The sequence below is a fragment of the Physcomitrium patens genome, chromosome 17 (assembly GCF_059467195.1).
Source record: "Physcomitrium patens ecotype Gransden chromosome 17, ASM5946719v1, whole genome shotgun sequence".
Taxonomy (NCBI): Eukaryota; Viridiplantae; Streptophyta; class Bryopsida; order Funariales; family Funariaceae; genus Physcomitrium; species Physcomitrium patens.
In genome coordinates, this window is record NC_143426.1 from 9,929,307 (window position 1) to 10,001,395 (window position 72,089).

The following is a 72,089-nucleotide window of genomic DNA, read 5'->3' on the forward strand; positions in this document are numbered from 1 at the left end:
GGCATAGACTGATGCAGAGCGTGTTCCTTGTCGTAGCGATCGGATCTTTGTTGTAGCCCATCGAACTTTATCATGCTCGCCAAATGCTTCTGCAAATGCCTCCAAGAACGTTTCAAAGTTGCTCAGGATTGGCGATCGCTTCTCGAACAAGGGAGTAAACCAAGACAGAGCTTGTGCTGTAAGCAAGGTTCCAACAAGCCCAACACGCGCTTCCTCCGTCGGATAACGTTCGGGCTGTAAAATTGTTATCAACCTGATTTGGTTGACAAAACCTCGAAACTTAGAACGAGTTCCATCAAACTTATCCGGAAGACTAACTCGAGGCTCCTTTCGTTGTAGGACTACTCGATCTTGTTGAAATGGAGGTAGAACTGCTTCTTCTGGCGCAGAAGTTTGAAGCTGATATGCTTTAGATGGCGCTATCCCAGATGCTCCATTGTTATGGAGTCCTACCATGACTCCTTCGATCTCTGTTGTCCTATGTGACAACGAGGCAAGAGCATTTATGATGGCGTCTAGTTTGGATTCCAAACTTTCAGCCATTTTAACGTCTTAACCTTCGGCTAACCTTCAGAAAGAAGAAAAAAGAGTTTTGACAAGAGGACAATATTGGTTCAGAGGAGAGAACTCCGCAACCTCTAAAACGCCTTAAGACTCCAAGATGAGGGGTAATCCACTCTCTCCAAGAAGAATAAGGCTCCAATATTGAGAAAGAAGAGATATCAGTTTAGAGGAGGATAATCCGCAACCTCTAAAACACTAGCACACCTTCAAGAAGAGGGGTAATCCACTCTCTAACAAGAAGGAACTAGCTCTGATACCAGTGAAAATGCAGTCTCGACAAACTGTCACGGACACAAAATACAGACTTGAAATCTAACAAGAAGTTCAAGAAGAAGTGGCAGAACTAGATTAAACAGATGAGTACAAGAACAACACCAGAAAGGTGAGCTAGAACTCCAAGAGATGTGTTGTCGAGACTGAAGAACCCTTCAGCCTCGACTCCTATATATACTACTGAATAGGAAGCTTCTTGAGCTACTTCCGCTAACTAGGACGCTTCTCCAACAACTTCTACTAATTAGGAAACTTCTCGAGCAACTTCCTAGAATCTATCTGAATATTCTAGAACCTTCTAAGAGAATCTTTAGGGAATATTCTAAGAATCTTCTAGAACCTTCTAAAAGAATCTTTAGAGAATCTTTAGAGAATATTCTAGAAGAATATTCGAAGAATCTTCCAATGTATGTCCATGACAGGAGGTGATTTTTCAGCAAGATAATGACCTCAAGCATAATTCAAAACTTGCATGGAAGTAGTTTGATTATCATGGAATTAAAATAATGGATTGGCTTGCTCAATTTTTTGATCTTAATTCCATTGAACATCTTTGGAAGCACCTCAAATACTAGCTTAACACTTGGAAGATAAAACCAAAGAAAGTTTGAGAATTATAGAAAATAATAACTATAGAATGGAATTATATTGAAGTAATTTTATACCAAAAGTTAATAGAAAATATGCCTACGAGATTGAGAGCAATTACCAAGGCCAAAGAAGGTCCTATAAAGTACTAATATGTAATTAGATACCACACTTAAAAAAATATTTTAATACTATTCCAAATTGAATTGGTCATAGCTCTATAATTACCTAATGGATTCTTTTCAACCTAAGTTCATTTGATAGTTGTAAAAAAATACTTAATTTGTTATACAAATCATGTGTCATAAATCACTGTAATTCATCTATAATTTATCATTCTTTCTAAAATATATCAGCATTGAAATAATTTTTTGAGTTACTATATATAATTTATATTTTTTTTGTGGTAAAAAGAAAAGCTTTGCTACTATGCTATTGTATAATCAATGTCAATATGGATGGTATATGGCATGCTTGAAACTCTCTCTTTTTATTCTTCTTTTAAAAGATTAGATTTGTTTTTATTGTATGAAGTCTTTTAATTATGTCTCATCTATTGAGAAGGTTTGAAGATTCTTTCTTTTATGTTTATTATATATTTTGATGATCTAGCTTCTACAATATTTATTTAAATGTGTATAATTTTACAATATCATTGTAGTGTTTATCTTTGATTATATATATGCTTTTGTTTTAATTAAGTGAATGGGCCTTTAACTAGTTAAATGGAGTACTTAATAATATGTTCTTTGTGAATTTTTATTTGATTTAAATTACATATTTCACATTGATTTTTGGCATTCAATATATTTTATAATATTATATTTATTTATACAACAATTGTCATGTAATATGGCATCAGTTGCCAAATTTTACTGCATGAATATAATCTAATTTATTTTGGTGGATTTTCATCTTTTTAGCATTTTTTATTACTTGACTTTATTAGTATTAATTAAAATTTAAAGATATAGGTGGAAAAACATCTTTGACTTGATATCCTTATTAAATTAAGTATTATAAGTGGTATTAAGAAAAATAAAGTCTTGTTGTGAGATTTTATTTGATTTTAATAATTAGCTTTTTATTAATTTTTTAAGGATTTTTTCCATATTTTATTGTATTTTTAGATTTTTCTTTTTGATATAAAAATAGATTTATTTATTAATGTTTAAATTTTTTATCTTTATTTGAAAGTGTGTTTCTTTTATATTTGTAATTTATTTAAATTACATATTTCATATTGATTTTTGATACTTGATTGGTAATGAATAATAATCTTTATTTATACAACAATTTGTTAGTTGTATTGATGCACTTGTAAATAAAGATTATATTTTTTTATTCAAAGTTTGATTATTAATATTTAGTACTCATGTTTTAATGATCAATAATAAGATTTCATATAACTTCTTTGTTGATAAATTTTTATTGTATATTTTTAATTTAATCTTAAATCCAAAACTATTTTAAAATTTTATATATTCAATTATTTTTAGTTATAAGTTTTTTTCTTAAATTAGAATAATATTTTTGATATTATGTTGGATTAAAAAAGATTAATAATACAGAGATGTATTTTTTAATATTTTTTTTTAAAATTAGGTTTAATATATATTTGTATTATATTTTTATATATTCTAATTAATCTAAAGATATGTGTTAGTATAATTTAGAATATAATCATTTCTATGCACAATAATTTGATGTTAGATTTTAAGAGAGAAATGTCAATTTTTTAAAATTTAAATTATATATGCTTACATTAAGTTATTATAATCTTATAATATTAAATGTAAATTCTGAATTCTTGAATAATTTTTTACATATTTATGGAAGTCTTAGAGCTAAAAAAATATTTATTATTCTTTCAATTTTTTTTTATCTTTTATATCCTTCCTTAATATACAATATAGATCCAACTTGCTACATAATTAACAAGCTATGCAAAAGACAACTATTAAGTTCTTCTTTCATTAATTTTTTATATTTAGATAATATAAAGATAGAAATTAAGTCTCTTCTTTTCTTTTAGTAGTAGCCATGAATTGAGGCTAATAAAAATATTATTTTGATATACAAATATCAAATGTATAAAATAAAAATACTAAATTTAACTTGAAGCAAATAAAAGATTATTAACAAAATATTATTTAAATGATTATCTCATATTTATGTAATATTTCGCTTAAAATTTTTGTAAGGTAAAATTTCAATTGATAAGTACATTGTTTGGCATACAATTTGTTATTTACAAAAAGAAAAATATATAAATAATGATTTTTTTGGAGATGATCAATTATAAGTATTTAAAAATATATAATAAATAAATAAATATATATATATATATATATATATATATATATATATATATATATATTATTAATCTAATTTAAATAATTATATTTTTAATATCTTACAATCAGGTTCTTAAAGAAAAGACCAACTTCTTATTTATTATTTATTTCATTTTTATAAATCATTTGTTAATTTTTTTTATTCAATTTTTCTTCTTTTGCAAAGCCAAATGTTATGGATGAAATTTATAAATTAATAATAATAATAATAATAATAATAATAATAATAATCACAATAATAACAACAACAAAAATAATTTTAGGAAATTAAAATCCACCAAGCTATATTTTGGCTATATTTAAAATTTTGATATTTTCAATATTTCATTTTATTTTATTCATACCTATAATCAATATTTGTAGAGTGATGGATTAATATTCATAAATTACTTTGTTAAGTCAAAAAATATAGTTTTTCCTTTATCATCTCTAGATTTATTAACTTGTTCTATATAAGCAATTTATAATTTTTTTATGTTATTTATTTATTTATTATTATTAAATTAAACTACATCAAAAAAATAAAGATTTTTTTTTTTTTTTTTTTTTTTTTTTTTTAAAGAAAGAGATTACTACCAATGCATGAGAAAAACTATAGAATCATGTTTTATTCTTTTATGTAAGAATGTGTGTATGTATATATATATATATATATATATATATCAAGTCTGAAATGAATTCGTCAAACGACAAAGTCATAATGTGTATTACAAATTCCATCATGTAAAATTTTATTATGTAATATAATTTTTAAAACTTAAATCTTTACTAAACATTATATAAAAAACGATATATTAAAATTGATATGAAAAAAAAATACATTTCCATATATAAAACATAAATAATAATAATACTAATAATAAATTTAACAATGTAAATAAATAATTAACAACTATATGTTGCAGTTAAATATAGGCTCTAGCTATTCACTCACCTAACTTTTGCAATTCTCTCATCCAAACACACTGCTTGCAACAGGAAACGAATCCCACACAACCCCAACCTCCTCCACGCATGCGTCCAACTACATCTGAACCTAGCAAAAGCATTCCGAAACCAAAGCAATCATATTTCTGGAGATTCTACTACTCCGTTGCTGAGGACAACAACAAAGTACTAGCTTACAACGATGATGATTCCGGCACTTTGGTTTTTGGGGAAAGCACAATAGATGAATTGACGCAGGAACTACAACACACGACAAAAACCGACGACATCATCTTGTACATGAAGAACCCACCAAGCTGTGCAAGATGTGCCTCACTGCGAACAGAGCTCTGTTGAGTGTCCTCATCTTCCGGCATAACTCTAGATGATTGTCACCATTTCCCTCTCAGTCTTCATTTCTGAGTGCTAAGCTTAAGGTTTCTCATGGTAGCATATCACTAGCTTTTATATATTGTTAAAAACTCATGCTTTTACCGTTGCTGAGTCTCACTTCGATGGCGTTACTAATCCCTTGTTTTGTGTTGCCTTGATTGCAGTTGGAAAAGCCTTCTCAGTGAAATCAACTCAGTACAAACAATCTCGTTTCCCTGTAATAATATTTTCTTCCAAACTTTCCAATCTCTGCATAAAATGAGTCCTCTTTTTCGGAGGTCTTCTACATTGATGATTTGGTGGACTTCAGTTGCGGCGATAGTGGGGGATGTGTGGAATTCGTGGTTATATTTATTTATTTATGTATATGTATATGTATATATATATAGCTGATTTGATTAATAAACCAAAAGAAATATATATATATATATATATATTGAAAATTTTACAACAACAAAATTCACTCTAATCTAACATGTTAAAGAAGATTAATATTAAAAGGAATCATGCTAAACACTCTCCACAAAAAGAGAGACAATATTGTAGCTGAAATAGTAATGTGCATAAAATATAATATTGCTGTATAATGTTTTGGCTTACACCAGTGCTTGACTTGCTGCCAAGCTATCCTGCCATAGTCAACCATATGCAACCATATTTTGTTATACATTTTTTCTTTTGACCAAAATGTACTGTTTAATACCGCGTCGTTCAGTTCCAACCATAGTAACCACATGATTGAATCTCGGAGGAGGAGCCATGATCTACTAACTTTTTTTAACCGTCGTGGGATACGGTGGGTGCTCCACCGCCACGTCCCTGAGCGGAGGGGCATTACCAGAAACGGTGTAGTACTGTCTCCTGGTGCCCACATATGCAAACGGGACAGCATTAGTCCACCTCGTTATTTGATCGATCGCGCCAGGAGTTCACCGCGACTGCCAGAGCAAGCCTGATTCCTTCTTGATGCATTCTTTGTCCCAAGTATTCATCCATTTAAGCCTGAAGTCAATCGGAAGGATACCTTGCCACTTTGATGGTACCACTTTTGGTACTGCATGGTCCGCTTTGAGCAGATTCCTACCGATTGCTGCTGTATACTTCATTAATGGGATTGACTCCCTCCACGTAAATTGATTGGGGTTCCAGTCCAAACTATCTGTTCTGCCGTAGTGTAGTGGGGTGTGAGATTTGCGCTGCCCTTTCTGAACGACCACTGCTCTAACTCGTCAAATAAACCCTGTTATCCATATTCGTGTGGGGAGCACATCGTTTTCTCTTACTCGGGCTGTCAGATTATGGAAGTCATAAAGAACTACCAATTGTTGAGATTGGTCGTCCACTACGAAACTCTGGAAATCTGCCGTCAACCATGTTTGTACGTGGCCCAACATAGGGCGGAAGTTTGGAGTGACGCACCAGACTCTTCTGGGTTGGATTCCCATTTCATTATTAAACAGCCCTAGCCATTCCCCTGCCAAGCTTGTGTTGTTTGGTGACAGAAGAATTGCGCTCCATCTCTGCCGCAAGGCTCCTTCCTCTTGTTGCAAAACTCCGTAAAATCTAGATACTTCTGATTGAGGTGGAAAATGATCCTCTGCCTAGATATCTCCGATCTTCCTCATTCTGGTCTTATGCAGGTCGGTCACCCTAGATTTTGAGAAGCCCAGGCCTATAGTTGGTACTAATGAGCAACACCATAGGTTACAAAGTATTTCTTCTTAACAACTTGGAGGGACTATTTTGATTTTAGGTAGCAGATGTTTCCATGCTCGAGCTACCCGATTTCATACCTAAGATCCTTGTTTAGTCTGATTCCGCTTTAAGGTGAAGTATTCCATGCTTGGGCTCCACTTGCTCCTGGAGTATGGCTAACTTTGAGTTAATCAATACCTTAGCATTGCTTGCAAATTAGATTGCCCAGGCTCAAGAGTTTTTATTATCCACTTGACCAAAAGTGCAGACACTACATCCTTTGGGTGAATTAAATTGTTGCCACCTTTCTTCTTTTCTTGACAGCACTGAAGTCAACCCACTCTGGTTCTTAACCTTTGCATAGACCCAAGAGTTACTATTGATTACAATTCCTCTCTCCCTCACATTCAATTTTGTAGTGCACCAATGAATGATGGATTTTGTTGAATGATAAAGTATTAATATCTAATGAGGAAAGAAAAAGCCCAAAAGGGGTACTCAAGAGCTTGTTAACTTTTATGTTTGCTATCCATGATATCTCTCTAGGGGGGTCTAAGATCTCATTGCTTGCATTTCCAATACCCATTGAACTTCACCTAGTTTAAAACTAGTCTAGATGCATGATAAAGTGTACCTAAGGTATATATGAGATTTCTTATTGATTCTTCCTCTCCTAGCAATGTCAAGGAGGTATTATTCACATATTGAACAATCACCTATTGTCTTCCATCTATGGGAAGATGTATACCTCTTACGTTGCCATTATCTATTTCTTCTACAATCATTGCATTCATTACTTCTGCTACAATAATAAAGAGATAAGAGGCAAGTGGGCACCCTTGTCTCACATTAATTTCAATTAGAAATTAAAAAGAGAATGTCCCATTAAGCTTCATACAAGCTAATGCATCTCTAAATAATAGCCATATCATTTACAAAAACTCTTGTAGAAAATCAAATCCTTGCATTACTTTGAACATAAAATCCCATTCAACTATATCACAAGCCTTGGAGAAGTCCAACTTGAAGAAAAAGAGAGATTGATCCAACTGCTCTACCTATGCTATAATTTCTTACATAAATATCAAATTATCTAAGATGAACCTTTGAGAAAGGAAGGCTCGTTGATTAGAATAAATGATATTCATAAAGACTAATTGAAGTCTTAGCTATAAGGTTGTAGCATAGGTTTTATAGTCCATATTGAGTAAGGTAATAGGCCTCTAATTTGTGAGGGTTCTTTTAATCCTCTTCTTATATAATAGAACAATTGTTTCTATTGTGACTCCTTGTGAGAGATAACCTAAGTTGATACTTAATAAGATCATCATAAAGTAATTTGATCTAATTAAGTTCTAAAATTGAGAATAGAATTCTAAAGCTATTCCGTCTAGTTTATTAGTCTTTTCTGGTGACATCTCACAAAGTGCCGCTATAAGTTCTCATAGTAAATAAGAGTTGATAATTTAACCTTCTATCTTGATATTAAGCAAACTGCTACAGTTTAGAGTACTTGGTTGCTTGCACCATGCAAAGTTCTAAACTATTGTTTGATTGTATATAGCTTGCAATAATATTCATAGCAGATATGAGACATTTCATTGTGGCTTGTGTATACTTGCCTGCTCAAGTCTTCCAATTCAGTGATAATGGAGATGGTATAGTGTTTCTAAGTTGCAATAAAAAAATCTTGCAAGCAACAATCATCAATCCTTATTCAGTGAAGATTACTTTTGGTGATTTGTTTGTCAACCTTTTTAGCTTCAAGATTTTTTAGTTAGCCAATATAAGAAAGAAATTCTGATTGCAATCTTGTGTTCCTTGATTGTTGTTGCAAAATAGACACCATATGTTCAAGCTAGGCTCATAGGTCTATCTCTTCTTATCTTTGTGCTATCGCCATTCAAATATAATAGATTTTATAAAACTTGACATAATGTCTAACTTTACCAAAGATTGGAAGGTGGTCATATTTTATCTATAAGCTATGAATTTGTAATTGGACTTTGGATGAAGCAAAAAATCTTACATTTATGATATACTTTGATGGGCACAATAGTTCATGCATGAGCTGTGTTCATTTTGAAATAGGTGGATGGTGAGAGTATGTGTAGTTATTAAAGATTTTATAATTTGTAGCATGACACTTCTAGCCTATGATTGGTTGGAAGGCATAAATCTAATATAGTCGCATCAACATTCTTATTTTACCTCAACTATAATTATTCCATCTATATTTTAATACATTGGAGGTCAAATAACCATCAAACACTTGTAACTTTAATTTCAATATCTTGAATAGTCTCCATTCTTGTTTAGGCAGTAGGAAGCATTTCTTCAATGATTTATCTACTATATTTTTTACAAAATTCTAATCACTTGCCATTTATCAATCACAATCTTTTGGTAATCTGTCTATTTGTTCTACCTACAGTTTGTAATAGTCAAAAGAAGAGTACAATGCATAAACATTCAAAACACATATATCTGGGTCTTGCATCTAGTAGAGTCATATCCACTAGGCGTGGCCCAATTGGGAATGTCCATAGTTTTGAACTAAGTAGGCAATGCAAGATGGAACCCACATACACATCTCTCTACTTCTTGCCCCGTCTTTCAATTGAGAATGGTTATAAGCAACCACCACTTTTTAATGGTAGAATATTGCTCTTGGCCATATTTGATTACTAAATAGGTAGAGTTTACACCCTTTCAATTTATATTCTTGGAAATAGAATATATCAATTTTTGGCAAGAGATCTCTAATATAGCTATCTATTACATCAATTTTTTAAGTAGCATTGATTCTTTGGATATTTTGGAATATGATTGTGAATTTCATCTAAGTATAGATAGAAGAAGTTTTGGATTTGTTAAGGAGGTGTCATGAACTACACTTAGGCTTGACTTTTGTTATTATTAAAGGCATGAAAAGTGATTTTTTTTAGATGTTTCCAAATATAGGTTGTATCAAGCAATGGTATGGTGAAAAATCCACATGTCAATTGATGATCTAACGATGGTGTTTGCTATCGTTGTCTCTAAAGCCGTTTGTGGAATAGAAGAGTGAAATGAGAATCCATTTTCCTGTTTACAAGTCTTAAGATCCTTAGAAATGTACTAGGTGAGTAGAAAGTATCTTTGGATCTCGTTTCCATGGCAAATTGGAGTTGAATAGGGCTATATCTTCTACCCAGTCTATTAGCTTTTTATTGATACATTTCTGTTCATTGCATGTCTATAAGTCTATAGGCATATGTATTGACCCATTGATATAAGGTGCAAAAAAAATTGATATATCTAGCATAAATAAGGAAAATGTTGTTGGACTAGTTAATGTGTATCTTGGTGTATCCATTGCTCTCAATGTAATTATTGTTAGACTAGGATTAGAATTAAAAAAAATTCTTGGTATGTTTATTGCTCTGACTTCTTGTTGTAACAAAATAGTACTAAATAAGAAGACATTACCTTCTCTCACATTCTAATTGTTCTTCGCTTCATAGAATTCATTCATGTCTCAAAAAATTGCTTGTATTTGGTAATGATTCCATGTTTCATCTTACTTCTTGTATTTTCTATTGGACTTCATCCAAGCTTGTTCCTCTTCCTAGACTCGGTTTGTTATTACATCCTTATGCTTCATGAAGAATTCTTTGTGGAAATTGGCCAAGTCGTAGAAAGTATCTTAAACTAGCAGACGAATCTGTATGCACAAATATGGGGATCTTTTGGCCTCCTTCTTGAATGCCAATCACATCTCTTTCTTGTAATATTGGTCATTGGTCGACACATGTTTGTGTTCTTTATAGTACACCTATTGTTGGTGAAGGAGATATTGTTGCTCCTTTACTATATGTCCCAACTATTATTTCAAGTTGTCTTTGTCTCTTTATTCCATATAATGTCTTATATTCTTTAACTAGGTGAATTATAGATAAGTGGTAAGGGCACCAAATTGGTAAGTTATTATAATTGATTTTAATGAATATCAAATCAAAGGTAACAAATTTGATAGCTCTAATAATTAAATCAAATGGCACATCAATTTTGAGTGCAATACAAAAAATTTGGTTAATACTCATAACATTGTCTTTGCGTTTCTCTAATACAGGTGCAAGTCTTTATGCCAAATCATAAACATTACTCATGAAGTCATCAAATACAGATTTTAAGATTATCAATATTAGCAACTTTATGCCCATAGATTTTGCTAGATTGAACTTTAAGATCTAAGGCTGTAGAATGCAAGTGCCTCATTGAAAGATGTGGAGAATATGCATCAATATTTTTTGGGTATCTACTTTTAACTTATTAATTATTTAAAAGAACTTGTGATGTAGATCTCTTCTCAATTTTAATTTCTCACATGTCTCCCTTATCAACGTGTCGATCCATTCTAGTAGGAGCTTTGAACCTTGTTTCTTGTTTATAAAATATGCTTTTATGACTCTTTTTTGGTAGTACTCCATTTTTGCTTTGATTTTAGTCTCATCTAACTTGACTTATACTATCCTATTGATCAATAAGAAGCCTTTATTACTACAAAATAAACCATTAAGGAGGTATTCACTCAATGTTGCACAAGTGGAATGTATATTTGTAAATTATTATGTTTGAATTGTCTTAGCCACTAATTTTGACTAAATTCTGTCTTTGCAAATTTTCTTCTCAACTTTCCTTCTTTCTCTCAAATGCTTAAGATGATATTAGAGCATGTATCATTTAAGACTTTAATGCTACAGTATATGATATTAGCAATGCCATCGTTGCCTACATACAACATGTATTAGATTAGACTAAAATACCATTGATTCCTTTAGTAGCTTCAATTGAACTGAATGCTTTATGACATACAATGAAATCTTAAATCTATCCCACCTTAAATAAATATCTTCTATGCTATTAATTGTGCTATTGAAGATATTTTTCAAACAAATCTTTCATGCCTACTTAAATTGGATAACAATTGCTCAGGAATGCAATGCATGGATTAACATTTGATCACAAGAATTTTTCATATTGATGTGAAGGAGCTCGTTGAAGCCTCGTTGTATCCACCCAATATTTTCTAAAAAGTATTTTTTTATAATATAATATTTTAGATAATATAAAATTATAATGTAAAAGATATTTATCCTACTATGTTTGAAAATCAAATAATATGAAATGACATGAAGTTATATTGGATACAAATCAAGACAATGATGATAAAAAAATAAAATAAAATAAAATAATACCAATTAAGAGCATTTGAAGAGATTTTTTGGTATATAATTTTGAATATACCTAATAAAGCAAATGTGCTGCCTTCTATTTACTTTAAAGTAATTTCAAAGGAAAAAAATAAAAATAAAAATAACAAAAGATTTTTATTTCATGCAAGTTAGAGGAAATGGCATATAAAGCTTTTGAGGAAGAATCACAAAAAAAAAAAAAAAAGGGCCTCTCAAGCATTTGATCACTACATTTAATCTTGGTTGTTACACATTTCATCAAGATCGCATGAAAGTGTAGAGGAGAGCATGGTCAGGAGATCGCTTGGGACCCTTGACTGTACAAAAGTAACATGGAGATGAATCAATACAAAAAAGAGGGTATTTAACACTTACAAAAGTTTGAAGTTTGTATCAGTTTTAAATCCATTTAAATCTAATTTTTAATCCATATTTACAAAATATCCATATTGGAGAAGAAATCAATGAGTAAAAAATTTTGAGTTATAAAAAATCTTCCTAAAGACAAATGTATCATATATATTTAATGCTATTATTTATGGTAACAAAATAAATAAATAAATAAATAAATAAATAAAGCCTTTGAAGCAAGAGTAGTGGTTGAAAATCAAAACAAGTTGTTTTTTTAAAATATCAAAGTTTAGTCAAAAAGTATTTTTACAAAACTTAACAATTTGTTTTTGAAGAAAGATGATCTATAAATCTTAAGACAAGATTAGGATAAGAAAGCCAAATAAAAGAAAAAAGAAATAAAAGAAATAAAAGAAGAGTTATATGTTATGCAATACATGATCAAACAACTTTTACTTAGTGGTGGTGGTAGTGGTAATAACAATGGTTATTAAAGGAATTTATGGAGTAGATTATAGAAAATTGAAGGATTTGGGATGGAGACGCAAGCCCCTCAATAAAGTCCAACTGATTTTCTTTTATAGTAGTCATGCTACTGCTCACGGATTATGGTGGCAAAGAAGGGCAATGATTGCAACAACAGCTACAACCTCCAAGAGGCAAAAATGGCTTCCTTTTTATTCTGTGGATGTAAAAATATTTTCCTTCTTCCCTCATATTTAGATCTTTGTGCATCTGGGTAGCTGCACTCTTGCCCTTGCTTTGGTGATGTGTTATATTGTGCTATGTTGTTGCGGTGCCGGCATTTTTTTTCTTCCATGTTGTTCTACTTATTAGTACTGTTGTGTGGCTTGCTTAAGGATATGCATAATGTTTTTGGAATAGTAATGGCAATACATAAATGTTCTCGATCAATATCATTAATTGGTGTTTATTAATATCAGTGATTGGTACTTTGGATTCTAACTAACTTTTATGTAAATCTATTTGCCTATTTAATTTGCATTTTTAAAGAATATTTAGTAGTGATATTATAAATTGATTAGAATACTTTATAATAGTACAAATATATTCATAGTCATTTACATGTGTGAAAAGAAGTGCAACTTCTCTCTTTATAATATCAACTACAAGATTCGTCCTTTTTATTTTTAAAAATTTATTATAGTACTTTAATTTTTTTATTTAACATATATGTATATTTATATTTCTAAAATATTACAATTTTTTTACAAAAATTAATTGGTTTAAAAATAATTATGGTTGTATAGATAATTTTAAAGATAAGTTATATACATATATCTAAACCAACTAATAATAATATTTTAATATTATTCTTGTCTAAATGTATATATAAATTTATAATTAATTTTTTAAGAATAAAATATTTTAATAATTATATATACACTCATATTAAATTTTGTATAATATAAGATATTTTTAATACAACTTATATATGCATCCATGTATAAACAAAGTCATAATATCAAAGCTTTGAAATCCTTTATTTTTGTTATAATTCACAACATTGTGATATTTATATATAATTTTTTTCCTTCTCATATTACTATCTAAGCTTAGAAATCACTAGATGCAAGTATAAATATTCGATATATGTATAATTCTAAATTTTAATAAAAAAATAAAATAATAGAGATTATAATATACATGTGTAAATTGCAAGCATTTTTATACAAAATTCAAGCTTTGAATTCATTTTGAATCTAAATATGTTTTAACTTAGATTCATCACCCTTATACCAAATACAAACAATTTTATTTTTTATTTTTTATTTTTTCATAGAATTCCAAACTTGCACAAATTTTGCACTTGAATAAATTTGCACTACAAAAACATTCATATTTTATATAATGGCTGCCAAAATTGAATATGAAATCAGCTTGATTAATTTCAATAAACAATATAAATAAATTGGATGCAACAAAAATAAAACCATAAATTGCACAAGATTACTATTACAATAAATCATACTTTTCATAATGATTGAAGTCTATTATATATAAGTATACATATTCTAGAAAAATTAAAATGAAGTTAGGTCCAAAACTTAGTTTTGCTCACACTAGCTGAAAAAAATTAAAAAATCTGTCTACTTGCCCTCAGTATCTATCACAATTCTAATACGTTTATTCATACTTCCATATGAGTTTTTACACTCATTGGGAGTAATTGAAGTTCAACAATTCTCAATATGCCCCTATAATTCTAATATTCTTTTGGAAAATATTTCATATTGGTTCAATCAATGTTTTATACTTGCCTATAAGTATTCAATCGAATCCAAGTCTAGAGATTGTATCAGCCACTTTCAAAGAGTAAATTCTTGCAAATTGAGCCAATGATGCACATTCTTAGACATATGTTTAGAGTCATTATCTTGTTAAAAAATCAAACTTGAAGGATTTAAATTGTATACATGCACTATATGAATCAATTTTTTGCTCCAAAATTTCTATGTACATGTATTGATTCATTTTTCCCTCAATCCTACACATCATACTTGGGCCATTTGGAGTCATGTAATCCCACATCATCACTCTTCTACCTCCAAACTTGATTGTTTTTTTTGTACCATTCCAACTTTTGTACTCTATCCATCACAAAACCAATACCAACTAGGACCATCAGAGCAAAAGCAGTTGACTTCTGTTTCATCAAAAAATATTACATGATCCAAATCATTAATAATCCAATGATAATGACGTTTACCAAATTTTAATCTTGCCTTAGTTTAACAAAGAGTGAGCTTTGGTTTCTTTTGCTTCACTTAGCATTTCAAACCCGCTTCATGAATCACTCTTTTCACAATATTATCACTCACACCAACACGAAACTTCTCTTTCAAGTAATTTCCAATTGTATGTGCAATTTCTTTGCCACTTCTAGTGATTTCTCTCACACAAGCCCTTTGGTGGCAAGCCAGAATGTACAGTATACAGATTGGCTTTCTTCTATTCTTAGTCCCACTCTCCCCCCCCCCCCCAACTCGCACTATTTAGTTCCTTCCTTGCACGAATCTGGGGGCAGGGCGGGGGGGGGGGCAGGGCCAAGTCGGGGGAGCGAATAGGGATTCGGATAATGAGATATTCGGCGGGTTTGCGTAGCGCTATCAGCATGACGAGGAGAGTTCAAGCGCAGGGACGCGGTGGCCTTTAAGCCCCGGTGAGAGGACATCCCACGCCCCCGCGGGTTTTATTCCTCGCCTGTCTATTCCATTCTGCGCCGTGGGGCCCTCCCTCATGGTCTCTCCCTTCTCCTTTTTAAAAAATATTTATGACAGTAGTTTATTTGTGGATGGATTTTTGCTCCCACCTCCGTGACCACGTTTTGTTTCGGGGTTGGAGTCCCACCTGACATCAAGGTTGGGGGTGTCGCCGGAATAGCTGTGCTGCGGCTGACGGGGTAAGGTGGATCGAAGCGGAGATGATGATGCCCATGGTGATGGTGAGAGAACGAGCCAGATCTTGCGTGTCTGCTGCAGAAAGGAACGGATTGTGACGTGGAGTTGCGAGGTGGGGATCGTCGGAGACGGGTGGTCCCCGTATACCCCCATTAGTTTTCAAGCGTGAGCAACGCATTGCCCCTCGGCAACCGCCTCCCGCAAGGAACGTTATGACGTCCGCTCCACGTGGAAATCCTCTCCGCATCTCCGACTCCGCTTTGTACCAAATTCCAATCAATCTTTGCAGTTTCGAGGAAGCTCTTTCGTGGTGTAATGCCATTTTAATGGTGTGAATATATATAGTGTAAAGGAGGGTAGCTGGCAGATGCACAGAAATTCAACTACAGGATTATCCGAGGATATTCCACCCAGCCATCGCTGGCTAAGGTTGTCTGCTCGGAGAAATACATTGGAGTTGGAGTGAGAGCGCCATTGTCACCCAATTGCAATAGTTGTGTGTGGAGTCTGGAGAGAAGGAGAGATTGCTGGTTTTGGGTTCACGACCAACAGGGTACACATGGTGATTCTGAACGGGAAATTCTATACTATGGATCGAGAGTGTTCAGGGTAGGTTTTGGAGGCAGTTTTGGCGAGAGCCTGGATCTGGAGGCGTGAGTGTGAGGGGGGAGGGGGGAAGATGAAGTATGGGAAACAGTTGCATGTGTTGGCGGAACAGATGCCGGTGGAGTACCGGGATAAGTTTCTGTCCTACAAGCAGTTGAAGAAGGTAATCAATAATATTCTGCAGCACAACTCCTTGCCCGCTGCAGCCTTTGTGGATGCGGAGGTGGAGGTGGGGGCGACGGGGGTGGTGGTTGCGGTGGAGGAGGAAGCCCTCGAGCCCGCAGCGAAGCGGGCGAGAGGGGAGGAGAGGATGGGTGGTGTGATGGGTGGAGTCTCAGAGGAACGGGTGGTCGAGGAGAAAGGTGGTGTGGCAATAACTGTTGGGACAAAGAGGAAAGCCGGAGAAGAAACAGAGGTCGCAGCAGCTGGTTTTAATCGTAACGTGGAGGCAAATATCGTGAGTTCGCCCGTGCAGAGGGAGGCTGTCCTCAGTAAGCAATGCTCGGTCGAGAAGGAGCTCACGATAGAAGAGGAGGATTTCTTGCGGCTCCTGAATGTTGAGCTCGAGAAGTTCAACCATTTCTTCACGGAACAGGAAGAAATCTATGTTATTCGCTTACAGGTACGCAAAAATTATCTTTCAACCTGAGCTGTTTTCATCCTCACAATAATGCGCAGTTGTATAGATTTAGTCGGCTTAGTGTGCACATGGATAACTTTTTATCGCTGAAATAATTAAGCAATCGATTAGGGTCCTTCACATATAATTTTTTTTCCCGTCGCTGTGTACATTCTGACCTCTCTGGATCTGCTTTCAAGACCGCTGAAGAACGCGTGTACCAAGTTACAATCTGTGAATGCAAACACCTAGGCAGGTGATATTGAATGGTTACTAAGCTGAGATTTAGAACTAAGAAATTGAGCCACAACACCCTCTTGCCCTTCTGGTCTGGGGAAAATAATTTTTTACACGAAGAATACCTTAGTGAAGCTAGAGTTCTGAACATGATGTAGGAACTGCTGTGGAGATTGAAGATATGTTTGAGTTGAAAGTCTCCATTGTAAAACCCTTGCTACGATTTTTGGAAATGTTTTTCGGGTGTTGGCACTCAGGCCCAAAGTAGTTCAGATTAATTGGGCTTTCATACATTCATCCTGGAGAGCCTGTGGAAATAGTTTTCGGGACGGATTTGTACAATGTTACCATGTGTTAGATCTTTGCTTTCAATACGTGTTACGATATTGAAGTCTCGATCGGTGAAAGACGCTGGTTGCGAATCGCATACTCCTTGCCGTACTATTCATTTCAATAATTGTTACCTTGGTTTTGCGATGCAGGAGCTAAAGCAAAAGCTGGAGAGGCTTCGACAAAAACATGGCGCAGGCGTGATGGAAAATCAGGGTTACTTTAACGATGACCTTCTGTCAATCCGGACAGGTCTCGTTACTCTGCATGGAGAACTCGTTCTTATGGAGAGTTACAGCTCCCTAAACTACACCGGTTAGTCTCTCTGACTTCCTTTTACGGCTTTAGACAACACCATGAAGTCGTGTTCGCTATGCACTTAACTCGTTGGTTTATACAGCTTTATGAATATTCCTATGGGTTGATTGATCGTTAACAATTTTTTATTCATTGTTTCCTCTTCTTCTGCTTCTTCTTCACCCAAGAATCTCCAATCTCGAATAATTGAGTTTCCTTGAATTTCAGAAGTCTGGAATTTAATGCTGTTAAATGGGCGCCTTGGATCTTTTAAGAACGTAGGGGAGAATAAGAACCGATGATGTCTTTAATGATTCCGCATCAGTTTTACTCACTCTGCCATAAATTCCAGGATTGGTGAAGATTTTGAAGAAACATGACAAGCGCACAGGAGCTGTGCTTCGTCTGCCCTTCATTAAGCGGGTGCTTCTGCAGCCATTCTTCTCCACTGAGCTGCTGACTCAGCTCGTTAAAGGATGTGAAAAGCTTTTGTTGACATTGCCTTCTCCGCCTATGGAGCAGAGCATCAACATTGAATTAATTGGTAGAGCCGGAGACTCTCAGAGTGAGCCACGACAGCCCTCATATCAAACAGGTAACATTAGATAATTTACGAGTAGTCCTATTTCTCGCACAAATCTTTTTCAGAAAAATGTCTTTTCAGTACGCAGTTCTAATTTTATAATTTAAACTAATAAGTTAATGAGTTTATTTACATTCTTCCACCGAGCGTTTGATGTTTATATAGCAGTACTTGAAGAATCTCTATTTACAGCTTGGCTGTTTTACAGTTATCTGTGGCACGAATGCCTTCACTTGATTCTCAATAATCTTGTCGCCTGCAGGTCATACCGCTGAGGGAATATTAAAAAGCGCCGTGGCTGCTTTACGCACTATTCAGGAGATACGGAAGGGAAGTTCAACTGTCAGTGCCCTGTCTCTGCCACCTTGCAATCTGAACGGAAACGATGAACGATATGGTACGATATTCAACGAGGGTCTTCTGAGACCCTGGGGTAGCAAATTATCTGAACACTCAAAGAAACAGAAATCTGAGGGCATGGCGTGTGCTAGCTGACAGGCAGGGGCACTTAGTGATCTTAAAGAACTTAACCCTTCAATGCCTGAGCTGTCCTCTCAGGTCACTCATTGTGGTATCTGCTTCAGACCTTGAGGCATTGAAGGGTTAGGGAGGGCAGTCATTATTTGCACATAGCTTTGAAGCTCCTAGATGTTGTATGGAGCACAATGATTCATTACTGCCTGCATTTCCTAGTGGCATTTTCTTGTGTTTGTTGAAATGAATTCAGCAGAGTATGTTGGGGCTTGGTTTACCCATTTCTGTGAATGAGAAGAATTATCGTTTTGAAACGTTGCAGTGATTTCTTATCGGTGATATGACTAGTGCTTGCATTAGATTGAGGTTTCTTTGATATTTTCAGCGGAATCTTCATTGCTATAATATGTCCATGGTGTTCAGCTGAAGGACGAAGGTCTTCTCCTGTGGCTGGTATCGTCTAGGGTCCAGTACCTTCAGGCTGCGCAATGGGTAACAGTGACGTAGTTGGGGATGAAGTGAAGTGCGGCTGGACATTTCGCAACATTGGGGGGTTGGACATTTGACTGAAGACCCTTTTGTTGCTCTCTTCTGTAGGAGATTGAATCCCGCCGAAGTCTAGTTTTCCTCTACAACAATACCAGTTCTCGACAAATACATTTGTCTTGATTGTGGTATATGACTTCTATCTGAAACTGTGGTGTAGTATGATTCCTAACATAGCAAATAAATACATGAGATTATAAAATATGTGAGCAATATTGTCTATCGTTCGTGCAAATTCATGTGGGTGCAAATCGTATTACTAGTTTTTTAAATTGGCAAAAACATGATCAACTTGTTGAATTGCCAGTGTACCTCTATATAGTTATCAATGAGAATTTTCCTCTATAATAACATGTAAAGATGTCTGAGTGTTAGTGTTAACCATGTCAGTTGGAATATGTGCACGTCTTGAATCATTTATAGCACCTATATTAACCGTAGCATTTTTCTGTAAGTATTTACTTGTTTCAAGTGTGTTATGATTCACATTTCAGAGTTGACCTTATAATTGCTATTAATGCAATCAGCTATTTATATCAATAATTCCACTGGGTTGTTAAGGTTCAACATTGGCTGAAATTTACCCCCCAAAATTTTCTTTACAATTTCTTGCACTCGCTTCTAGTAAGAAATATGTAAAGCGATTCAGATACGTAACGCATTATCCTTTGCTTCTCATCACATCAAACTTCTCTACAAAATTATTATCAGTTTTTTTTAAAAAATAAATAACCCAAGTTTTCGTGACTAAATTAGCTTACTAAAGCACAAAACAAATTTTTTTAAAAATGAGATGTAATCTCAAATACTAATTGATATGAATTTTTTGCATCAAAAGTTTGAACTTTTGGGCTTTTGACACCTCCAATTGAAGGAAAAACACGTGAATGCATGAGCCTGATCATTGAAGCAGTGACTGGGATGCTTTGAAGTGATGAGTAAAAAAATGTGAAGCGCCCCGAGTCTTCTGGGTGTCAGCATCTGCCTATTCCATAACCACTCCTGCTTTTAGTATACACACAATCTTTACAGTAATTGAGGCTTATCCTAATCGACTTGCCAATGACTTGCCTTCCGCTACTCATCGAAACAGCAAGCATCAATGAACAATCGTACTGCCAAATCTCATTCAGGGCGAGGTGGCTTGTGATCCTTGAGTGTGGTGCCGACTCTCTGCTTATCACCCTTACGGATAAGAAAATCAGTTACTAGAAAAAAGATTCGAGTACAGGGTTGTAGCACAGCGAGTTTCATATGCCGTTCGCAATTCCAGAGCTCATATTTACAAACTTAGTGTAAATGAACATAAAGCACATCATATAATGTACAGAAGCCTTGAGGAGAAAAAAACTGAATCAAGCATTTACGACCTGATACTAACCTTGTTCCCCTTTGACCACTACATCAATTCTAGTCGGTGTGTTCTAAAAAATTCTTTTATAAATAAAAAAAAAGAAAAGAAAAAAGGGACAAAATAAATCAAGCAAGTAAGAAGAAGCAGAAGAATAGAGGTTCCCTAAGGGTCTGCATCCCAACGAAGCTCCACCATTAAATTGTTAAACTCCTGGATTTGGTGATCTTCAGATTTGCAAATTTTTGGAAGTTCACGCCATTCACCAGCAGAAAGGTCATAGAGCCATCCAACCTCGTCATAACCAGCTTTGATCCACTCGTCATTGAACGCGATAACCAATAACAAGCCCTTGCATGCATAAAGCCTCATCTGGTACTTTTCCCCGTCAGGATGGACTACAAAAGGGTCGCAATTGATACTCCTTTGCCTAACCCACTTCGGGTTGGCTATTTGAGCTTGGTACTCTGTAATACAGTATCGATACTTCGTCAAAGGTTCTCCTGGATCACCTCCATCAGACACCTCCAAACGAACTTTCTCCTCATGTAGCACAAATAACCGATCCTTCACAAGTGCACCAGTGCAAACAACCATTGCTTGCCGTTCCGGATAGCTCTCATCATTCAGTTCGTTCAGTTTCTCCTCGGCATAGTTATACACACAGGGACCGACGTAATCTAGGTCAGCAAAATATTCGTCCGGGAAATCTGGGTCCTGATAGCTCTCTAGATCCCAGCTGTACTTGATACCGAAAAATTGGTCAGAAGGATGCGGCTCCTCCCTCCAATGCAAGCTAATCCATTCATCTCTCTCAGAATCAAATACTTCTGCTATTACACCTTTACGCAATAAACATGAAACCAATATCACTTTATAATATCCTGTAATACTGTTCGTAACTATCTGCATCATCTGCAATTGGTGGGTTTTTAGACCAGTTAAACGAAGCACTTTCATAGCTTTGGTTAATGGATTAACCACAACAATTTCCAGGGGCTTCTTCTTGGTTGCTTTCCACGCAGACGCAAAGACCACCAACCCTCCGTCTGCAGCACTCATTGTCTTGAAGGGTTCCGTATCATCCCCTAAAATCAGCTCATAAACATGCCATCGGTTGGAATACATATCATACAACTTTATCCAGAACCTCCCGTAATCATCAATATTTTCCTCCAATAGTGCAAAGATCTTTCTATTAACCTCAGCACATGTTGCCTTGAAATGTGACTTTTCATTCAAGCTCCGATCCCACTGTTTCGAAAGACATCTCAAACGCTGGATGTTAGGCAATGGCAGCCTAGCAAAGGTCAACTCCAAGAGTTCTTCAGGTAGGCGACTCCACACAGCAGGATCCAACATTGCAGGATGCTGTGGGCATACGTGTCCACAAGGGCTTTCTGTCTCCACTACCCTTCTTTTCAACTCTCTGGTGATAGAACCCACTACACTAGTGCTGGAAGAGCATTCGGCGTTTTCTGGGGTTTCAAGGTAGGGAGCTGCGTATTCAATTATGCTTCGCATTCCCGGAGCTTCTCGAGTGCCTGATATAAGTTCATCTAACCTGTCTCTCAAGATGCTTGCGAGCTGAAGGAAGCTTGGCCATTCTTTTGTTCCTTCAAAACATTTTGAGTCACCAGTTGCATTCTTGTCTGCCATCTCCAACGTTATATGTAGTAACTTACACCGACTATCTAATGTAGAGGACAGTGATCTATCCTCACCAGCACAAACTTCGTTTGCGCATCGCCTTGTTGTTAACGTGGATGTAGTAAGCATCCATGGCCCAAAAAGGTCTGTGATTTTCGCATCAATTGAAGACAAGGAGCTTTCGTAGTACAACTGAATGTTGTATGAGAAGCTGGGAATCTCAGAAACTGCTACAAACAGAAAAGCATGTTTAGTGCGAGACAAGCTAGCACCTTTACTTCAACGAGAATGTGTGAGATACATTCATGGGCAGCTCAATATTTCAAATCAGCCCTGAGTTAGGCAGATGGGTTAACACGCCAAAAGTATCACTGTCTCTCACATGGCACACCTTCACAAAGTGGCAATCTGGTGTCTAAGAAGACAGAGTATCATTTCTAAACGAACCACAATAGCTTAAAGAGTGCGTACAATGCGCTGTTGTAGGATGCACTGCAATAGACATAAGGTCACACATATCCTAAGCTCGAAGTCAATGTAGACTTCAATTCTGAAGAAGAGCATATGAACACCTTTCACAGTACGCATAATTACTATCTTTTCACAACCTAATGACCCAGACAATTGTGAATGTCTGTTGCTTGCAGCTATAAGGGCACTAGCGATGGAGTTTTTGGCAAGAGCGATCTCCTGCTTTATCTGTCAAATTTCTGTTTGTTGCACAACAGAGTGGGTGACTTCATAGGATATATACGGAATCTCACTGAGCTACACACCCCTCTCGAGAATTCCAACATCATTTCTACGACAAGGATAAGTCACTTTCTACAGGCGTACCTGAATCACCCAAAAAGCCGTCGTCGAGCTCGGCTAGAATCTCCGCTAATGCATCCCAAGCACTGTCTAATGAATCCCGTTACTTTCATAAAATTCGAACTGGACACACAACCCAATGTTAACCGACTATCCAAGTGCGGCTATACATATATGAATAGAGATGACGGATCTTAACACGTTGAAGCATCTAAACCCTACAATCAAACCGAGCGTATGTTTACTTTGATACATTCTACTGGCTGCTGAAATATCAGGCCTACGCAGTGTGTCTGTAGTGAAGCACCCTTCTCCGTAAAGAGAAACTTGAGATCATATAAACCGCGAGGGAAACTCCTCTCAAAACTAGAATGACCACAAGCAAAAGACACAAAAACCCTCACCATGCTACAAAATTGCGCTCTTCCTAACCTCCGCTCGTCAGCTTGTACTCCGCGCCACACCCCGCGACAGCAGCTACTACAAGCGGCCTTCATGCGACTCAAAAGACTAAAGCAAAGTTGAATTACAATCACCAAGGTGCCTAGAATAGCTTGTTGTCAAGTGAATGCCTGTATACACAATCTCTCGCAAGAGCTCGACCCCATGAAAGGACTCTTGCTCCCAAAACGAGAATAGAAGCCTAGAATGTAGACATGACAGTGCTGTAGTATATAATGTTCCGTGTAGCTTCATTAATGAATTCTCTTTTGATTTGGCGCCATTAATTTCTGTGGTCAAGTGCCTATTAATGGAGCAAGCTGTTCCCCCATCATGGTGGAGGGGCCACCGAGGCAATGTCCCATTCTCGGCGAGTCGTCCTCTCAAATGAATGTGATTGACGATACTGCTCATCCAATACAGTGCCAGTGTCCTCCCCAGGAAAAATTCCTCACTGCGACCCTACTTGACATGACACCACCGTCCAAATTCGGTCATTCCCTTGGAGGTAATTGGGTTCCGGCTTGATGCAGGTTCTTGTCGACCTCACGCAGTATTTTCATGTTCTAATTCACGAGACACAACTTCTTGTGTTGATTTCTAAAGCATCAAGGCACTGTAAGAACTCTGGTTGAAGAGGAATGACAGTTTCGGCGAGCAGTAAGTGGGGAGTGATGTTGGAGGACCCCGTCTTCATATTAGGGTCTGTCATTCACGAAGCTTAAAATAACAAAATTGGGCAGTAGACATGAGAAATCTGACATTCCACATCACACTTGTTCGTTCGACTGGTGACAAGAGTTCCAGGACGTAATATATATATATATATATATATATATTTAGTCAAGTAATGACACTGCATAGGAGATGATCAGCTCGTCCTTCGAATTCGTAATCACCTGAAGAATAAGGGAAAATTCTACGCAGTGTGCGATACAGGTTGATGCAGCAACAACCTGCTCCAGAACCCATATCTCCAAAAACCTGAAACCATAGTGGAATACAAGCAGAGTGACCGATTCCACTGCACCACTCACCCAAAAACAGACGAAGCTGGGTATTGAAACATGATTCTTCGAGGAGAAAACGCAGTTCATAAAACAATGGAATGAATATTGTTTTTGAAGTAGAAAAGTAATGCCTCATGTTTGTGTTTGTGGAGTGAACGATAAAATGAATGGAATTTAGATGAACTGTGTTTCTTTGCTCTACAACATAACTAACAATTTTTTATAGTGATAAATGTTTAGGATTATAAAAGATATGTATATTTTAGTAAATATCATAAAAATCAATATTACATATTGTACATGTAATATAATTATATAATTAATGTCTATTTTTAATATTAATTTTTTTTATATAATGTTTTCTATTAACTAATCTCCAAATACTGATAAATTTTAATAAATTTTAATAATTAATCAATTGTTTTTGAAACCGACACTACTAAATGGTGCATAATCAATGATCTCTATTTTTTAAAATAATTAATGGATTTTCATCACTTTATATTAATTAAAAAAGATATTTAATAGAGATCATATAGCTATAGATAATTAAGTAAGGCCATATGGCTATATATAATTGGATGAAGTAAGACCAAGTTTTTTTAGATCTATGACTTAGAGATAGAATCTCCAATAAAAAATAAATTAAGTCACTCATTACTAGAAAGTTGAGTCCCTTATAGAATATAAATTGAATTATATACTTAGTTAAATTTTAATTTTTGTATAAGAATAATACTATTGGATCCATAATAGACCTTGTTAATTACTTTGGCAAAAATAAAAAGTTTTATAGACAAGATTTTTTTTTGTAAGCCCACTCTATCAATACATTGATTTAGTAAGATAAATTCTATGACAAATTGAGATTTAACCTTGATAAAAATAACTACAAAAAATCAAAAGAAGTTGTCAAAGAAGTGGCAAATCCTAAAGAAGTTGAACTTGCTTTTAAGGTTGCTAAATCTAATAATATTGCTGCAACGACCTTGACCATCCAAACTCAAGTTGTTGTAGCTTGCAACAAGCAAGCTGACCTACCATTTAAAAATGTTTTGAGGTATTTATGCATTAAGACTACGCCCATTTTAAATGCTATAATGAAGAAAAAAAATTACTTATTTATTTTGTATTTTTTTTCCTACCATTGTCTATTTTGAAATAGATGTATTGGATGTTCAAACTTTTAAGGAACAATTGAATAGTGAAATTCTAAAAAATATTCTTTTGTGCAAGTCCAACTTTAAAAATATAAGAATGAAAGAGAGTCAAAAGGTAGAAGATTATTATTCTATTGACAATTAAGAATTTCAACTTAAAATCTTGAATAGTGCCATTTCTAAAGGAAAATTGATGCACATTGTGCTAAAGAAGCTTTCTTTAAATTTCCAAAGATTTGTCTCTATACTTAATTAAGATATGATATTAATCCTATTATAATAACAAAAGAAGCTATGATATTGAAACATTTTAGTCAATTGATTTGATAAGGCTTTGATTGTAATCCTACAAGATCATCTATGTTCCTTGGATTTTCTCTCAAATAAGATTATAAAGCTTCTTTTGAATGTATATATAATGTCTTTGGCAATCCAAGAACTCCACTTCAACATTGTTTTGCTTGTGTTTGTACTAAATTTTTCTTTTATAATTTCTATAGAAAGAATAATTAAATGTCTCTTAATTAGGACTTGAAGAAATTTAAAGAGAATACTACAAACATGTGGATTAAAGCTCCTATAATATAATGTGCAACTCGGCCTTAAATTTATATTGTTAAAATAACCAAAGAGGAACTTACTAAAGAAGAATTTGATGAGATGCACAATATTGATCAATCTTAGGATATTAATGTAGACCAAGTCAATCTTATTAAAATCAATCTAACTAACCACTTTAATATAAAAAAAAACTAATTTGTAGATTTTATAGCTAATATATATGTTATTAAAAATAATATATGTCTTTTTTGGTTTATATCTAATTTATCTATTAATTGCTCTATTGTAATCACTATTGGCAAGCAATTTGTCTTTATTTGGAGGAATAAAAGTATTAATAAAATTTTATATGTACTTGGTGTAAGAAAAAATTTCATGTCACTTGTAAAACTTTTGCCACGGCCATAATCATGTAAGCTAATAATTACATATAGAAATAGGTAGAAGTAAGTAAAAGTAGGTAAAAGTAAGTTAATTCTATAATATTTAATATGAAAGCTTCCTAGAAACTTCCTAGATGCTACTTGGACTTCATAGGTGTCTTTAATTGACTTTTTGGATTAGAAACGTGGTCAACAAGTAGGCCATGTGCCACACATGTTGTTAGCTTGAAGATCAAGCTAACTATGTGGCCCACACATAGAAAAACTTGCCTTGTAAGTCAAGGCATGTGCCCTACAAAGTCAACACATATTGGAGGTCCTATAGAACGTCGCCACGTAGCTCTTAGTTAGATAATATATATAGAGACAAGAGTGAAGGCTTCTTCACTCTTGTCAACTCTTTTCTTGCTTCTAGTCTAGTTTCAAGGGTCTCTAGTTTTCTTGTCTTTTGGCAATAGCCATTCCAATTCCTCTTTCAATATATATATTTATTTATATATATTTTGTTACCTCTCTTTGAGTGAAGGCTCACTTGTCTGAATTATTTTTTTCATCGAGTTCTTGTCCTTCATAGATTGACAAGAGTACACCTACAATATCAGAGCTTTGTCTAATCTTGATTAAGAGTGGATTACTCCTTTTTCTTGATAAGATATAAGCGTATTAGAAGTTGCAGATTACCCTCTTCTAAACTGATATTGTCCTTAGTATTTTCTTTGTCTGCAAGTCTTCTTTTCTAGTTGTCATGAGCGATTTAGACATCTTCTCTCTTCTAAGTGTTATCATGGCAGAACTTCTTGAAATGAAGAGTGCAATGGCACAAATGCAAGAGCAATTGAGAGAGTTAATGCTTACAATGCATCAACTTAATTTACCCCCACAAGGAGCAACAAGATTGGCAGGAAGTGAAGATATAGAAATGGTTGGAACTGCTTCAACATCTGCACCAAACCATGTCCTTTCTCCTATGGTAGAACGCCCTTCAAATGTTAGAGAACCAAGAATTGTCCTACCCGAGAAGTTTGATGGCACCAGATCAAAGTTTCGAGGATTTATCAATCAAGTGCAACTTGTGATTGAACTTCAACCCCAAAGCTATCCAACTCCAGGATCACAAGTTAGATTCATTGGTACGCTTCTTTCATGCTCGGCACTATCGTGGTTTTCATCTTTTCTTGAACGATGAGATCCAATATTGAATAATCTAGAGGCTTTTTTGGCGGAGTTTTGATCCATGTATGGAGAACATGATGCAATTCGTGTTGCACCAATAAGATCCGTATTTTACGACAAGACAATCGATCAGTAACGTTATATGCTTTACAATTTTGACAACTTGAAACTGATATCAAGTGGGATGATGCTGCACTTATTAGCCAATTTCTCTATGGATTACAATATGAGGTAAAAAAATTAATGCTCAACTTACCTGATCCTCAAACATTGAGTCAAGCAATTGACTTTGCTGTGAAGTGCGACAATCGCCTTTTTGAATTCCGATCTGAGAACCGTACAAGTGGACCTCAACTTTACTATAATTCAATGGCAACACCAACACCTCTTCAACACATACATTCGGAAGTAGAGGATATGCAAATTGATGCAGTACGTTTCAAACCTCTTACTGAGCAAGAAAAGATTCATCGTCGTCAAGAAGGATTATGTTTATATTATGGAGAACCAAAGCACACTGCTCAATATTGTCCAAAGAAATGACGCAATCACAAAATGAGGAGTATGGCTGTGAAAGAAGATAATATGTCGGAAAACGAGTTTGTCCAGCTATAATAGGGACCGTGCGGTTGGAACCTTGCATAACTTCTAGTAAAGGTCCTATTCTCTTCTTAGAGCCCTCTCCTTGTTTTACATTAAATGTTATTTTAGGACCTAAACATTACAAAGTTTCAGCCTTGTTAGATTCAGGAGCCTCAGCGTGTTTTTTAGATGAAGAATTTACTAAAAGACATAGCATATCTTTAGTAAAGAAAACTAAACCTGTTCATGTAGAAGTCATAGATGGTCGTCCATTGTCTTCTGGAGATATTACTCACGAAACCCTTCCTATAGAAGTAATAATCAATGGTCATAATAGTTTTGTAGTATTTAATATCATTAGATCTCCCTCTAATCCAGTCATTTTAGGTTTATCGTGGTTAGAAAAATACAACCCTCAAATAGATTGGATTTCTCGAACTCTTACTTTCTCTAAAAGTATAATTAACAGTGTAGTTAATCAAGTAGAGAGTCATAAGTTCAGTTCAATTAAACCTGTATTTATAGGTGCAAAAGCTTTCTTGCATGCTGCTATGAAAGAATCACCATATATTATTTATCCTACATCGGTTTCTACTGGTGAAAAGACTTCAAGTGGCATTCCAAGCCAATATCAAGAATTTCAAGATGTATTTGAAAAAAAGAATGCGGATATACTTCCGGAACATCGTCCCTATGATTGCTCAATTGACCTTCAAGAAGGAGCACAACCGCCATTCGGACCAATCTATAGTTTATCACAAAATGAGTTGGCTGAATTCAAGGAGTATATTGAAGAAAATCTAGCCAAGAATTTCATACGCCATTTTAAATCTCCGGCAGGAGCTCCAATTATATTTGTGAAGAAAAAAGATGGATCATTGCGGATGTGTGTTGATTATCGAGGACTCAACAAGATTACCATCAAAAATAGGTATCCACTACCTTTAATATCCGAACTTCTTGATCAGTTGAATCAAGCTAAGATCTATACAAAAATAGATCTTCGGGGAGCATACAATCTAGTACGTATCAAAGAAGGAGATGAATGGAAGACTGCGTTTCGAACTAGGTATGGACATTTTGAATTCAACGTCATGCCTTTTGGACTTACAAATGCACCAACAGCTTTTCAACATCTAATGAATGATATTTTTCGAGAGTTTTTGGACGATTTTGTGGTATGTTATTTAGACGACATCTTGATCTATTCTAAGAATCCAAAAAAACATGAACTTCATGTTCGTCATGTGTTACAAAAATTAAGAGATGCAAGACTCTATGCCAAGATAGAAAAGTGTGTATTCCATACTGCTCAAGTTGATTTCTTAGGTTACATCATTTCAAATGATGGACTTATGATGGATCCTAAGAAAGTTCAAACTATTATAGACTGGAAGATCCCAAAAACGGTAAGAGATGTCCAATATTTTTTGGGATTTGCCAACTACTATTAGATCTTCATCAAAGACTTCTCTCAAGTTGCAGCTCCACTTACATGTTTGACTTGTAAAGACAAACTCCAATGGAATCAAGAAGCGGAAGTTGCTTTTGAATCTTTGAAGACAGCGTTTGTTTCTGCACCAATCTTGTATCGTGTTGATTTTTCCAAAGCATTCTTTATGGAAACAGATGCATCGGACTTTGCTCTGGGTGCGGTTTTATCACAAATGGGAACAAATGACAAACTTCATCCAGTAGCCTTTCATTCAAGAAAATTCTCAGCAATAGAAATCAATTATGAGATCCATGACAAAGAACTTCTTGCAATTGTGGATTCTTTTCAAGAATGGCGTCATTATCTAGAAGGCGCTTCTAGTCCAATCACCGTGTATACGGATCACAAGAACCTCGAATATTTTATGTCAGCACGCGTACTAAATCGTCGCCAAGCTCGTTGGAGCATGTCTTTATCAAGATTCGAGTTCATCATCACTTATTGGTCAGAAAAACAACAAGGTTTATCTGATGCCTTATCTAGACGTTCTTATTTTGCACCAAAAGAAGGAGATGCAGCTTTTGAGCAACAAAGAACGGTTCTCTTGAAGCCGAAACAATTTCATCTTCGAGCAATAAAATCAACATTGACTGTTGATTTAACTTTCCTTAAGCAAGTCCAGTTAAGTATGTCTTCAGACCCTCTTGTTTATGATATCAAGAACAATTCTTCTAAATCTCATGATCCATCTAAATTTGAATTCAAGAACAACCTACTCTATTTCGAAGGACGCCTATATGTTCCAGAAGGAGAATCACATTTATATGTTCTTCAAGCTCGTCACGACTTCCCAGCAGCAGGACATTTTGGGTATAATAAGACTTTGGAGCTGATATCTAGAGATTTTTGGTGGCCTCAAATGTGGAAGGCAGTTAAAGATTTTGTACAATCATGTGATGTTTGCTCAAGATCAAAAACTCCTCGTCATCAACCTTTTGGACTTCTTCAGCCATTACCCATTCCAGAACAACCATGGTCTTCTGTTTCTATGGACTTCATCACGGATCTTCCAATCTCAGGTTCTTATGACTCTATATTCGTGATAGTAGATCGTTTTACCAAGATGGCACATTTTGTACCATGTACAAAATCTATCACAAGTGAAGAAACAGCTAAGCTCTTTCTTGACAATATCTATCGCTATCATGGATTACCCAAGGATATTATATCAGATAGGGGAACTCAATTTGTATCAAGATTTTAGCGGACTCTTTTCAAGATTCTTAAAGTGGATATAAAACTATCTTCGGCATTCCATCCTCAAACTGATGGACAAACGGAGCGTGTTAATCAAGTTTTGGAGCAATATTTAAAATGTACCATTAATTACCAATAAGATGATTGGACAACTCTTTTGCCATTGGCAGAGTTTGCTTACAATAACATGGTACACTCTTCTACAAAACAAACACCTTTCTTTGCTAATTATGGTTATCATCCACAACTTGATACTTTTGACTTTTCAAAAGTTGATAATCCTGCTGCAAAAGATTTGGCAATTCATTTATCAGAGCTACATGCAACGATGAAGGCGCAGTTAAAAGAGGCTCAAGAACAACAAAAGGCCAATGCGGATGTCTATCAAAAGGAACAACCATCATTCGTCTTGGGTGATAAGGTATGGCTACTTCGTCACAATATCAAGACCACTCATCCTTGTGACAAGTTGGACTATCGAAGGCTGGGACCATTTTCTATTTCTGCACAAATCAATCCAGTTGCATATCGTTTAGATCTACCAGAGTCAATGAAAATCCATCCAGTATTCCACGTGTCTCTTCTTGAACCATACAAGACAGTGGACATACCAAGAAGACGACAAGCTCTACCTCCTCCTATAGAAGTGGACAATAATGAAGAGTTTGAAGTAGAAGAAATCTTAGATTCAAGGCGGCGCTGAAATAAATTAGAATATCTTGTCCATTGGCACAGATATGGTATTAGTGAACGCACATGGGAGCCATTAAAGAATCTTGCAAATGCACCAAAGGCGGTGGAGGCTTTTCATCGACGACATCCATCAAAATCAAGATGAAAACCTTCTTTATAAAAGAAACAACATCTAGGCAAGATAACATTCTACTTTCAATTCTTATTCGTAGCTTCATTGTAGTAGTGGCGCTCAGGAGATGGAGAACCAACAACGAGCGGATTCAACTCAAGAGCCTTCATTTGCTGACCTGTCGGGCGAGACATTACGATTGTCACAACCTTCAAGTCGACGCAATCGAGATGAAGATCTTCAAGAACGACATGTTCTTCCTCAAATAGATGGTGAGATACAATTCGTTTGATATCACGATTTGGGAAGGGACTCCCGATGTTTGGTGATTTTGCTAGAGGTAGGAACAACTCCTGATGGTGTTCCAAATATTCTATTCGAAGGAAGTTACAAAGGCCTCAACAATGATCAAATAAGTGGGTGGTCTTCCCGCCTTAGTATAGGACACTACCGATGGTTGAGAGGCCCTATCAATCATCTTCGAAGAGAACAGAGATTAGAGTATGTGGCGAATATAATCCGTCGCATCATAGATTTCCTCAACATATGATGACCGCTCCTCGTGGAACTCGTCCCTAGAAGGGGGGATAATATCACGGCCATAATCATGTAAGCTAATAATTACATATAGAAATAGGTAGAAGTAATTAAAAATAGGTAAAAGTAAGTTAATTCTATAATATTTAATATGAAAGCTTCCTAGAAACTTCTTAGACGCTACTTGGACTTCATAGGTGTCTTTAATTGACTTTTTGGATTAGAAACGTGGTCAACAAGTTGGCCATGTGCCACACATGTTGTTAGCTTGAAGATCAAGCTAACTATGTGGCCCACACATAGAAAAACTTGCCTTGTAAGTCAAGGCATGTGCCCTACAAAGTCAACACATATTGGAGGTCCTATAGAACGTCGCCACGTAGCTCTTAGTTAGATAGTATATATAGAAACAAGAGTGAAGGCTTCTTCACTCTTGTCAACTCTTTTCTTGCTTCTAGTCTAGTTTCAAGGATCTCTAGTTTTCTTGTCTTTTGGCAATAACCATTCTAGTTCCTCTTTCAATATATATACTTATTTATATATATTTTGTTACCTCTCTTTGAGTGAAGGCTCACTTGTCTGAATTATTTTTTTCATCGAGTTCTTGTCCTTGAGAACTTTTCAACAATGACAATATGCTTATTTTTAATAGTCAATTGTGCTTCATTTATAATCAATACATTCTTTAACAAACTCTCTCATAAACTTCTCAAGAATTTTCAATAAATATATACAAATTGAATTCTATGACTAATAGTTTCTTTGCACTATATATAATTATTATAAATTTATTTTCATCTTTTTTGGTTTTTGTAGCATCTATGTAAATCAAACTTCTTGAAGCAAAACTACTAATTTGTAGCAACACATTTGTTCTTTAGCAAAAGTAGCTTACTTACCTTTATCATCAACAAATATATCACTTGTCTTCAATACAACTCTTTAACTATCTTTTTAAAATAGCCTTGTTCAAACATTCATAAAAAATGGTATAAGTTCCATTCTTGTAATACTCTTAATGCAATAATAGCTTGGAGTGTAGTCTACTTGACTATAGATGTAAACATCTTGTCATAGTTGAGACCTTGTAATTTTTCAAAAATTCTTGCCACAATCATTGACTTTATTCTTTAGTATACTAGTTTATGACCAATTTTCCTTTAAAAATCTATTGGGCACACATTTTTTTACAACTTGAAAGAATTATGGTAAGTTTTCAAGTTTTGTTTTGAATAAGTAAATCAAATTATTCTTTTAAAGATTCTTTTTATTTGAGATTCCTATTAGCATTGTTAAAAAGTCATCATCAAAAGAGCTTCTAATTATATCAATTCTAATTACATTTTTGTCTTATATTAAATACATATGATAATCTTTGAGATAAATAAGAATTAGGTGAGCTCTAAGTGATTGTCTAATTGCATCAAAAGATACAAGTTGATTCAAAAAAATTATTTTAAATAGCATTTGCTATAAGTCATGTTCTATTCTTTCATTGCTCTTTTAAAAGATTAGAAGTCCAACATTTTCTTGAATATTTAGAAGATTAGTCTAAGATTTCTAAATTTATAATAAGGCATATAAAAAATCTCTATTCTTTACTAGTAGATAGATCAAAAAAATAATAATGACATCTATATTAGATTATAATTGCTAAAAAAAATTAGTAATAAGAAAAAAGTTAGTAGAGAATTAAAATGGTCATTTCAAAGAACTCATCTACATGAGACAATCACAAGGATTTAAACAACCAAGCAAAAAAAATCTTGTACACAAATTACAAAGATCAATTTATGGTTTGAAGCAATTACCTAGTTCATAAAGAAGTATCAAATGAAGGACCTTAAAGAAATTCAATATTAACTTTTTATCAAATTCAATAGAGTTCCAAATAGATTTCTAGTTTACTAAAAAAGAGTTTTATGAAAAACTTGTTTGTAAAGTACAAATAAAGCATTACAAAACTATTACAAGTTCTCTTTTTGAAGGATATGAATCCAGATCCTAAATCCTAAATTCTAAAATGCTCTATATAATATTCTATATTAATCAAAGTAGTCTCAATTTTTTTTAGAATGGCTCTTAATTTTGTTTTTTTATTTTAATGACTCCATGTTATTTTTTTAGTTCTTCACTACTATCTATTGTCAATTTTTCTTTGAATATAGTATCATTTTATTTGAGTTTCTTTAGCTTTTAATATGTCTATACTAAGAGAGAATGTTGGAATGTATATCACTTTTTGTGGCTTATTGGAATAGACGTTGAGATTTTCTATTGGAGAATCATGTGGCTCTTTAATTTGGCAATAATTAGTATCTTAGTTTAGTGATGTTTTCTGGTTTTCATGCAACTACGGCTTATAATGCACTCACCTTTTGATTTTGTTTATTAGTTTATTATTCTCACTATTTAATCTAAAACTTTCTCTTTTCATTTAATTAAGCTAATTAGCAATAACATTTTAGTGGCATTTCACAGCATAATAAAGATTCTAAGAAAATGTACAAATTAATACTATTATATACTAATTGCATCTCTAAAACCTTGAAGAAAATTGGACTCACCAATTGCATACATAAAAATCCTAAATTTGTATGTCACAAAACTACTCTCTACCATCTTTATTTGGTTATAGATAGATTTTGAGCATGGTTGCATATTTTTGTCTTTAAGAGGCATACAATAACAAATTTAGTACACATTTGTATTCAAACCACTATTTACTTATAATTAATAGAAATTATGTGGATATACCAAAATAAAGCTTGTACAAGGCTATAGAATTTAAATTAGTTATTAATTTTATATTCATGAAAAATAAAAAAATTAATATTTCAACTATTATATTTGAGACTTCTATTGGTAAATTTTATTTTGTTTAATTTTTTACTGACTTGTTAGTAAAGATATTTTAAATTTTAATTTTCAAATTTTTAGTTATAATTCTATCATATGCCATAGTAATTCTTTAACATGAATTTGAAGTTGCCACAAACCATGTTAATTATTAAATTATTAGTTTAATTTTCTTATAAGGATCTTACTTATTTAAATTTTCAAAGTTGTTAATTATGTGCTCAAGTTTCAGATGCATAAATATTGGTTGTAGCTTTAGATTGTGAGCTTATAAGAGACTTATATTGAATGAAGTTAGAAGTATTATCACCTGCACCACTAATAAGAGTATCTAATGTAATATTGTGCAACCTTCTATTTATAAATTTTTATTTGTTGTATTGCTTGAAGGTGCTTCTTGTACCAAATTTCCATCCTTGATTTCTACCTAAGATGGTGTGCCTTCTTAGCTTATATACCATTTCCACCACTTGAGACATTTATTTTTACATTGAAAATAAACCATCCATTAAAAAATTTACAAAGTAACTCATCTATATATAAAATGTGCTAATAATTGTGAAGAATGGACTTTGTTGCAGCTTTGAATTGTTTTTGGTAATTTGAAAAGACATATTACAAATAACTTTTGATCCAATTCTTATTGTGCTCTAGATTGATGTTGTATAATATGAATTCTAGCTTTAAAATGCACCAAGCATGTAGCTGTAGAAGATAAATAGTAAAATGCAACAGCAAGATCATAACAAGTCTAATAGAATCTTAAATAAACTCTAATTAAATTTTACCAAACATAATCAAATTTTAACCAATTCAAACAAAGTTTAAAATAAATTACTTAAAAAAATATAAAAAGTTATAAATTAATCTTTTAAAAAATATTAAATCAATAAATCAATAAATATTAAAATAAATAATTTAAAGAAATATTAAATAATATTAAATAAATATTAAATAAATATTAAATAAATATTAAATAAATATTAAATAAATATTAAATAAATATTAAATAAACATTAAATAAATATTAAAATAAAAATATTAAAGAAATTATAATAAAATACTAAAAATAAAAATCTTAAATAAATCCTAAGTAAATCCTAGGTAAATTCTAACAAAATTTTAATATAGTCCTAAAAATCTAAAAAATTTTAAAAAATCCTAAAAAAAAGTCTTAAATAAATTCTAATAAAATCCTAATCAAATTCTAAATCCTAAACTAAATCCTTATCAAATCTTGATCAAATCCGAAAAAATCTTAAGAAATTTCTAATAAATTTATATAATCATTTAAAAATCTCAACTAAAATTTTACTCATATTTTAATCCATAATTAATTAATAAGTAAAAAAAAATTGAAGAAAATTAGACTCACCAATTGAAAGAAAAAGCTCCCAAATTTCTCAAATGTTGGTTGCCTTCCTTCTCCAACCTAGATATTTATCTTTTAGCAATAATTTTTCCTTGCTAAAGAATTCAATTTGTTCTTATTGAACGATTTTTTTTTGCTTCAAACATTAGCTGGTATGTAGATTTTTAAGTTCAAATTGTTTTCACCAATTTTTACTTCGACCAAATTGGTGGATTTTGTAGGATTGAAAAAACCCTCACTAATCCTAAATTTCAAACATTGAAGATCCTAATCTAATAAAACTCTTATATCTTTTAATCTAATTGCTTTATTGACATCAAATTTTTTAAATACATTCAAGATAACCACAATAATAAATTCATAAATTTTTAAACTTCTTTTAATTTTTTAAAATCCAAAACCAATGAGTATATTTTTCACTTTGCAAAGTCCTCAAAAATTCAATATGCCTTCAAATCACATAAAACAAACTTTCAAAAAAAATTATTAGATATTTTTGGAATTTTATTCTTTGAACAACCAAAGAATCCCAAAATTATGGTAGATGAGTGATTTTGTGCCTTAGGATCTAATTTTGACCTTGGTTTACAACTAGTCTTCTTTGAATATCAATTCTTAATATTTTGTGGTAATTTTTGTTAAAATCTATTTTTAATTTTTTTTAAAGATGCACATATGATTTATTTTTTATTTTATTTTTTTGTCTTATTTATGGTCTTATGAAGTGAATAGAAGTCTTTTTTGTTATAAAAAGGCAGCATTAACATTGAAAGTTTCTACTACCTTCATATCATTTATCCATATTTTGTTATTATACCTTTCTATTAGTTTCTTCTATAATAAAATCCATATTTTTATCTTTCACAATATAGCCGTGCTATCACACAACATAGAAGCACTGATCTATCTTGGTTATAACTAAAATACAATAAGTCAATTAACATATTAAAGTTATGTTTCCTAGCTAACCTTCCTTATAGTATTAGAAAGTAAGTATCTTATATACAATACTGACGCCTTTTTTTTTCATAAGAACCAAAATAGATGTATTTTTTAGAATCTAATGGTTTCATTTGATATCCAAACTTGTTATAGTAAATCATCTTATTTTACTTATTTTTTAGCCTCTTTTGGGATGGTCCTTCACTGAGATGGTCCCTTAGTTCATAAGTGGTATTTTTAAAATAAATCCATATATAAAAACCTTTATATACTATAATAGAAATAGATTTGGACCTAAATTCTAATAATCTACATCAATAAATTTTATCACAATCTTTATTAATGAAATGAAGCATGTATCAAAATATCATTGACAAAAAATTGATTAGATATTAGAATATTATTTTTAAAAGTTGAATTACTAAAATAACAATGATCTTTTATATAACAAAATAATTTTCATATTCATTAATATATAAGATTATATAAAAGATCAATCTTTTTTAATCTTATATTATTACATGTTCTTGATAATGTTTGATAGAGGCTTACGAGATGAATTGATAATTGTCATTTTTTAAAAATAAAACCCAAGAAGAGACATTAAACAAAAATACAAATGAAACTTACTTCAATCTTTGCTAGAAAGATTATTATTTTATATAATAAGAATTATATTCAATAACCTTAGTTTTTCTTATCTAAACTTTTACCAAATATATAACAAAGTTCATGAATAAAAATTATGTATGTACAAGAGGAGCTATCAATTGAAGGTGGCTCAAAAAAAGACTCTAACAAAAAGAAGCACATATTGCAAAACACACAATCTTGAATCTTATAAAATACACCTACCATTTTCCAAATCTTTTTAAAGTGAGTCTAATACTTTTAGATTATAAAGAAAAAAATATAGAAACTTAAGAAGTAAAGGTGGAGAATATGGATGGAAATTAAGAATCTAAGGTGAAAGCAGGGTCACTACAATGATGCCTTGGAACTTAGATAAAAATATTCTACATTGTCAATACTTTGTAAATTTTTTCAATACTTGGCCTCAAAACCTTCCAACTCAATCAACTGGCTCAAATAACTTTGATTACAAGATCTTCAAATTTACTTTTGAATCATGGATGCATTGACAAAAAAGTAGGAAGAAAAGAAGAGAATAAGGGAGGGGCATGAATGGATAGTGTGTTGGATGAGAAGAGATTGCAGGAGTTGAAGGAACAAAAATTATTTGAAATTAATATCATATTTAATACTATAATAGCTTGACTTTGTACTTATATTTTGATGCAAAATCAGCTGTTTTTATAATTTGAGAATGTAGCTTATTTTGAATAATCTATTGTTATATAATAATATATTAAAGACCATATAAAAATAATTATCAAACGAATTGCATCAAATATGTAAATTGGTCTAATTGACGAATTTTTTTCCTTTATTGATTCAAATACTTCGTTGAAAAAAAATATAAATAAATAAATAAATAAATCCCTCAATGTTAAAATTTTTTAATTAATATATTTATTTTTTTTTGAAATTTTTATTTTAATAAAGAATAGATTAAATTCAGTAATATAACACCTTAGTATAATAGAGATTATATATTTAAATCTCACTTCTCCATAAAATTTATAATTTTTTTATATAAATTAAAAATAATTTTATTTATTTTTAATTAAATAAAATATTTATATTTAATTAATAATTAATTTTTTTTATGAATTAATTTTTTTTAAAAAAATTAAATCTATAAGTTAATTATATTTTAGATTATTTTTATTTTAATATATAATATAATTAACATGGAAAAAAAATCATGTACACCAATATATTTAACAATCAACCATAGAAGCATGCCTTTCAACCTGTCTACCTTATTAACTCTTCTACTCTCCATTTTTAGACTTTAGACCAATAGCCAAGATGTAATCTATGGACCACCGCAATTTAACAAAGCTAATTGTAACGGTTGGAAGGCCTAGAGGCTAATATTTTATAAAGAGTGGCTAGAGCATGAAATAGTATAGACAATTATACACATCTTGAGGCACTTGATTCTATTAAACAATCATATTCTACCTACTATAACTTATCTTCTAAGTCTCGCTCTATCTCTACAAATTGATTTTCAACAACCACTACTAACAACCTCACTCTTGACTTCCTACTTTTGCAAGATGAACTTCTATGGAACCTCAAGTATAATATAAATATTATTAAATTCTTATGTTTAACTCTCCCAAGTTGTATCTCCTTCCCTTCATATCCACACATGGAGTACATGCCTCACTACCATCCATATTAATTCTTCCATCATCTCAACTTACATATACAATCCTACCCCCTTTAATCTTCTATCTTTCAATCCAATGATTTTTTTAAAACCAAAACTAATAAAACTTTCTACAAAAAAATAGTGTTGCTACATCCACAAAAGATATGCACTGGAAATTCATTTTAATTGAAATCAAAAGCTTGTGATTAAATCCTCTCATACTATTAATATATTACCACTATTTGCACAATATCGTATTATAATTGTTTATAGTATATAAAAAATAAATAAAACATATAATATATTTATAAGTGTTGATGTATATTAGAATGGTTAATAGATTAATTTAAAAATAATTTATGTAAGAAAATTTATTTTTAGGTTTACCTATTTTGATTATGGTGTTTAAATTATATAGGATTTAGATATTTAGTATAAAATTTAAAGAGAAGATTGGAGCTCACAAATAAAGATCCAAACCTCTAAGAAGCTTATTTGGAGGAATGAAAGCAAGGTATGAATGGATGAAGGCAAGAAGTAAAGATCTTCATTCCTATTAGTCAAAAGCTATGCCAAATAGGCTCTCAAAAGGCTATTTGTGACAATAACAAGGATTTTGGCAACTTCAAAAAGAATATTTGAGAATTAAAAGTAAGGATTCTAAGTTATAGGATTTGAATTATAATTTGTACACAAATTCTAGAGGGTTTGGAATTAAGGTGATGAAGTTATAGCCATTTGAAGTTAAGGTGTTTTTTTAAGACATACTATTGTTTTGATGATACAAGGAGTTATATGATAGCTTTTAGAAATTAGAAGGTGTGGTTGCAAGAGTGATTTCAAGACCTATGTCTTTACAAAAGAATTGGTATGTTTGGAATTTGTATCGAGTTATAAAACATTGAAGACAACACATGTAATTCAAAGGCAATAAGTGAGCTATTTTATTGATAGTAATTGCTGAGGCTATATCTTGAGTTTCCAAATGAATTTTTAGCTCAAAATTTCCAAAGATAAGTGTTATTAGGTTAAAAAGCTATATTTAAAATAAATATGGTATTTGAATACTTAATTTATAGATATAAATAAATTTATATATAAGTATATGAAAATAAGGATTTAAAGCTATTCTTAGGATTTTGGCAATATTTCAAGATCTGTAATAAATCTTTAGTTGAAATTTGTTGTGGTAGTTGTTTAAAATACATTAATACTTTATATAAATTTTTATTTTCTTTGGACCGTTCGATTGTAAAATATAATCTATTGAAGTTTGAAAAGAATTCATTTTAGGTTATATAAGGGTTTAAAATATTTTTATCACATTTTGGTTGTTTTTTGGTATTTAAGACTTATGTATTGATGTAATTACCCATATAGGGACAAATTTATATATATAAACTTGGTACTTTTTTTATCTTGAGACTTAATTGAGCAATTAATGATAGCTAGAAGCCTAATGCTTTTTTAAGACAAATTCTCTCTACCCCGACAATAGTGAGGGCCATAGATATCATAAACATATCACCATGGTATTACAAAGGTTGCATGATGGAATCCAATAGTTGATTGTAAGGTATATTGAGCTCCATCCTTGCCTCCACCCTTAAGCTCAATCTACTTCTCCATCTTGTCTCCTTCTCCACCTTGTCTCATCTCTACTTTGCTTTATAATAAATGGTAAATGCACCCTTGATTGTCTACTGTGCACTATTTCCAATATATCATTGCAATGTTTGTTTAATGTTGCCTTCCTACTTTGACTATACTTGACTTTATTTGTGAAATATTGTTGTTGCTCTACAATAGAAGCATTTGGTATTCCATACTAATGCTTGATGAGAAGTTGGCAATGGAAGGAAATTCCAAGAAATCAGAGTAGGATCATGCTAATATGAGTAATTTGTGGCAGTTTGAGTTTCAACTATTCTAGTTATAGCATATACTTAGTTACATGAATGTCATAAATTTTGTGAAGATTGAAGCAAGGAAGTTGGTAGTTCTCAGCTTGTCATTTCTTCTTATTGTAACTGGGGAATCCATATGCAAAGTTGAAGATTGCTGACATTGCTATCAAGGAGCCCACTACTGCCAAGAGTAAGAGTGCATAAAGAAAACCAATTCCAAAGAGAGGCAATGTGAGTGTAATCAATACTTTTTTGAATCTTAAAACCTTTCACCAAATTGAGGAATTTTGAAATGTTTCACATGTATTGAGATGTTTGTAATATAATAATGCTAAATTTTGTCATTATTGGACTTGTGTAGGTGACAAAAATGATCTTCAAGGATATCAAAGATACTATGAAAGGATGAGTTGCTCATAATAGAAGTCATGTTTTTTGTAAAGATAATGGCTAGATGTAATCACTATCATGGAGCCAAGAATGTGTGTTAAACATAGATACTCTTGATTATTATAGCTATAATATATCATTCATCTCAAGACTCTAGATGTAATGATTTTCTAAGTCCTTGAGCTTGTCTAACTCCAAGATTCCATTGCTAGATCCATCTCTGATCTTTCTCTTCTTACACACTAAATATAAGAATATTACTCAACTATACCTAGAACCATCTAAAAGTAATGCAACTTCCTACACTCTCTTCTAGAATTGTTATGCTATCATAATATAAATCATGAGCTTAACATCACACTTGAATGTGTGTCCATCTCTAAGATCTTTGAGAGCTATGCTCTTTGTTTATTTTTTCAAGGCAACAAAGTAATGTTTTATACTCAAATGATCAGATGGTAGAAAAACAGAATGAATAGATGAAGCTAATTGAAAACAAATCAAAGTGTATCTACCAAAATCAAAGATCCACGTTGTCTCATTCTAAAACTTTTCTTTAGAATGACATGATAATTCTAATATTTTCTTATATTTTGTGCTTAGTTTTTATATAATAGCTAAAGAATGTCATTATATTTGAACACAATGACACACTTTACAATATTCAAAATACAATGCATGATATCAAAGTAGAGAATGGATGAAAGAAAGTTAAAGAAAGAATTGAGAAGGCAATAAAATAATGTCATGATAGAAACCAATGAAGAATACAAACAAACATTCTCATCTAAAAAAATCCAATCATGTGCCAATCTTTATCTAATAGACCTTATGCAACAAGTCTCCACCTCTCCCATTTGCATTAGTAAATATTCTCTACAAGTCAAAGAATAAACCTCTTCATTCACAATTATTTATTCATTTGTGTGCATTCTACAGCTATTATATTATATGTCATATCATGTTCAGTCTTTCCAGAATTTTTTGACTGTCTTTCTATATATATATATATATATACACATACATACACACAATTAATTAAATAAATACACATATCTGCGTGCATAAATTCAAACTTCTGATCCACCCCAAAAATCTTGCAGAAAGCATGCCAACGTGTGAGAACAAAGTGTGAGCAAAGCCTCGCAACAAACAGCGAAGTAACCGAATAAATATTTGCTTGGGCTGCTTTACCAAAAAATAAGAAAGTGATTTTTTTCTTGCTAGACTTCTCTCAAAGACAGTACAGAACAGAGGAGAAGGATTCTTGTTGGTGTTACCTTGACTGCACTGACCTTTTTGCACTGGTCCCGTGTTGCGGTGTTGAAGTTGGTGGAAGATTTACAGGTGTTTGCACGTTGTGGAACTCTCGAGGTGTAGCCTCTGAAGGCACTTGGGGATAGAGTTGCAAGAGTGAGGATTGCAGGCTTCGGAGACGGGAGGTTCCAGGAGGAATCGAGCGTTGTGACTTGGGTTGGATTGGATTGAGTTGAACCGTTTGGATTTGCCCTTCGAGGCTATGGCGTTTTCACTTGTGGTGGTGGTGTTTGCAGCACTGCTGGGCACCCAAGTGGCAATTTCGGCGCAGGGAATTGAAACTAGTCACCATGGTCCAGGGATGTGCAAAGCTCAGGGTGGGGAAGTCGGAGGAGGTTCGACTCGGAGGGTTATCGACATCACGCATTCGTATCGGGCAGACTTGCCGAAATGGCAATCCAAGACAGGGTTGGGGGTTTTGACAAGCTTGGTGTCGAGTTTGGCCGAAGGTGACTTCGCCAATGTCTCTGAGCTGAAATTTGAGGAAGTGCATTCGGGCACTCATGTGGATGCTCCTGGGCATTACGTGCAGGAGCATTACGTGGCAGGATTGGATGTGGCGTCCCTAGACCTAGACACCCTCATTGGTAAGTTGATTCATTTGGTGATTGCTTGTCGGTCGCAAATCGGGCATAATAATGAAGGAATTAGATCGTCACGGCGTCAGGAATGCCATCTCCTCGTGCTTGAGAGGATTGAGAACGTTGAGTGTGCTGTTGCTGCTAGACAGGTTGCGGAGCTAGTGGGTCTTCGTTACAAAACGTTGGATTCGAACCCAAATGCCTAAAACCTGTAGAACTTCTAGTATCCACTTTGGAATTCCGTAGCGAAATGATTGACGAGCATTTTCTGTTTAACTTGTGCTTCTTGCTAAAGTCGGTGGTTGTTCTGCGCGCAGGTCCTGTGCTACTGATTGATGCACCACGGGATTCTAACTTGACAGGTTCTTATCCTACTATATTTGTTTTTTTAAGACCTCCAATCTTTCCGGTCGTTGGATGAGGGCTTCTAAGGTGACAAGAATTTTAAATTGATAGCAATGGTATGCGATAATAAGGATTTGAGGATATAGACCTAATTTTCTCCTATTAACTTCTATCAAGCATATGAACATGTACGCAGCCCAGGCATTGCAGAGTCTCCATATACCCCCAGGTGTTGAGCGCGTAATTTTCAGGACACTTAACAGTGACAGGTAAAGAGAAAATCGACAAAACGAAGTTGTTTACTTGTGTTACGTCTTCATGACATTCGTTAGTAATCCTGCCATTGGACAACACACTACTCCTAACACTCCTCAGACAATTTATGCAGCCATGGCTCTGTGATACTTCATGCTTTGAAACAAGCGGCAAGTGCTTGTAGGATTTTTTCATACAAAAGTTAGACAGTCCTTGCCTCGTTAACAGCTATATGGCTCTGTGATACTCAGCTAATGAAACAGCTCGACTGTCATACAGGAGATTGATGTGGAACATAGAATGGGACTCTTCTTACGTGGGTTTCACCACCGATGGCGCCGAATGGCTTGTAAACCACACTAATGTCAAGTTTATTGGTAAGAATAGGATGATTTTGCTTGTAATGTATCGTAATGCATCGTTACTTGGCATTATGTGAATGATACGTGTGATTTTTCTGTGCAGGAATCGATTACCTCTCCGTTGCAGCATACGTAGACCTTGTTGCTGCACACCGGGTTCTCTTAGGAAAGGTACATTCGTTTATCTCGGAGTACTCTTGTATCATCGATCAATCTGTTGGCCTGCATCTTCTTAGGTTCGAGGTGATTGAATATCAGAATACAACAAAAAGAATGGGTTTTATTCACATGTGGTCTATTCTACGAACTTTGTGCAGAAGCTTGTGATAGTGGAAGGTCTAAATCTAGACGAAGTGGAGATGGGCCTCTACACTGTCCACTGCCTCCCTTTGAAACTTCTACAAGCAGAAGGTTGTCCCATCAGATGCGTGCTTTCTGCTTAGAGTTCTATACATATGCTACTAACGCTCTTGCCCTCTCTAAATCACTCGTTGTTATCACTATCCTTTTTTACAATGATCAAATAAGTTCTTTTTCAATGGCATAAATAGGGTTGAGTTTGCCATTATGCATCAACATTTTGCTCTATTTATTTTATATATTGAATATGGAATTGTAATAAGGGTTATAATTAGGAGCCACAAGGAATTAATTCTAAATTGGATTTTAGAAAAGATTAATATTCGAAATCAATGTTTAACTTGATAAAGAATTTGGACAAGTCTAAAATAAATTAGTTCAAATTATGAGTCTAGAAAAATACAAATAAAAGTAGTTTAATTAAAAGTAGCCTAAGAGAAGAGAGATGATCAACAAAAGATAGATAAAAGTAATTCCATTAAAGATAGTTGAAGGGAAGAAAAAACACCAATAAAAATTAAATAAGAGTGGTCCATAAGAAGATAGTTTAATTAACAATAAATAAAAATTCTAAAAAAAATTAATATAGAAATTAAATTATTTTAAAATAATTTATATTAATTTAATTGATTAATATGTAAAGCATTGTAAAATTAGTGCCACCACTTAAAATCAATTTTAAGGTCTATGAATTCTAAAGATATACTTCTATTATCTAAATTGGTCTTTATAGCATTTATTTGTACTTTGGAAAATAAAACCATTTAATTGAGTAAGTATTTAGTTTTTCATTTGTTACCTATGTATCGCCTTTAAACTAAAAAGAATAGAATAGGTTGACAAAATCTTGTCAAAATTAAAACTCAAGAATTCTTACACATTAGAATTTAAGTTCTTATTCTTCTAATCACAAAATACTTTATATATTTCTCTCTCTTTTTTGTTTTTTACTTACTTACTTTTCTTATATAATTGATTTGGTTATATTTCTAGTAACTATACAAATTTTTCTTTTATTCCTTTCAAAAAATATCTTCAATTTAGATTTTTGAATGTTCTTTTAAATAAGTTTTAAGATTATCTTTATTATTGTAATTTTTCTTTGGTTTTTTTTTACTTTTATTTATTTTTAATCTATTTTTTATTTTTTATTTGATTTTGTTGTATTATTCATCCTTTTACCTTCATAAAGTTGTTTATTTGAATTTATTTTGTTTTTAGAAATTATTCTAATTCAATTTAGTTTTTTGTCTTTGGTCTTACATACTTGAGTATATTTTCTTTATTTGTTTATAAATATTTTTTGTCTTATCTTAGCATTATATAAAGTTATTATTCTTTAGAAGCACTAATATGTAATAGACTATGATAAATTCTTGTGAAGCAATTAATTCTTAGGAATATCAATAAAACAAATTATTATAAAAGCAAAACTTCAATTATTACAAAAATATTCTTATTACTTCTATCTATGAAGTACATTGCACTAAATTTTAATAAGTCACAAAAAATGAGGTGTATTAACTTCAAGCAAATTTTAAACATTTAATGTATTCTTGTACACTATATTTATTAATCCAATGTACTAGGTTTCTATTTATTATCTTTATATTTACTTTAATTTTTTTTCTTTACCTTAATATCTCTTCTTATATTGTTTTAGTCTCTTTATTTTTCTTCTTTCTTTAATATTGTTTTCTTATATTTTCTCTTAAGATAATATATGGTTTTTATTTTTATTTTTATTATACTCCAAAATAATATCTAATTAGATTGATATATATGTCATAATAATCTATCAAAATATTTTGGTAACATTGAGTCTAAATTTAATATCTACTTAATATTTAAACTAATAGTGCTATAAATAAAGATACCTTCATTTTTTTAAATATCTAAACATCTAAATGAAAATTGATATCTTTAAAAGATTTTTTTACATTACAAACTTCAAAATTAGTTAGTTAAAATCTTATTTTTTAATTATAATTTTAAGATATAATATTCTTTTTATAACCAAATTATATTATATCAATATATATATATATTAATCTCTTCCATAATAAAAATAATTTTTAAAAAAAATTATATTATTTTAATAATAATCTATTTTTATTATAGAAAATTTATATAAAAATAGAATTTTGATTAAATTAGAGTTAAAATATTATTTAAATACAAATTATAATACTATTTATAAAATAAATGACTTCCACATATTTATTTAACTTAAATTGATGTTTGTATAATGTTGAATAGAAGTCAGAGCATCTTTTTTTTAACACAAATCTTCTATTTTATCTTTAGATATTTTAATATTAAAATTAGTATGTTGGAATTTATTTATTTAACAAGACTGAAAAAATCTCTTATACACCCTTCTTCATAAGTGTTTTTTTTAATTGATATTTTTACCTTTTTTTCTATATATATTAAACAAGTCTATAGAAACTCATTTGTTTATTTTTAATAGATATTTAAGCACCTAAATCTTCTATATTTTATTTTTAAGTTTGCTATGCATCTAGAGATTTTCTTTTAGGATTTTGTTTCTTACCTAGACTTTAGTATAGCTTATTCTTCCTAACATACTTTATAAAATATAATAAAATATATTTCATCATATAAAAAATTGAACTAAAAAAATTTATCTATATCATATATACTTAGCTAATACTATTAAGTAAGTAAAACTAAAAAAGCTTTAAAAAATAAATTTAGGTCTTTTAGAATAGATTTCTTCAATTGTTTTCTTGATAATAAATTTAGTAGATTGTCCAATAAGACTGGATTTGTTTATATTTTATATCCAAGCATTTTTGTGTAGATAAAAAAAATCCTAAATATAAAATTTATGAAATCTATATAAAATTATAATCTTTTATTCTTTTTTATTTAATAAAAACTTTAAATTATTTCAAATCATGAGAAGAAATTTTGTTAGAATTGAATTTTTTAAAAAATCCATAAACCTTTTTTGTCTCTAATAAAAATAATTTTATAAATGTGATAATTTATTTTTTTTTTGAAACATAGGCATCCAATAAATTTATGATGAATTTTTTCGTAATATGTCTATCAAATCTATCTATAATTAACATCTTCTTGATATTTTTTTAGAATAAAAAATATTAATCGTTTTCAATTGTATGTTTAAAATATCTTTAAATAAAATCAATAAAAGTCTAGTATCTACAACAACCTTACACATTGTGTATAAAATAATTAATATTAGAAGCAATAAGCATATAAGCCTTTATAATCACTACACTATTTAGATTTAGAATATAGCTTGGTATTTTTATAAATATGTAAAAACTAATATTAAACCAAAGAATTATTTTTGAAACTTGAACTCTCTTACCACAAAGCTTATGTACTTATAATATTAGTATATTATATTTAGATATTATAAAATTAATATAGCTATGATTAAAAAAACTTAAAAGTATAATTTAACCTTTTAAAATTATAAGAGATAATTTTTAACTTGATATTAAAAGAAACTTAAATAAGAGAGATTTTGATTCACAAAATAATTTAATTTTTTTAAAGAATTTATATATTTTTTATTTTTCTAATCATTTGATTCTCTTTAAATTTTTAAAATTTAAAGTGACTAATTGAAATTGGTCATCTTTATTGTCATTAATGCCTTACTTTTCTAATGCATGATAAGATATCTTAAACATGAAAAATCAATTAAATTAATTAAAACTCCAAACTTTATGTCAAACCAATTACTTAATTGAATAATATATCTTATAGGTAGGCATCCGCTTTGAATTATATTTAATATAGTACCAATTATACTATATTTTATTAGATTTAAGTTTTAATATTCTACTTTTGAAAGACTTATAAGCTCAACAATGTCTTGATATTTGTCTTTTAGATTTTCACTTAGATTTCATGTATATATACATTTTTCCTAACTTGTCTAACTTTTCTAACTTGTCCAATGAATATTTAGTATGTATACTTTTTCATCATTACCATAAAATAGACTTTTTGTTTAATCTTTTTTCAATTATCATATAAAATATTTTATAGCTAGGATTTAAAAGAACTTATAGACATGTAGTCACTTGACTATATCAAATCTTATAGATTAAAATATTAGATCTAAAGGTTTAATTTTCTATTACAAGAATTTTTTATACATCCAATTTTTTTAATATAATTTTCAAACTATTATATATTTAATTTTTTATTTTTATTTTTATTTTTATGACACTAATAGTAAAAAAATCTTGTGGATATGATAACATTAAAATATTTTAAGATCTTTGACTCTTACTTTTTGACAATTCTTACATAATAACCAATACATTCCATAATTATTCTCTTAATTCTTACAATTTGGATAAAAATCCAGTTTATGACTTATTCACCTTTCATTATTATGTCAAAAGAGATATCAACTCTAAACCTTGGTAGATTCATATATCTTCTTAAAATAGCTTTAAGATTGATTAGTATTTAATCCTTACATTCTTACATGTCCTTCTTTTTTTTCACAAAAAAGAAAATATATATATATATATATATATATATATATAATATAATTATTTCTACTAGTGTAGTATGTATCATATCAAGTTCTATTGATAATAATGTAGCTACTACTCTATTCAAATATTACCTTCTTTTACCTATCTTCTTTGATTTTTTTAATTTTTATATGCACATATTGTATTTCTTACCAAATTATGTGATTTTCCTATCTTTTAAAAGAACCAACTAATATGTAGTTCTTTATTGTAAGATAATTACTAAAAAGACTAATTTAATTTGTTCATCCTCTACAATTAAATTATTTTTTAATCCTAATAAAAAGTACTAAATATTTTAATTCTTTTTTATGTTATACATAAACTTTGTATTTTAATGTTAAAATATACACATCTTTTTTTAAATTAATAGAAATTAATTCAAAAATATTCATATCAAGTTTTTTTATTTTAATCATAAATTAATAAAATCATTGGTAATATTATTTTTCAAGTATGATTTTTCTATCAACAACTTATTTTATTTAACTAGGCTATGTAAAAAATTACTTTAGAAGGGAAGAGATTTGGTTTAAAATATGTTATGGTTATGCATATTTCTAAATGTTTTGTTATTATTTTATTTTCTAAAGCTTATTTCTTCAGAAGAGAGTTTTTTTTTTACTTTAAATTCTATAAAATAAAAAATAATTTCTAATAAATTATTTTTTTATTCAGTACAAACATTCAAAATGTTTGTAATTATTTATTGCTTCTATAACATCTTCTCTTTTTCTCAAGTATTTTTTATTGTTTGTTGCTTCAAATGTTCAAACCACATCGTTGTTTTTAAAATTATTTTAGCATATAAGCATAGATTCTTAAATACAAGTAGCATAAGTAATTGTATAAGTCAAGACTCAACCCACTTTCCCTCCATAGATGATATCTTGTAGAACAATTCTTAGTAGTTTTGCCTCCCACTTGTTACTTCTAAGTTAAGATGTAATAGGCAAGTTACAAATAAGACACAAAATAAGACACAAAATAAGACACAAAATTAGTCTTCTAATAAACAATCTTATATTTTGTTTTAAGAATGTGTCTTAGTTATTTATATCTACAAAGACTTCAATTCAAATGCAAGTGGTGGTGTATATTTTATATGGATTTTTCTTTGTGTTTGTCAATCTAAGCCACAAAATTTGACACATTGCATCCTTTTTTAAGCTACTCTCATCTTATCTTTACCCTATTTTTTTTCTTAGGTTACTCTTATTATCCTTTGACTGTAAATTACCAAATTAAGTATACATATTTATAAAAATAAAATAACTCCACCAAATTTCTCATTTGGATGAATATTGATTTTTAAATTTCACACTCTCCATTGTCCCATCTGGAATGGATTCTTGGTGGCAATAATTGAAGGACTTGATGCAAGAAAGTCTAGATTTAAAGCACCTCATGCCTAAGTTTTCAATATCTAGAAGAGAAGCTCAAGAGAAATTCTTTCCACACAGATTGCAAAAAGACTCGTACAATCTCAGCCCTAGTGTATCGTAGGGCAAAACTGATGTCATTCAGGATAAGCTTGCCACTACAAAGCTTCAGATTTGTTCTGTTCAACAGGGGGTAATGTGATTTGCTCCCAAAAACACAATCAATTTACTTGCTGAGATTCGAATAGCCTTCGAGAATTGCAGGATTCCTTTACAGCAAGATAAAGTTGCACCCTTAGTTACTACAGAAGTTTTTACATGAGAAACGAGAAACATTCAACACGTCGAATATATGCAAAAGGTAGTAAATCCACACTTCCAGAATATTGTCCACAGAGAGACGACAACAAAGGATTCGTTGCAGTGATATTATCGGATGCTACTTCCTTTACTTCAGGAACCGAAACAAGAGCAACGAATACTGGCAAATCTACGTGCAAAGCCAACGCTCAAGAATACATCCAGGTGATCCAAGACAAGATCATGTATAGGAATCATCACATCGAAATAACGGAGCAGAATCACTCTACAAGAACTCGAGAAAAACAAATAACAGAAATACTGTGGGTACAGGTCAGATGGTCCACCAACCATTCAAGCTGACTCGAACTCACCTGCACAACGAGATTCGTTGACGAAATCTTTAACTCGTGTCTACGAACTCGCCGAAATGCCTTCAAACTTAAGAATATTAACCCCGTATCTTTAAAGCTCACCGCTGCCTTGTTTATAACGACAATCAGTAGGAATTATACCATCGTGAATGACGTTTCGCAAGAGTTATGCACGTGACAAAACAGACGCCTTTGAGAGTGATCATTCCAAAAGGCGTGGTACCGATCAATCCCACTTGTGTTCCGATCACCCCTGATATTTTCTGTGCGTGGCCAGCGTCCTGATGCTGCGAATCTATGCGAAATCTGAAGCAGCGTTTCTAGAGGTCGTTGCTCCGATCGCTGCAACATGGTTGGCAACGGCCTCGACTGTCAGAGATATGTGTAAAGCTACGCTGAGCCTGCGTTGGGTACCCTTGGATCCAGTCTGCTGTGGGGCCTACGCTGAAATTCTGCACATGTTACAATGCCCCAAGGACCAGATCGACACGGGATCATCGAATCCCGCGAGCTAGAAAAACGGGGTCAGCTGCAAGACGGCTGGTCGAATTTTCATGGCGGCTCAAATTACAACTTCACTGTAGTTACCATTGGATGACTTTCCAACGTCTGCCCATTCAATACCCATCTGCATTTATTTCCACTTGCAGGCTCTAAGCACATCCTAGGTTTAAATTAAACACCTGATGTCGATATTATTATATCGTGATTTTATTCTTTTTGTGAAAAGGTAGCGAGCACAACAATTCATTTCTCTTCTGCTGGTACTTCTGACCTTATTATTCTTAACAGGTTTTATCATATACAACAAGTGTAGCACTATGTAGGTTTATACAAATGAACCTTATATTAACTAAGTTGGAGTCTAAATGCGGGCATTAGAAATTTCCCAACACCCATTCATTGTCCTCCCGCAACTAGGATCCTTTACTCGGCTCTGTAGGCGGGAACATGAGATCCACGTGGGACATGAGGCAGGTCCAGCTGGGCGTGAGACTCAAAGCAGATTAGTCAAAGAAAAGGAATTTCCCGGGAAAAGTGACTGACGTGGCGGCTCGGCACCGTGGCTGGACAGACAGAGGTCATGCTAGAGTCATTCTGTTTCCCGATGCAGGTGTGACTGGGGCACATGCCAGCAAGGACACTGCCACGCGGGCGCAATATTCCTCCAGCGTGTCAATGACGTGGGATTCTTCCCGCGGCTGGCTGCGCAGATGTTCCCGCCCAAATTCGGACTCATTGATCTCAAGTTCAGGTGGATCACTTGCATTATGCTGCTGAGGTGGCTGCCACGTAAGTGGTCGATAGTATCAGAGAAGAATGCGGCACGGGCGCAAGAACTGGTTCGGGGAAGTCTTGAAAGATTTTTGGAGTACTTGACATTCTTTAGTCTATCATAAGGTTCAATTGTCAACTACAAAAAATGACCTTAGAAATCATATATGCATGTATTTGACCATGTAATTCTAATAATTTTTTTAATCTTAGATAAAATTTTAAATCTATGATTAGATTATGATTTAGAAAGAAGATTTTTTTAAATCAAGCTACTTTACATCTTTATTTTATAGTCTTATATGCCTTAACTTAATTATGAAGTGCACTTTAAAATTAGATTTTTTAAGGTTAGAATGCAACTATTATCTATTTTTCTATCATTGCATCTTTTAAGATAATTTTTCTTTATCCTTTATTATATAGAGCTTCAATTATATCACTTTGTGCTTTTTTGGCTTATACCACGGTTTGATACATTTCCAAGTAGCAATTATTTACAATAATTTGTATTTTTCTTAAGATTTTAGTAAATCTTATTTTGTCATGGATACAAAATACAGACTTGAAATCTAACAAGAAGTTCAAGAAGAAGTGGCAGAACTAGATTAAACAGATGAGTACAAGAACAACACCAGAAAGGTGAGCTAGAACTCCAAAAGATGTGTTGTCGAGACTGAAGAACTCTTCAGCCTCGACTCCTATATATACTACTGGCCTATGGTTCTAAGGAAGCGCATCAAGAAGCTTCCCAAGAACTATGAAGCTTCTCGAGCAACTACCCAAGAGCTAGGAAGCTTCTCAAGTAACTTCCTAGAATCTACTAGAATATTCTAAGAATCTTCTAGAGCCTTCTAAGAGAATCTTTAGGGAATCTTCAAAGAATCTTTAGGGAATCTTTGAAGAATATTCTAATAGAATATTCAAGGAATCTTCTGGAAGTTTCTAGAGACTTCTTTCTAGAAGGTTCTAGAAACTTGTCTCTAGAAAGGTCTAAGGACTATGTCCCTAACATCACCTCCTCCTTTAGCTTTGAGGTCTTCGAGAAGCAATGTTATCGTCAGTCAATACCAATGCAAGAAAATGAAGATCTGTCGCATAACCTCTGCTATGAACTCCAATTATTGTTCACGAGGCAAGTGATTCAATGGTCCTTGAAGCCACCGGTAGTGGCCCACGCCTTCAACTTCTGACCAAGCATGAACCTCCGTGTCTTCATTGTGAAATTGTCCTGCAAACACTCCTTCTGGCTGACCATTGTAGGCAGGCTCGACCTCAAATACAATCACCAGCGATCTGTTGCTCGGAATCCTTCGACATCGTCGTGGTGCAGGCGGTTCTTCATCTCGCGGTCGTCTTCGTGAGCTAGTTGCTTGAGATGACATGACAAGTGTAGTATCTTGGCTATCCATATTCAAAGGCTAAAACAATAAGAACAAACTTGGACTACTAACAAAGTTCTACGCTATCTTGGAGAGAATGACTACATCAACTATGGATTTTGGTGGTGCTCTCTCCTCTTTTCTGTTTTCTGGATGAGCAAGCTTCAGTAAGAAGCTATCGTCGAACCGGCTTGGGTTTCTCAGGATATCGTCGATGAAACTCTTGTACCTTTTGCGGCGCATTCGCGAGATTTTTGGCCGGCTCCCATGTTCGTTCATTAATATCGTAACCACTCCAATGCACAAAGTATTCTAATTTATCCCGTCTTTGCCGTGAATCCAGGACCTTTTTCACCTCATATTCTTCGTGGTTCTCTATTTCTATGCTAGGTGGTGGACATTGTACTCTTCCAGGAAAAGACGATTCTCGATAAGGCTCCAACAAAGAAACATGAAAGACAGGATGTACCTTCATAGTAGCTGGTAACTCCAAACGATACGCTACAGGATTGATTTGCTTCTGGATAACAAATGGTCCCAATCTCCGATAGTCCAATTTGTCACATAGCCGCTTGGTCTTAGTATTTCGTCGAAGCAGCCAAACTTTGTCTCCAATCGTGAATTTAGGTGCCTGATTCCGAAATTTGTCCGCGGACGCCTTGTAAGATTCTTGGGCAGTTTGCAATTGAAGCTTCAATATAGTTTGAAGTTGCAAAAGCTCCTTCACCAATCCTTCAACTGCCGGATTGTTAATCGTTGACGAACTCCATAAGTCAAGCTTCGGATGGTATCCATAATTGGAAAAGAATGGCGTTTGTTGAGTTGACGCATGAAGGGTGTTGTTATATGCGAACTCGGCTAGCGGTAGATATGCGGCCCAATCATCTTGTTGATAGTTGATGGTGCAACGTAAATATTGCTCTAAAACTTGATTCACTCGTTCTGTTTGGCCGTCCGTTTGAGGATGAAATGCCGAAGAAAGCTTGATATCTACCTTCAATATCTCAAAAAGAGATTCCCAAAATTTTGACACAAACTGGGTTCCTCGATCCGATACGATATCATCTGGTAGACCATGATATCGATACACATTATCAAGAAAGAGTCTTGCTGTGTCTTCGCTTGACGATGCCTTCTTGCAAGGGACAAAATGTGCCATCTTTGTAAGCCGATCTACGACAACAAAAATGCTGTCAAATGAATTCGATGGTGGTAGATCCGTAATAAAGTCCATGGAAACCGAAGACCATGGTCGGCACGGAATAGGCAATGGCTGTAGAAGTCCATAAGGTCGATGTCGAGGGTTTTTGGATCTTGAACAAATGTCACAAGATACAACAAAATCTTTCACATCCTTCCACATTTGAGGCCACCAGAAATCGCGGGAAATAAGTTCCAAGGTCTTATTGAATCCAAAATGTCCCGCAGTTGGAAAGTCATGACGAGATTGAAGAACTCGGAGTCGTGTTGGCCCTTTTGGGATATACAACCGCTCTTCGAAATATACTAGATCTCCTTCCATCTTGAATTTATCATCACTAGCATGTTGCTTGATATTAAGGGCTAGAGAATCTTCAATGGTTGCGGCCCGTACCTGGTCGAGGAAGTCAGCATCAATTGGTACAATAGCTGCGTTGAGTCGAAATTTCTCTGGCTTCAACAATGTCATGCACTGTTGATCAAATGCTGCATCTCCAGCCTTTGGCGCGAGATATGATCTCCTTGATAATGCATCGGACAACCCTTGTTGCTTCCCAGGCCGATAAGTAATAACAAAGTCGAACCTGGATAGCGACATACTCCACCGAGCTTGACGCCAATTCAAAACCCGAGCCGACATAAAATACTCCAAATTCTTGTGATCCGTATATATGGTCACTGGATGTGCAGTTCCTTCGAGAAAGTGGCGCCACTCTTGGAAAGAATCTACTATAGCAAGGAGTTCCTTATCGTGGATCTCATAGTTGATCTCAGCAGCAGAGAATTTTCGAGAATAGAACGCAACTGGATGGAGCTTCTCATCTACGCCCATCTGTGAAAGTACAGCTCCCAAAGCAAAATCCAAAGCATCTGTCTCTAAATAAAAGGCCTTTGTAAAGTCCGGATGTACCAAGATTGGACCTGTAGTAAATACCATCTTCAAATCTTGGAATGCTTTTTCTGCAATAGGTCCCCATTCGAGCTTGTCCTTGCACGTTAATCGAGTGAGGGGGGCAGCAACTTGAGAATAATTCTTAATGAAGATCCGATAGTAGTTAGCAAATCCAAGAAAATATTGTACGTCCCTAACCGTCTTCGGAACTTCCCAAGACATGATTGCTTCCACCTTCTTTGGATCCATCTTCAATCCTTCCGTAGTCGCGATGAATCCCAAAAACTCCATCTCAGTTTGGTGAAATAAGCACTTCTCCAATTTGGCATAGAGTCCTCGCTCCCATAGTTTTTTGAGTACCAGACGAACGTGCTTCTCATGTTCTTCCTCGTTCTTAGAAAATATCAAAATATCATCTAGATAGATGACAACAAAATCGTCTAGAAGCTCTCGAAAGATGTCATTCATCATGTGTTGAAAGACCGCTGGAGCATTAGTAAGACCAAATGGCATGACATTGTATTCAAAATGGCCATATCTTGTTCGAAAAGCTGTCTTCCATTCATCTCCTTCCTTGATTTGCACAAGGTTGTAAGCTCCCCTTAGGTCAATCTTTGTAAAGATCCTTGCACGCCCAAGTTGTTCTAGAAGACCAGAGATCAAAGGCAGTGGGTAGCGATTCTTTTTTGTCACCTTGTTGAGACCTCGATAGTCCACGCACATCCGTAGTGAGCCATCTTTCTTCTTCACAAATAAGATTGGTGCCCCAGCTGGCGACTTCGAATGACGGATGAAGTTCTTGGCTAGATTCTTGTCAATGTACTTTCGCAACTCAGTCAACTCCATCTGCGATAAATTGTAGATTGGTCCAAAAGGTGGTTGTGCTCCTTCTTGCAATTCAATGGCACAGTCATAGGGTCGATGCTCTGGCAGCATATCAGCATTCTTCTTTTCAAAGACATCTTTGAATTCTTCATACTGCTTTGGAATAACCAAAGTCGGAGTTGCATCTTCTCGAGTCGGAGTTGCGAAGATGACAAGAGGTGTATTTTGCTTGGCTTCCTTCCCTCAGCTGTGAGGGGTTTGAAACGTACCGCATCAATTTGCATGGTTTCAGGATCTGTGGAGTGATTCTCTGGACCTTTTGAAAATGTAGCAAATGCTCCATCATTTCTCCAGCCTGATCGTCTTTCTTGTCGTAATTCAAAGAGGCGGTTGTCACAAATAATTACCTGAGATATAAGTTCTTCTAAAGTATCCGCCTTAGGCATGGTGATCAATAAGTTCTTGACATCATCTCTCAGTCCATATCGAAATCGTGTCATGAACGCCTTATCATTCCAATCAAGATCACATGTAAGCTGTTGAAATTTTGCAGCATAGATTGCAGCAGAACGTGATCTTTGTCGCAGATTTTGTATCTTTCTTTCAGCCACTCTTTTTCGATCGCTATCTCCAAACGCAGCAGTAAGTCTCTCTATGAAAGCCTCTAGGTCGTACAATATTGGAGAATCCTTCTCCAATAGTGGAGCAAACCAAGAGCGAGCATTTCCTGATAGAAGAGTACCTATGAAAGCAACCTGGGTAAATCCATTCGGATAACGAGAAGGGTATAGGCGTAGGTAAAGTCGTACTTGTTGCACAAAACCTCGAAAGTTGGCTCTTGTTCCGTCAAACTTGTCTTGCATACTCGCTTTTGGTTCTTTCGTACTAATCCTTGAAGTATCTATAAGGGTCGTATGTGACACATGTCTTGTTTCTCTCAGTCGAATAATCTCTTGTTGTAGGCTATGAATTTCACGTCTAGCTTCTTCGGTCACTGGATCAATTTGAGGTTCTTTACTTGGATTGCGAAGAAATGCAATCTCCTTTCGTACACTATTCATAAGAGCTTGAAGATCTGCAAGAGTTGCTTCTCTATTGTCTACTTGTGGAGATGCACTGTCTATGACCTGGTCTACTTCCATATTTAAAGAATAGATGGATTAAAATTTTGAGAGAAGAAAAAATTGCTAAGTCTCTTGGAGAAAATTGTAGCACTACCTGTCACTAAAACCTACTCGGAAAAAAGGAAAAAAAAAAAACACTAAACGATTTCAGTTTTAGAGGAGGGTAATCCGCAACCTCTAAAAATGCCTCAATGCTTTCGAGAAGAGGGGTAATCCGCACTCTATCAAGAAGGCAAAGCTCTGAAATCAATGTTAACAGTCTTTTTTACTAGCTATGCTAAACAAAAAGAAGGAATTAATATCAGTCCAAGAGAGGGTAATCCGCAACCCTTAGAACGCTCAAGTATCTCCAAGGAAAGGGGTAGTCCACTCTCTGCCTCAAAGAACTAAGCTCTCATATTGTGATTGAGAAAATATCAGTTTAGAGGAAGGTAATCCGCAACCCCTAAAGCGCTAGAATACCTTCAAGAAGAGGGGTAATCCGCTCTCAAACAAGAAGGATTCAGCTCTGATATTAAGATAAAGGTAGTCTCGACAAACTGTCACGGACACAAAATACAGACTTGAAATCTAACAAGAAATTCAAGAAGAAGTGGCAGAACTAGATTAAACAGATGAGTACAAGAACAACACCAGAAAGGTGAGCTAGAACTCCAAGAGATGTGTTGTCGAGACTGAAGAACTCTTCAGCCTCGACTCCTATATATACTACTAGCCTATGGTTCTAAGGAAGCGCATCAAGAAGCTTCCCAAGAACTATGAAGCTTCTCGAGCAACTACCCAAGAGCTAGGAAGCTTCTCAAGTAACTTCCTAGAATCTACTAGAATATTCTAAGAATCTTCTAGAGTATTCTAAGAGAATCTTTAGGGGATCTTTGAAGAATATTCCAAGAGAATATTCAAGGAATCTTCTGGAAGTTTCTAGAGACTTCTTTCTAGAAGGTTCTAGAAACTTGTCTCTAGAAAGGTCTAAGGACTATGTCCCTAACATATTTATATTTTTCGTATTAGTATAAAAGAATCGAAATAAACCTACTATTTTTTATTTTATTTTTTTCTATATCATTACAAATACAATTGTTTTGGGAGATTTTTGCAAACATCACTTTTAATATTGCAATCTCTAAAAATCATCTTTTTTATCTACCAATTAATACCCTATCAGTGTAAGTACTAAATTTATAGGTACATTTTTCATGCCATTATTTTCTATTTCTTTCTATTTTCATGAAAAATAAAGAACTTGTTTATTAATAAGCAAAAATGAAATTCTTAGTTAAGAATATTTTGTGCTTTTGTGCATGTATTTCTTGTGCAAAAAAAAATCTTAAGTATATGTTAAATATTCAAATAATATGAAAAATATGTAAAGATATTATTTCAGGTTAGAAAATTAATTCATATTTTAACTTTTTTCATTTCATTATTTTATTATTATTTTCTATTTTAAGTATATAAAACTCTTTATGGAGATAAAATTAAGGTTTGGTTGATATTTTATCATAAGTATTTATACTTTACTCTTGTTTAATAACAATAAGTTTGTGTGTGGAAGTTACTAGAAATTATTTTTATAAACCACAAAATATATTATTTATTTTAATATTTTTCTGAAAATCAACCTAAACATCCTGTGTATTAACTTTATTTTTTTGCTTAAATATCAAAGTCAGACATTAAACATTATGATAAATAATACATATATAATGATAAAAACAAGGTGAAAAATGTTTTAAAGATAGTCTTAAAATATCGAATAATTCTTTAATGTATGGAACTTTAATTGAATAGAGATAATTAATCCGATGTTGAAGACCTAGTATTTCTGCGATTATTTTTAGAAGCTCCACACTAACTTCAAATTATCAATTGTATTCAACTATTCCAAATATATATATATATAGATATATATATATATGTCCAAACATACGTTAAAATTTGGTCACAACTGATGTCTATTGAACAAATATGTATATATATAGATCAAGGAGGTCCTCTTATGTCTGCGTTTGCAACAAGACTATTAGAATATAAGATGGCTTGTAACCCCCAAATTTTAATTCTGATGCAAATGATAAACCTTGTATGTGTCAGAAAGACCACACATTATTTTTGTGAAACATTTATCAAAGCTATGCAGCATAATTCTAATCATCAATGTAATGCCCCTGTATCTGGCATGTTGCACATACGTACATTCCCTTCCTCCCTCTATACAGCATTTATTTTGCAAGCATTGCACAACACCCTTCTTCTTGAATTGGATTAAACTGAGGTTACCAGTTTAATCCAATTCAATGTGCCCAATTTCCAATATCTCAAATTCCTCACTTTAATGTGAAGTAGTTCTGTGTGAACATTTAAGCAAGTATTGAAAGTGGGTGTGTTAATTTCTATGGACAAAGCTTGGAATCTGGTTTGATCAATGCCACCCAGTGATGCTCACAGGGAAGGCATGAAAAAATTACAGAAAGGAAGGGAAAAAGAAAAGAGAGAGGTAGATGAACAAAGCAACACACTGCCAACAAAATTCACCTTGATAAAGCTAGTTGGTACAAAACCAAGGAATTGTTTTGACAACACTCATCCACGAGAACTTTGTGTTTTGAAAAGTTTATTAAGATATGGAATAGAAATAACAAACTAGGTATTGTAAAAATTAAACAATCCACTAGGTGGAACCCAACCCCACCACCCAAGTTTCATATCTCCTACCCACTCATTCTGCCTTGAAATAGGCTGCTCAGCTAATATTACATCTTGTATAGTATAACCAGCAAGGAGGTAAACTCTCTAATGTTTATAATAATCAAAACAAAAGACAAAAAAAAAATAAAACAAATATCACCTGGGGATGAAAATTTTAATGAGATGCAATCAAGGGACGCAGTAATAATTTGTTGATGTTGGAAGAGACCAGACAGTGTATGACAAGTTATTATTCAAAAAGAAAAAGAAAAAGATAAAAGTTTCTATGGTGCGGTCAGCCATCCTGCCTAAGCCTAAGAAAGTAAGAAAAGCAGCGCCCATGATATTTTCACGAGGCCAACTCTCCAGCGAGAAAAATAAATGAAGAAAGAAAAAATCTGCGTTTCTTTTTTTACAGATCTTTCTAGCCATGCTTACTTTTTGTGATATTGATCCTCCACGTAGATTGTGTACACCTTCTCATTCTCCTGCTGTTGAAGATTTTCTTGGACCGACTTTTTACTTTTGGGCATCGATTCTTCGATGACGTTACATTCAACCCGACGTCAGATATTATAGCAAAACGGAAACGTAAAAGTAATAATGCTGATTTAACTTTTTCGGAGTGAAGTGGAATAGAGCTCGAGGGGGGGGGGGTCGGGAAAAAGGCTCTCGGCGTGGGGGGGACTGCACAGGGCTCCATGTGCCGAAAGCTGCAGGTCCAATGGAGGGACAGCAACATTGCATGGCTGAGAACCGAGAGGCAGCCCTCACCCTCCGAACTCGCTTATTCTCCGACCTCCTGAGCACCATTCATTTCCATCTCCGCGCTACAAAATATCTGCACCAAAAGAGGGACCAACGAAATGTCTCAACTCTCTGCCAGAGCTTTCTCTGTTTTAGCTCCATTATGTATTGTACCCTCGGGATTACGATTCGATGCTCGAGGAAGTTGGGAGCGGCGACCGAAAGGAGGGCAACTTGATCATGCCTCCATACTGTGAAAAATTTGTACCCGAGATGGCAAATTGGTTCCACGGTGGACCGGTGGAATGCAAGTGGGAATCCGCCATGGATGATAGCAAGCGAAAAACAGACAGACAGATCGAGCGAAGAGCATCCTGGAGCAAATGGTGTAGGCGGCGGATTCTCCGAAGGTGTCTTCCATTCGTGTAAGATTCCATTTGGTAGGAGTGACTGAAATTACCCCACGCTAAATGCGTTTTGTTCGACGTCATGGGAACTCGGGCCCGACGGCGTTCGACTAGGCGGTGCCCTTAGGGTGCTATTCCACTAGTCATTGAGCTCTGGTGGTGCAAACTCTCAGAATGATCGATGTGCTGTTGTCTATGAGTACCTCTCGGTGAAAACCAACCATGAACTGAAGTCGTGACGTACCGAACGGACTTGCTTCGTCGATTCTGAGTGCGGCGAGTTGAGGGTTTCGTTGCAGCTTGTCAATAATGGCTTATCACTTGGGCTCTTCCATGTCTATGATAAAAAATTAAAAAAGAAGCTTCTGGGTAGATTCACAAAAGAGAACAAGATGAATTCTACGTAGGATCGCAAGCTGCGTTTTGCTTTCCGCTAACGTTCCACTAGGCCCTCCTGCTTCTCCTCGTGATTGTTGCTTTGAATTCTACTTCGTCCCAAAGTCACATGTCCTGGTTTGTCGGGTGGATGCCCCGTCGATTTCAATCGTAGTCGTTGGTGACACAAAAAGCTGTTCGATATTTACAAATAAATACAAAATTTCCTCTGCCTGGTGGTATAGGCAACCACAACAAGTTGGCATTATGACTCAACCCCAGTGTGCTGTGATTTACCTCCTCCAACATCTCAAAGCCCTAAAATTAAACATATCTTATTTCACTATTTTTGATTGAATTCGTTCTAGGGACGGTTCTCTTCGTTCTAAACAGCCTAAAGTGATACCTTGTTTTTGTGATCGAATATTCAACTCTAGAAAAATCTTCGAAAAGTTTGAAGTCATTGTTTTTCAAAGTGAGTAACTCGTCTTATGATACATTGACAATTGAGAAATAAGCGATAGTTAAGCGTCCAATTTCACAACACGTGTTAAGGAAATCTTTGGATAACATGAACTGCCGTTATATGTCGCAAAAGTTACTAAAAATAATACAATAAACGTCATTGTACAGATACAAACGAAGCCATACTAATTACAAGAGTATACATAGCAAGAATGAATAAAAGTAGTGATTTGTTTTCATAAATAAAAGCAAAAAGACAACTGCTCCATTCAATTTTTGCTTTTATGAACTGACATCCTTTTGCCTTTTCTATGACGCTGAACACCTTTAAAGTTTAATGAACTGACTAAAAGTATCCAGAATCCACTGTCGCAGAAAAGGTATTCCTATCTGGGGTACACAAGAATCGCGGTGACCAGGGCCACCTATTTACGCGGCGTTAGGGTGATGATACCTTTCTCCGCGCATCAGACGGGGCTCGAAATATTTCGAGGAGTTGGAAGAAAAGGAATTATTCATCCATTCATGAGACGAAGACCTCCTTTATATTATTTTTTGCTTCGGAGAATCTTTGAACTAGATTCCTTGGACACCATTGAAGTACATTCAGACCCATCAGTTTTAAATTGAAAAGGTGATTACCTTAGATTTGATCACTGTATAGTAGATTAAGAAAATTAAAACCAAAATAAGATTGGAAAAAATAAATAAATAAAAAAAATCAAGATACTTTTTCAACAGGCTCAACACTAAATAAAACCATAAATAAAACCATAAAGATTGTAGGTATGTATTAACTGGAATGAATTATATATATACATGAAAATAATGTATTCATTTTGAGAACTTTCAAAGACGATTTAATAGTTGAATGTTAAATATGTACAAGAATATTCCGATTAAATGAAGAGTTTTAAAATTCATGATCATATCAATAGAATTGTGATAATTTCATTGGATGCACATTCACAAGGATTATTAACAAGTAGAAATGTGTCCCATCTTTTATATCACATTTTATGATTGTTGGAGAATATTTATTGTTTTGAAAAACAAAATAGTTTATATTGCACTCAGAAGTTAGTTGAATCCCATATATTTGATTGAATGTAATGCTTTGACTTTATATTTTAATTCTATTGAATAACTTTTTTTTTTTTTATTGACACCAAGGAACATTTCAACATCATATTTTAAAACAAACCATCAAACCATGTATGTTTTTAATTTCAATTATAATTTTATTCATCTACTATATATAGTTAAATCAAATACCTTGTTCTTATCTAAACATACCATATTTAAAAGGAACCGAAGTTTTTGAAAACGTTATTTTATGCATAAATTGAGTGGAGTTCAAAATGTGTCTGTGAATTATGAAATAAAATTGAGTCGCTTCAGTTCCACAGAAATTTCATGGCGTATTTCATTTTTTTACTGAATTAATTGAGAAATCAAAAAGTTAGTTTTGGTGCACTTCTATGATTTCTATTGAACTGATTTCACAAGGCACATAATCACAACATTATCATGGAAAACAATAAAATAACTGCTACGAAAGAAATGAAATTTTATATTTAAAAAATACCATATTTTTATTATTTAGTAAAATATTACAAAGTTATTTATCTTTGTATTTGTTCTGACACTTCAAAATCTGGATACTACATCATTCTCTGCAGTTTTTTTAAATTGATTAAGAGTCATACACATACAATTGCATTGCAGAGGTTGGTGTCATGAGTGTTACACTTAATATAAGTTGTAATCGAAAAGATAAAACTAAGAAGATTTAGGGTCTTCTGACAAAAATATTGGATATCTTGATTGTTAGTGAATGTCAATTAAGCATATTCAATTTAACTTCATTTGTAGTATATTAAATATGCACAATGATTACATTTATTTAATTTTGAGAATGACATATGTCACCAGGATTCAAAACATGAATTGTAAAATACAACAAATGAAAAATTGTATAATATTTTAAATATTTTAAAGAAAATAACATAAGCATGGCATATTCATTCAACCCTGGAAATTCATTCAATCTTATTGACAAATTTTTGTTCATGAAATCACATTTTACTACTATAAATACCAAAAGCATAGTTTTTCTATCGGAGATACCTTTGACCTACAATTTATCCTGCATTATTTTTCTTCAATTAATTTTTATTTTTAAAAATATATATTTTATTTATTTTATGGCATATGATATCACCATTATATTGCAATAATTATGATATTTAAAACGTTTGTTGTTATTCTTATATAATTTTTGTATTGAAATTTTAATTGACGTGGCACTACTTTTTATATATATTTTGAAATATTATTTACACATCACTGCAATCATAATAATACTCTTCAAAAAATGTCTTATTTTTCTAGCTTGATTTAAAAGTCTATGACCATTATTCGATATCATTACTACAAACAAAATCCAAACAAGTGCTCCATCTGAATAATAATAATGATAATATTTGTAACAAATTCATATAATTACACATAGTTAAAAATATTAAAAAAAAAAAATTAATACTGCTGAGCTAGATTTTTATTTGTACACAATCTTTTTAAAACACAACATTCACCCATTTTTATTTAGAGAATTGTTAATGCTACATTCTTAATTGATATTGCTATACACCACATGACTTTTATATGACTAAAAAGTATGCTTATATGCTTTGGGTGCATTTGGCAACCCAATATTTAATCCTCATATTGATCCAAAAATATAATAAATTATTATTATTTTTTATGTTTTTGGTAGCCAAATAATAATAAAAATAAAAAACAAAATTTTGAATTAAACCATTTTTGAGCCATGTATGTATGTATATATATATATATATATATATATACACACACACACACACATATATATATATATATATATATATGTATACATATATACATATGCGTATTTTTTAAAAAAATTTCCCAACTTGTTTTTTTCATAAAATATTTATTATCTCCCTCTGAACCACTACCTTTTCTTAAAGCAAAGAAAAAGAAAAACACATGAAAGAGAGAGACATATTATTAGCTAGTTGTCTTTGAGGAGGTCACATAGGGTGTAACGATGTCAGTTGGAGATGGAGCATTAACAATTCTCTTTTATTTATTTAAAATTCTAATGTGCATCCACTTTTCTTTATTCACTAAACATGAAGAGAAAACACCATTTCTCTTGTGAGAGAATCAACTTATGCTTCAAAAACCACGTGTTGTAAATTGATGCATCGACACAGGCAACACTAGGAACCTTATTTAATGCTTGAATGACCAAGTAAAATAAAGCCCCATACTAATTAACAAACTAGCGAACTAGTAACTTACTAGTAGGAGTGGCAAAGGGAGAAGAAGAAGAAGATGAAGCGGCGATGGTCGAAGACGAAGATCGTCGTCGATTGCAGTAAAGCATGTCGAAGAATCGATGAATTTGGCTTTGGAAAGGGTTCTGTTAATTTCCCGATTACTACTTCGGAGATGCAATTCGGGGTGACAGATCGGACGACGATGGTGGGTTTTACTACGGAGTGAAACAAAGTCTTCGGCACCGGGAGCCTTGAGAGGGGGAGGAAATGGATGAACGACAGAGGGAAAATTGGAGCAACCGGGGGCCGAAACCCCTCCGGATGCGAATGAGGAATGAAGAATGAAGAACGAAGAATGACCGGTACTGGAATCTGGGTTCAAAAAAATCCGCGTGAACTCTGAGGTACGGAGGATGCGCGACAGCGTCGATGGTCGAGGGAGGGCGTGAGTTTTGGAGTTTTGCGAGGTCCCACTGCGTTTCGTCACTACTGCTCGCTGCGAGGTTCGCATATTTAAAACACAGCGGCTCACTGAAGTTCTCACCGAGGTCCAGAGATCAGCTCGCAGGACCTCGAAACTGAGCTCTAGTAGCGTAGAATTAGCGCAAGGGTGGTGTAGGTGAACAGAGCGACGAGACCATTCTCGTCATCGTAGTTATAAGACGCATACGAGATTCCGCAGTGTCGAGAGTCGGGTACCGAGCCCGCGCGAGAGTGAGGATTTGCTACAGGCCTTCCTTTTATTTGTCGACATTATTGTCCGAGTAGGTTGTGGCTGAAGTTGCGGTGGAACAGGTAATCCGAATTGTTCTGCATCAGCGCTGTTTTTTTTCTTTTTTTTTTCCCCTCACGTCCTAGGTATGTTTTTGAAACGTGTTGTCTGAGGAACTTGTTGCCAGTGTTTTGAATCCTTTCGACCATCCTCCTCATGTTTGCGAGCGCGCGCGCTCGCGCGCATGTGTGTGAACTTGTTAGTTGTGCCTGAATATTTTGACTTATCTGATGAGCATCCTTCATGTGACTTGCAAGGCTTTCCGCAATGTATTGTGGAAGTGTTGGGTGTCGGTCCCCCCAACGAAGCATTGGTGATTGAAATAGCACACTGCACATTGGTCGCCAATCCTTGTTTGGACGGTGATCGGGAAAGAGTTTGAAAGTCATCTGCAGTGTCTTCGCTCTGATCAGCAAATCTTTCAGTTGTAGAGAACAGTTACATTTGAGAGTTCAGAGCTTACAGTTAAGATTCGGATTCTGAATTTCTCGCTTGAATTGTATGCAGGTTGTGTGTAGAACTCGAAGCAGTCAAGTTTGCCTGTCGAATTTCTCAAACTTACTACAGTTCTTCTCAAACAAGAAGTTTGTTAGCCGCGATGGCAGCAACAGGGACTTTCGCCTCCACCCGTTACACCGCACTGGCGAGGCCAGCTCGCTGCGAAGCAGTCGGCTACGATGCCACCATGCGGTCGGGCTTTAAGGGGGACCTCAAGCCTGCATCTTCTGGGTTCTTGGCTGGTGGCGGTCGTCTGGCTCTCGTCACCAGCGTTGGTCCCAAACGCACAGTTGCCAGAGCCAAGACCATCGGCCTTGAAGTCTCCGCTGTGTTGGCCGAACGCCCAATGGGGGCTCTGGTAATGAGCTTATCTTCTTTCTCTCGCGTGCAGGCTGAGCCTAGATTTTTTCCGTGGTGGATAGTTCTGCAATTGTAACATGGGTTAAGCGGCTGATCGTGCTGCTCATCTCACCAATGCAAAGAGAGGGGGAGTGAGAAAGTTTGTGTAAATTCATTGTGTTGCGCATATTCAGTAAAGCAACTCTTGCGTTTTCGGGTTAGCCGATACTTTTGCGAGCTTTACATTTATCCGTCTTTGCGGGCTGCAGACCAGACAAGTAACACGGGAGATGGAGAAAGAAATGGAGAGGGAAAGGGAGAAGGAGAAATCGAGGGAGAGCATGAGCTCGAAGGAGCAGGTGAACATGACGAAGGTGTTCTCAATCATCCTGGGAGGAGGGGCAGGCACTCGACTCCAACCCCTCACTCTTCGCCGAGCAAAGCCAGCGGTAAGCGATGGCAATGTCACATGGAATTTCCTTGCGACGCAGGACAACCTGCAAGTCTTGTACGATCGAACAATTACCATTATGGCCTGCAGGACATAATTAATTCTGTACTATCTTTTTTTCTTTTCTGACAGGTGTTGGTAGGTTTATTGTCGAAAAACTTATGTACAACCGGGTTGGTTTCTCTGACACTCGCCAATTGGTGAACAGGTTCCACTTGGGGGTGGCTATCGATTGATCGATGTGCCCATGAGCAACTGCATTAACAGCGGGATTAACAAGATTTATGTTCTCACTCAGTTCAATTCTACGTCTCTCAACCGCCACCTTGCCAACACTTACAATTTCGGCAACGGTTGCAACTTCGGTGATGGTTACGTGGAGGTCCTGGCTGCTGCCCAGAGGCCTGGCTTCGGCGGTGACAGGTGGTTCGAAGGTACTGCGGACGCAGTGAGGCAGTACATGTGGTTGTTGGAAGATGCCAAAAACAAAGACGTCGAAGATGTGGTGATCCTGTCCGGGGATCACCTGTACCGCATGGATTACCAAGATTTCGTCCAGGTAGGCACCCGGCCTAATCCCATGGCGCTTCTCAAGGCATCTTTCTCCAATTACCTTGGAAAGAATAACCCGAATTTGGAACTCGAGTTGGAATTTAACTAACGACCTTCGATTTACTTGAAACCTCGCGAATTGCAGAAACACAAGGATTCCGGAGCTGATGTGACTGTTTCTTGCATACCCATGGACGATAGTCGTGCTTCTGATTTTGGCTTGATGAAGATCGACGGAAAGGGGCGAATCAACCACTTTTCTGAAAAGCCGAAAGGAAAGGACCTGCAGTCGATGCAAGTGGACACCACTGTACTCGGCCTGTCCGCGGAGGAGGCTCAAAAGAAGCCATACATCGCTTCCATGGGCATTTACGTCTTCAAGAAGAGCGTGCTCGCCAAGCTGCTCAGGTGGAGGTATCCCCTCGCCAACGACTTTGGCTCCGAGATCATCCCTAAGGCTGCCAAGGAGTTCAATGTGAACGCCTACCTCTTTAACGATTACTGGGAAGACATTGGAACCATCAAATCCTTCTTCGACGCGAACTTGGCGCTCGCAGCAGAGAATCCCAACTTCAGTTTCTACGACGCTGAAAAGCCCATTTACACATCCGCCCGCTACTTGCCCCCAACCAAGATTGAGAAGTGTAGAGTGAAGGATTCAATTGTCTCCCACGGATGCTTCTTGCGGGAATGCAGTGTAGAGGATTCCGTCATTGGAATCCGATCCCGGCTCGAGGCTGGGTGCGATGTCAAGCGCGCCATGGTGATGGGAGCTGACTCCTATGAAACCGATCCCGAAGCGGCTGCTTTGTTGGCGGAAGGAAAGGTACCTTTGGGCGTCGGCGAGAACTCAAAGCTGAGGAATTGTATTGTGGACAAGAATGCAAGAATTGGCAAGGATGTTGTCATTGCGAACACTGACGTAAGTGCTCACTCACGTTTCTCACCTCCTACACTTCCCGATCTGCAATCCTCTTATCTATCCGCAATTTGAGCTGAACTCGAGCTGATTTTGGTTTTTCGCGAACATGCGCAGAATGTCTTGGAAGCGGAGAGACAAAGTGAAGGTTTTTACATCCGTTCCGGAATTGTAGTAGTATACAAGAACGCGGTTATCAAGCACGGAACTGTAATCTAAATTACGAATCTTTCTCCATATCGTGAAAACTGCTTCCTTGCAACGCCGGTCCCTGGTGAGCTGATCCTTGGACCTCATCATCGACGGTGAAAAAGATATCAGTACTTATCCGAGTTGTGAGATTCTCAGCTCGTGATTACTGATCCTCTTCCTCTTGCCACCCTGAAGATTGCCGCGCAGGATTGGTTTGTGTCGGTATATCAGATCAGTAGTTCTTACATAAGACTGAATTGAAATGTACAAAGAGATCAGATCATCGGGAGTGGAACCGTTCAGAGGAAGAAACCTACCGTATAGTCAAGTGGACGAAGATTATGGTATCAATTTTGGAGTGTAAAGTGTGAGCGACTTCTACTGTCCTTGTATCATACCCCATTGAAGTAAAGAATTGTGCAAAGCCTTGACAGCGATGCTGTTGATGTCTGATGCTTCACTCCATCCTGGTTGGCTTCACAAGTCAAAATTGATGCGTCTTCATTATGAACATAACAGTTCGTGGAATAAATTAATGTATTTTCACTATTTAGTATACTGTCAATTCATGAAGCTGTGTACAAAAGTAGTACGCTTGGAAGGTCCTAGTCTTTACTTCATATAAATAACTAAATAATCACACGGAGATATGTGAACTTAAATCAAATGGTGATTTTACATCTGAACAAGAACCGTTTGTATTTTAAAAAGAGTTAGTTTAACTGTTCATTGTAACAAAGTTTCGCTATTCTCTTGTAACTGGTTCCTTATATCTACAATGGGACATGTATAGAAAGTACGTCGTTGTTCAGTCTTGATTTTATTGTACTGTCAGTGAACACTTGGTTACAATAATTTTAACCTAAGTTTGCTGTGGCCGTAAACCACGAAAAACTTTACAAACAGAGAAAACAAGTAATTTGAAACTGCAAACCAGCCTAAAATTAGAATGCGTTTCAAACACATGTGCAACAACATTTGACATTAGAGTTTGAGGCAGAGAGTATAAATGACCACCTCCTTCACTGGTACATTAATAGACACAAAACTGTACATAGTAAACGGGATACAGATCTGGTGAGCACCAGCACCCACTTTGGATCACTGATTGAGCCCAAGAACACAAATCGAATGGTTCGTATACAAAACGAGAAGCGATCTTTTGGGTCTGCCATTTGGCGACCTCTAGTGAATCCTGCTGCTACTTCTATACACAAGCACTCAAAATGAAGCTATTACAGTCTGCGGACGGGAGTAATTTTGTAGGTCTTAGATACCTCATCCATGGACAAATGCATACTGGCCATTCTTATTCTATGCGTAACGTGGGAAGATGCCTTTCCGTTTTGCCTCATCGGGTTGTGCACCATCAGCAGCACCTTCATGCCCTGCTTCATCTGCGCCAGCCACCCTGCGC

The 72,089-nt window shown here is 34.1% G+C and overlaps 5 protein-coding genes across 10 annotated transcripts in view; 3 read left to right on the plus strand and 2 right to left on the minus strand.

Annotated features, from left to right (window-relative positions):
- Positions 1-16,178: 16,178 nt before the first annotated feature.
- On the plus strand, positions 16,179-19,858 carry LOC112294418 (SPX domain-containing protein 3). Of its 2 annotated transcripts, XM_024544793.3 has the most exons (5): positions 16,179-17,035; positions 17,752-17,914; positions 18,249-18,491; positions 18,742-18,876; positions 19,377-19,858. In XM_024544793.3, exons 1-5 carry the CDS (start codon positions 16,487-16,489, stop codon positions 19,415-19,417), a joined length of 1,131 nt encoding a protein of 376 aa, XP_024400561.1. In that variant the 5' UTR covers positions 16,179-16,486; the 3' UTR covers positions 19,418-19,858. The 2 variants fall into 2 exon arrangements, with proteins under 2 accessions (XP_024400561.1, XP_024400560.1); XM_024544792.2 differs by lacking the exon at positions 19,377-19,858 and having other exon boundaries at positions 18,742-19,267.
- Positions 19,859-20,747: 889 nt separating this feature from the next.
- Positions 20,748-24,002, minus strand: LOC112294417 (uncharacterized). 5 transcript variants are annotated; one of them, XM_024544788.3, is made up of 3 exons: positions 23,718-24,002; positions 23,338-23,436; positions 20,748-22,727 (listed from the first exon to the last, which is right to left on the minus strand). In XM_024544788.3, the coding sequence occupies exon 3, from the start codon at positions 22,627-22,629 to the stop codon at positions 21,016-21,018; it is 1,614 nt and encodes a 537-aa protein (XP_024400556.1). In that variant the 5' UTR covers positions 22,630-22,727; positions 23,338-23,436; positions 23,718-24,002; the 3' UTR covers positions 20,748-21,015. The 5 variants fall into 5 exon arrangements, with proteins under 5 accessions (XP_024400556.1, XP_024400557.1, XP_024400558.1 ...); XM_024544789.2 differs by having other exon boundaries at positions 20,748-22,730; positions 23,718-23,858; XM_024544790.3 differs by lacking the exon at positions 23,338-23,436 and having other exon boundaries at positions 23,718-23,938.
- Positions 24,003-43,631: 19,629 nt separating this feature from the next.
- LOC112294125 (cyclase-like protein 2) lies at positions 43,632-45,822 on the plus strand. The gene is made up of 6 exons (XM_024544318.3): positions 43,632-44,318; positions 44,630-44,674; positions 44,854-44,926; positions 45,192-45,289; positions 45,378-45,445; positions 45,592-45,822. Exons 1-6 carry the CDS (start codon positions 43,934-43,936, stop codon positions 45,715-45,717), a joined length of 795 nt encoding a protein of 264 aa, XP_024400086.1. The 5' UTR covers positions 43,632-43,933; the 3' UTR covers positions 45,718-45,822.
- Positions 45,823-67,504: 21,682 nt separating this feature from the next.
- LOC112294134 (glucose-1-phosphate adenylyltransferase large subunit 1) lies at positions 67,505-71,137 on the plus strand. Its single transcript, XM_024544326.3, has 6 exons — positions 67,505-67,744; positions 68,229-68,577; positions 68,828-69,007; positions 69,218-69,568; positions 69,707-70,483; positions 70,598-71,137. The coding sequence occupies exons 2-6, from the start codon at positions 68,320-68,322 to the stop codon at positions 70,697-70,699; spliced, it is 1,668 nt and encodes a 555-aa protein (XP_024400094.1). The 5' UTR covers positions 67,505-67,744; positions 68,229-68,319; the 3' UTR covers positions 70,700-71,137.
- Positions 71,138-71,649: 512 nt separating this feature from the next.
- LOC112294135 (uncharacterized) overlaps positions 71,650-72,089 on the minus strand; it is a 2,283-nt gene continuing 1,843 nt past the window's right edge. Inside the window, exon 2 of the mRNA XM_073540162.2 lies at positions 71,650-72,089. This exon is cut by the window's right edge and continues 88 nt beyond it. The gene's annotated coding sequence lies outside the window, so the exon portion shown is untranslated.

Excerpts from the sequence above, each read along its gene's own strand:
- LOC112294418 (XM_024544792.2), top strand. The coding sequence starts at position 16,487 with ATGAAGTATGGGAAACAGTTGCATGTGTTGGCGGAACAGATGCCGGTG. Across the intron at positions 17,915-18,248 it reads CAGCTCCCTAAACTACACCG|GATTGGTGAAGATTTTGAAG; the intron begins GTTAGTCTCTCT and ends CATAAATTCCAG. Across the intron at positions 18,492-18,741 it reads ACAGCCCTCATATCAAACAG|GTCATACCGCTGAGGGAATA; the intron begins GTAACATTAGAT and ends TGTCGCCTGCAG.
- LOC112294417 (XM_024544788.3), bottom strand. The coding sequence starts at position 22,629 with ATGCTTACTACATCCACGTTAACAACAAGGCGATGCGCAAACGAAGTT.
- LOC112294125 (XM_024544318.3), top strand. The coding sequence starts at position 43,934 with ATGGCGTTTTCACTTGTGGTGGTGGTGTTTGCAGCACTGCTGGGCACC. Across the intron at positions 44,675-44,853 it reads ACGGGATTCTAACTTGACAG|CCCAGGCATTGCAGAGTCTC; the intron begins GTTCTTATCCTA and ends ACATGTACGCAG. Across the intron at positions 45,446-45,591 it reads ACCGGGTTCTCTTAGGAAAG|AAGCTTGTGATAGTGGAAGG; the intron begins GTACATTCGTTT and ends AACTTTGTGCAG.
- LOC112294134 (XM_024544326.3), top strand. The coding sequence starts at position 68,320 with ATGGCAGCAACAGGGACTTTCGCCTCCACCCGTTACACCGCACTGGCG. Across the intron at positions 69,008-69,217 it reads TTCGCCGAGCAAAGCCAGCG|GTTCCACTTGGGGGTGGCTA; the intron begins GTAAGCGATGGC and ends ATTGGTGAACAG. Across the intron at positions 69,569-69,706 it reads ATTACCAAGATTTCGTCCAG|AAACACAAGGATTCCGGAGC; the intron begins GTAGGCACCCGG and ends CGCGAATTGCAG.